The 71566-nt window shown below is 46.4% G+C and overlaps 1 protein-coding gene across 3 annotated transcripts; it reads left to right on the plus strand.

The window, feature by feature from the left end:
• Positions 1-27464: 27464 nt before the first annotated feature.
• Positions 27465-40577, plus strand: EFNB1 (ephrin B1). Of its 3 annotated transcripts, XM_036411450.1 has the most exons (6): positions 28255-28392; positions 36383-36444; positions 37165-37442; positions 38163-38255; positions 38462-38590; positions 38748-40577. In XM_036411450.1, the coding sequence occupies exons 2-6, from the start codon at positions 36437-36439 to the stop codon at positions 39158-39160; spliced, it is 921 nt and encodes a 306-aa protein (XP_036267343.1). In that variant the 5' UTR covers positions 28255-28392; positions 36383-36436; the 3' UTR covers positions 39161-40577. The 3 variants fall into 3 exon arrangements, with proteins under 3 accessions (XP_036267342.1, XP_036267341.1, XP_036267343.1); XM_036411448.1 differs by lacking the exon at positions 36383-36444 and having other exon boundaries at positions 27468-28392; XM_036411449.2 differs by lacking the exons at positions 36383-36444; positions 38163-38255 and having other exon boundaries at positions 27465-28392.
• The last annotated feature ends 30989 nt before the right edge of the window (positions 40578-71566 follow it).

The following is a 71566-nucleotide window of genomic DNA, read 5'->3' on the forward strand; positions in this document are numbered from 1 at the left end:
AAAACTTCTGCTAAGTGTGCTGTCTGAGTTTTGGCTGCCTACATTTTCTATAAGATTTTTGTGGTTTCTCAACTTACATTTAAATCTTTTATTCATTTTAAGTTTATTCTTGTGTGTGGTGTAAGTTGGTGGCATGCTTTCATTTTTCTTTTTTTTTGCAATGTACCTTCCCAATTTTCCCAACATCATTTACTGAAGAGACTGTAGCCCAAAATGAAAATAACCCATGTCCATCAACTGAAAAATAAATAAACAAAATGTGGTATATTCATACAATGAGATATTATTTGGCCATAAAAAGGAATGAACTGATACATGCTATACTGATACATGCTGCAACATGGATGAACTCTGAAATCATGCTAAGTGAAGACAGACACAAAAGGCCAAGTATTTTATGACTTCATTTTTATGAAATGTTCAGAATAGGCAAATATTTGGAAACAGAGAGTAGATTAGTGGTTACTTAGAGCTGGAGGTAAAATGGATGCAAATGGGAGTGACTTTTACTGGGTACAAAGTTTCTTTTAGGGGTGATAAAATGTTCTAAAGTTAGACAGTGGTGATGGCTACTCAACTTTAGAAATATGTTTAAAAAACATTATATTGTACACTTTAAAATGGTGAACTTTTTTTAAAGAGCAAAAGTAGTCAAGACTCCTGGTACTGGCACAAGAACAGACATATAGACCAATGGAATAGAATAGAGAATCCAGATATAACCCAATCCACTATGCTCAATTAATATTTGACAAAGAAGGCATTAACATACAGTCTCTTCAACAAATGGTGTTGGGAAAATTGGACAGATACACTCAAAAAAATGAAACTAGACCACCAACTTATACCATACACAAAAATAAACTCAAAATGGATACAGGACTTAAACATAAGACGGGAAACTATGAAAATACTAGAGGAATCCATAGGCAGCAAAATCTCAGACATATGCTGAAAGAACTTCTTCATTGATAATGCTCCTAGGGCAATGCAAACTAAAAAGAAAAATAAAATAAAAATAGAACTACATCAAAATAAAAAGCTTTTTCACAGCAACAACAACAACAAAAAAAATCAACAAAACAACAAGAAACCCCACTATATGGGAGAACATATTTGCAAATGTTATCACTGATAAAGGTTTAATCTCCACCATCTATAGGCAACTTATACAGCTTAATAAAAGGAAGATAAATGATCCAATAAAAAAAAAAGTAGGCAATGGACCTAAATAGAATCTTTTCAAAAGAGGACAGAAGGAAGGCCAAGAGAAATATGAAAACATGCGCAGAGTCACTAATTATCTGAGAGATGAAAATCAAAACGACAATGAGGTACCATCTCACACCTATCAGAATGGCTATCATCAACAAATCAACAAACGCCAAGTTTTGGTGAGGATGCAGAAAAAAAGTAACCCTCGTACACTGCTGGTGGGAATGCAGACTGGTGTAGCCACTGTGGAGAACAGTATGGAGTTTCCTCAAAAAACAAAACAAAACAAAACAAAACAAAACGAAACAAAACAAAACAACCTAAAAATTGAACTCCCATTTGACCCAGTAATCCTACTCCTAGGAATATATCCCAAGAAACTAGAAACAACAATCAGAAAGGATATATGTACCCCTATGTTCATAGCAGCACAATTTATTGAATACAATAGCTAAGATTTGGAAACAGCCTAGGTGCCCGTCAGCAGATGACTGGATCAGAAAACTGTCACATCTACACAATGGAATACTAAGCTACCATAAAAAAAGAAGGAATTCTTACCACTTAAATGTGGCAACCTGGATGGAACTGGAGAACATTATGCTAAACGAAATAATCCAGCCAATGAAAAAAAATTACCACATGATCTCACTTATTTGTGAACAATAAAGAACATTATAAACTTCTGAACAAAGAGATATATACAGAAGCAATAAAGCATCAAACAGACTGTCAAATTACAGCGGGAAGATTAAGGAGAGGTGGGGGAGGTAAGAGATCAACTGAAGGACTTGTTTGCATGCATATGGATGAAAAACACTGGGGACTTAGGGCATGTATGGGAGTGGGGTGTGTGTGGGGGGGCAACGGTAAGACATGTACACATATAATATCTTAATAAAAATGGGTAAAAAACAAGACGAAAGATAAATTTGAAAGGCGTTGAAGGACAAAGGATCTTCAGCTAAAGGAACTTAAGACTACACCTTGTCTAAGGACCCCATGCTATTTATTAACACATTCCCCCCCCCCCCCCCCCCCCCCCAGGCAAGGTGGAGACATATACTTCAAAGGGTATGGTTTTCAGGAGCATTGCCAGTTTGGGGAATAGCCTACAGCTGTTCAGGTGTTTGGCCAACAGGAGGCAATAAAATGCCCTGATCTGTCTGGCAGCAAACGATTATTCTATTCAGGTTTTGGGGAGATGCTTTTTAGCAGTTTCCAGATGATTCAGCTCTGCTGACATGCTGGAATTGGCTTCTGGCATTTCCCATTTTTTCCCCTTTCTAAGAAGCTTCTTGGGTTTCTTGATTAATTTCGGGCTTGTTGGTTTATTGAACTGGTGATGACTAAAGGAAAATAGAAAGATGCCTTGAAAGGCTGGAATGATTTACAGCAAAATGAGAAAAGAGACTAGAGAAAGCAAAGAAATATCAGAGTATAACAGAGAAAGTGAAAAGGTAGCAGGGCTGAATGAATATAGGGAAAACTAACCTTGTGAGTAGAAGGGTGGATTGGACTCCAGGTGCCTGGCTTCTTTGATCATTCTGATCTCAGCTCATACCTGGCCTCTTCAAAGGCCCCCTGATGCCCACATCTAAAAGAACCCAACCTTCCTCTATCTCCATCTCTTCTCTTCACATTACCCCACATTATCCTATCCAGAGTATTGATTATTGCCTGAAAACATCTGATTCCTCTTGCTGAGATGCACTCATCTTTTCAGAGCCAGGGCCTTCACTGCTCTATTGCATGGCTTAAAACCAGGTCTGGTAACATGGTAGTGTTGAGACCATGAGAACCGGACTGCTGTTGGCATTCATTGACTCCTCTCCTCTTACTATCTACACTTTTTCAAATGCAATTCATCCTTCAAAACATTGCTTAAGACCCGGAAACTCCTAGAAGTCTTCCTCTTGGCTGAATGTGTGCTCCTGAGCTTGACACATAAGCCCTCAATGACTCTCACACCTGTCTCATAAGCTCTTTAATGTCCATTTCTTATATGTCACAAAAATAAACGTTACTGAAATTTTCTCTGTGTGCACACATGCCAGAAAGTAAACACAAAAGGAAAAGGGTCATTTTACACTGTGATAACTGCTATGAAGAGGTGGGGGACATCTGTAATAGTGTCAACAATAAAAATAAAATTTTAAAAAAGAAAATAAAAAAAGGCAATGGTCTAGACCACATGTGTCAAACACAAGGCCCGCGGGCCAAATCCGTCCCGCCAGGCCTTGCAATGTGGCCCGCACCGCGCTGTCATCACTGCACTCCGCTGCGTTTCCATCACAATGACAGTTTATGACTGTTCAGTAAACCATTCGGCCCACGATTTAGGCTGTATTTTAGATTTTGGCCCCTTCTCTGATTGAGTTCGACACCCCTAGTCTAGACAATGGCTATATTTGGGGTAAATAGCATTAATTTAGTCTGAATAGTTGGAGAAGATTCCCTGGCAATTGAGCTGAGATGTAACTTATGAGATTTGGAAAGCTTTTGATTTCTCCCACAATGTCTTGTTTTGCTGACTGACCCTGGAGTCTCAGGAGCGGATGATTTCTAAAGTTTATCTAGTCCAGGTCCAATCCTACATAGGTTCTCTCTCTCCTGGAACTAGGCTACTGCCCCCAAGTGGGGATCCAGCTTCAAGGTCACCACAGTTTCCCCCTGAAGTTGATTCCCTTAAGGATAGTTGCAAAACCAACATTTTCTAGGCACCTGTAGTGTGCCAGAAACTTTTATACCTAGTATCTTACTTAATTCTTACCTAGCTGTGCAATTATTATTATTCCCATTTGAAAGGTAAGGCAAACTCAATTTATGTAATGTGCCAAAGGCCATGCTGTCATCAACTATGTAGTGAATGCGCCTGACTCCAAAGCTGGTGCATCTTGCTACCATCCCTTGCTCCTTTTGTTCTAAGGTTTAAGTCATCTTGTTCAGGTTTTGAGATTCTTAAACTCAGGACTGGCTTGATTTCATTGGACCTCTCTCACTGGAGATCAACTTTGATGTCTCCACATACTGATTCTGTACAGACATGAAGTTTGTCTGTCTTTATTTTTCATAATCATAACATGAAGACTAAGCTCTTGTATGACCCCATATACCCTATTTGGACATTGACCCCCATATACCCTGGTTGGACATTCTCATGCCTCACTCAGGCTCCCTTCTCCAAATTTGGGCCTCCTTCATAATTCCTGTGTAGGCATGTGAATGTATGTGCATATGTGTGTTTGTGTGTTTGTGTGTGTGTGTGTGTGTGTGTGTGTGTGTGTGTGTGTGTGTATGTGTGAGTGAGGGGAGTAGGCTGATGCTGTTTACTTGTTTGGTCAACAGGCTAAGCAATCATTTCAGTCTCCTGTATTGTGACCTCTTCCCTCCTGCCTCAACCCCTAAATTTGCTGAACCTATTCTGCTTTCCCTTTTATTTTCTTCATGGGTCAACACAGGGTATCTTCTCTTCCCTGAGGAACATATTAGTCTCTTATGCCTCCTACCTTCCTGAGCCTCCTTCTCAGTCACAGGGCCTGAACCTGTTGCCTCAGGATCCTGTGGCTTCTCTGCAAGTATCTGAACCAGCCTGTTGTGAGGGACACACGCCCTCATGTGTTGGCCTCAAGTAAATTCAGGCTGACATAGCCTATGGCCCCACTGGTAGGATCTTCTTTATCCACAGCCTGAACAAGGCTCTTAGCCTTTCTCTGTCTGCCTGTGCCATTGCCTTGCTGGCACAGTTCTTGGGAAATGCTATCGTGTCTAATTCCAAATGTAACATTCCCTGATCATCTCATCCTTTCTTTCTCCTCCCTTTCCCCTCTTTCTTCCTCAAAACTGCAACTACAGAAGAAGAATAGCCACTATATGCTAAGTATGTAGTAACTGCCAGAGGATTTATGTACTAGTACAGTAGCTCAACTAATTCTTCACAGCACCCTGAGAGGTGTTATTTTCTAGGCACATAGTAGGCACTTTGAATGAATGAATGGATGAAAGCATAGTTTCTCCCTAGTTCATCGTAGGTGAAACAGAAGCTCTAAAAGTCACACAAGCAATAAGGGGCAGAGACAGAATTGAAACCCAAACCTATTTAAAATTAGAGTCTGCAGAACCTTTAATCCCAATCCCCAGGTCTATATGATGGAAAAACTGAAGGCTGTGGTTACAAATACTGGATTTTAAGCCAGACAGCTAGTAAGCAGGTATTAATACTTCTTGGCTATGTGGGTATGGACAAGTTGCTTAATTTTTCTGTACCACAGCTTCCTAATTAGCAAATAGGGGTAATACTAATAATAACTTAGAGGTTTGGGCCACTTTAATGAGATAATGTACATAAAGGGCTTTGCATGGAATTTGGTACATGGTAATCATTCAGTAAATGCCTGCGATAATAATGATGCCTGAGGCAAACACAACATGACTACCTTTCTAGCATATTCTCTGTATTTTGATCCTCATCCCATTTGTTCTACCCCTTTAGCCACTGTACTGGGTTGCATAGTAGCCACCAAAAGTATATGCTCATGCCATAATACCTAGAAGCTATGACTATTACCTTATTTAGAAGAAGAACCTATATTTGCAGATGCGATTAAGTTAATGATCTTGAGATAAGGAGATCATTCTGAATTATCTAGGTGCATTCTAAATTCCATGACAAGTGTTCTTTTAAGAGATACACAGAAGAATAATTGAGTATCAGTGTTTAAATATGGTTAACTTTACATTATTTAAGTTAAGGAATATCAAGGGGAGAGTAAACATCACTAAAGGACTTTATCACCTCTTCCAGGGAAGGGATCATGTGTTTTGGGTTGTAGGCAGGATAGCTGTGCCATTTTGGCAAAATTAAGACCATATATATATGTGTATATGTGTATATATATATATATATATATATATATATATATATATATATAATTTCAGAGAGGAAGGGAGAGGGAGAGAGAACTAGAAATATCAATGATGAGAAAGAAAGAAAGGAAGAAAGAAAGAAAGAAAGAAAGAAAGAAAGAAAGAAAGAAAGAAAGAAAGAAAGAATAATTGATTGGTTGCCTCCTGCATGCCCTCCCACACTGGGGATTGAGCCAGCAACCTGGGCATGTGCCCTTGACTGGAATAGAACCTGAGACCCTTAAGTCCACAGGCCAATGCTCTATCCACTGAGCCAAACCAGCTAGGACGCTCTTATTTTTTATTTGCACATTAAGTATGGTTTAAAGAGATATATATGGGTACTGAGTTGGAAAAGGGTGGACTTATGATAGCTAATTTGTGACAGCACATTAGCTATCACAAATTGGGTGGGCCATGGGGTGCCTGGATACTTGGTTAAATATTATTCTGGGAGTATCTATGCGGGTGTTTTTCAATGAGATTAATATTTAAATTGGTAGACTGAGTAAAGCATATTCCCCTCCATAATGTAAGCAGGCCTCATTCAATCAATTAAGTCAAAGTAGAATAAAAGGCTTATCCTCCAATCTTACCTGATATTAACCCAAATAAGAGAGAAATTTCTTTCCTGACAGCCTTCAAACTAGAACATCAGTTATTCTTGCCTAAGTCCTATCAACTGAGACATCGGCTTTTCCTGGTTCTACAGCAACCTCCCAACCTCCAGACTTGAACAGGAATATTGTCTCTGTAGACTTTTGACTTTCCAGCCCCCAAGATTGCATAGGCCAAAAAGCTAATTCATATGTATACTATTGGTTCTGTTTTTCTAGAGAGCCCTGACTAATACAAGGAGGGACTACTTTTCAACTCTATGGAGTAAATATTACTCTGATACCAAAACTAGACAAAGACATCATAAGAAAAGAAAACTAAAAATCAAACCATATCTATTAACATATGAATAAAAAGGATTAAGCATTATGAACAAGTGAGATTTATCCCTGGAATATGAGGCTTGTTTAACATCCAATGAAGAACAAAAGATACAAGATCTTTTCAATAGATTCAAAAGAAGAATTTGATAAAATCTACCATCCTTTAATGACAAATAATCCCCCAAACTCAACAAAGGAGGATGAGAAAGAAATTTCCTCAATCAGATAAAAAGCATCTATTGAACCCCCCACAGCTAATATCTTACTTAATGACGAAAGAGTGAGGTTTTTGTTCTCTAAGTTCAGGAACAAGACAAGAATGTCTGCACTTAACCCCTCTATTCAGCATTTTACTGGAGGCTCCCAGGGGTCCTCAAACTTTTTAAAGTGGGGGCCAGATCACGGTCCCTCAGAGAGCTGGAGGGCCGGACTATATGAACTACTAATTCCTACTGTAACACCTCAGCTGCGCTCACTGCCCAAAAAACCTGGCGGGCTGGATCAGACTCCTCTGCGGGCCGCATGTGGCCCGCGGGCCGTAGTTTGAAGATGCCTGCGTGAGAGCAACAAGGCAAGAAAAAGAAATAAAAGGCATACATATAACAAAGGAAGAAGTAAATATATCTACTTGTAGATGATATAATCTTATGTATGGAGAAGCCTGATAAATATGCTAAAAACCTATTAAAAGTAACAAACAAATTAAGAAAAATTTTGAGATATAAGATCAATGTACAAAAAGCATATTTCTATACTAGCAGTGAGCAATTTAAAATGAAATTAAGGGAGAAGAGCCAAGATGGCAGTGTAGGTAAATGCCTGTACTCACCACCTCCCACGACCACATCAAAATTACAACTAAAATACAGAACAAACATCAATAAGAACCACATGAAATATGGCTGAATGAAAGTCCCACAACTACGCCGGGACCGGTTTGGCTCAGTGGATAGAGCGTCGGCCTGCAAACTGAAAGGTCCCGGGTTTGATTCCGGGCAAGGGCATGTACCTTGGTTGCGGGCACATCCCCAGTGGGGGGTGTTCAGGAGGCAGCTGATCGATGATTCTCTGTCATCGATGTTTCTAACTCTTTATTCCTCTCTCTTCCTCTCTGTGAAAAATCAATAAAATATATTTAAAAAAAAAAAGAAGTCCCACAACTAGAAAAGTAAAGAAGAAAGCACATTGAGACTGGTAGGAGGGGTAGAGGTGCAAAATGTGTTGGTTTGACACACTCACATGTGCCATTTTTTAAATTGGGAGGGAGTTTGTCTCTGCAGAGGTCACCCATGAGGAGCAGGGGGTCCCAGCCTCATACCAGCCCCCCAGCCCAGGGTTTCAGAGCTGGGAAGAGAAGACCATGAACTATGGGTTGTAAAAATAGCAAGGATTGTGGCTGAGTAGCACAGAGGCTTCTGGAGACCCAAGTGTTCCATTTAGAGGACCGGCCCATGATCTTATTCCAACTTCCAGCTTTGGGGGAAACAGACATACATGGGGAGAAACTGGATTGTCCTGAGTGGTTTTCTTCCAGATGGGGGTGTTGGCAGGGTTCATTGTTCCTGTGCTGGGACCTCTCCTGTTGCAAGGATGACACACCATATCTGAGTCTCCATCATCCTGGAGCACACTGTTTGCTCCACCCTGGGGAATTAACTGATACCTCACCCCATCCAATTTGCAGCCCTACCCAAGCTGTTTGCAACAGCTTTTCCATATGAATGGACTGTCCTGGCTCAGGTTTCAGACTTTGTTAAAATCTCTAAAATAAGTTTCAGGTGGTGACAACATGCCCCAAACCCATTAATAAAAGGCCCAAGACCTGGCACTAGCACTAGCCCTCTTTGCTTCACACTGAGGCTCAAATGAGCACCTCCAAGCCCAATACAAATAACAAACAGAAATCTGAAGACCTGTAGTGCCTGTTGTGTGGCCCTAGGCAGTGGCTGACTTAGCACCTGCTTAGAGACCTCAGAGCCAGTGCACCTGGTGGACAGTTTCAGACCTTAACAGATTATAACCCTACACATCCATAAGCAACACACTCAAGAGACAAACTCAGTGAGCACCAAAGCCCCACTGAAGCAAGTCTTGCTCCATAGGGGCATCTCTTGCAGAGCAGCTCTCCTACTGTAGTTTCACCTGGTCCTTACAGCTAATTGGCCTGGAGGTCAACTTCTCCAGTGATCCCAACAGCAATCAAGACTCAACTACAAGAGAAGAAGGAAGATGGCTGCCAATGGGAAGGCAGACTGCAAGATAGTGTGTATGTGAGAGAACAAGGAAGAGTGTGTGTTAGCACTGGGAGTGTTTGTGAGTTGAGGGACAGATATACTCCAGGGGACAACAGAGGATTGCCAGACAGGGTTCCCCTGACCAGGCAGCCTCCATTGCTACTGGGATCCCTCCCAGAGCTACCAGCTCTGACACGGAGACTGTGCCATCTTGAAGGGAAGAGTGGGTGTTATCAGAAGCCTGAAAATCCCAGGAATTTGCAACAACTACACCCAGAGAACAGCTGTGAACCCAGGAACACAGGTTCCCCAAGAGGCGCGAGCATGCAGATTCGGAGGAGCTCTGCACCCTCTCACAGAAAGATCAGATTTCGCCTGGGATAAGGTGAGGTCTGTGGTCCAGGCAAGAGGGAGAAACATGCACGTGGGAGCCGGAGGATCCGGGGAAGTGTCTGCCCAGAATAGTCCACGGCCTTTGGGGCTGGCATGATCCACAAATGTGGAAGGGGATCCACAGGACTGTTGACAGAAGGTAACTCTAAAAAGTGAGCCATAGCTTAACTGGGTGCAAAAGGGCAGCCTAAAAAATTTAAGCGTGTGCGGCTTCTTAGACCCAAGAGGAAAAAAGACTGCACAGACTTGCACCGTAGTGCCAGAATTCACACACGTATTCTGGGTCTTTTTTCTTTCACTCTTTTCTTTTTTCCTCTTTAAATCCTTGCTTTTGATCACTAAGCCCAAAACATATGACCACCAAATTGGGGCCACTCTAAGACACTGGAGGGGAAAGTTGTTTATGGAACCTGGGGATCAGAGGGGGGGAATAACGATCAGAGAACCAGCTCTGAAGTAGCCCATTCCCCCAAATGGGTATTAAGAGCCACAGGGAAAACAAAATCTAACAACTAGCTAGAGAGGACCGATAGACCAGGAGGTCAATCCAGAAACACTACCACCCAAGGGTTAAATCACAAATTGATACAGATAACAAAGGAGAAAACACAAATAAAGGAGTATAAGAAACAACTAAATACTGCCTGCTTGAAAATCAGGACTGTGGCCTACAGCACCAAGGAGCAGTGGAATGCAGGGATCTTCAATACTGTCCTGACTAGGAAATAGGTGTACCAAACAGAACAGTAGAGGAAATGAATGATGTTCACTACTGCACATTTTTATTTTATTTTTCATCTTTTACTTAAGAACCTATTTTTTTTCTTTTTTCCTCACTCGATTTTACCTTTTTAATTTTTACCTTTTTTAATTTTTATTTTTAATTTAATTTAATTTTTAAATAAATCTTTATTGTTCCTATTATTACAAATGTTCCTCTTCCCCCCCCCCCCCCCCGCCAATTGCTCCCCTCCACCAGGTTCCCACCCCAACCTCTGCCTTTTCCCCACCCCCCATTGTCCTCATCCATAGGTGCACAGTTTTTGTTCAGGCTCTTCCCTCACCCCCCACTCCCATTTCCCCAAGAATTATCAGTCCAATCCCTTTCCATACCTCTGATTCTACTATTATATATTCACCAGTTAACATTGTTCATCAGATTTTTTAATTCCCTTGGTTTTTAGATTCACTTGTTGATAGTTACATATATGTTGTTCATAATTTTTATTTTTATTTTCTTCCTCTTCCTAAAGAACCCCCTTCAGCAATTCATATAATTCTGGTTTGGCAGTGATGAACTCCTTTAGCTTTTTTTTATTTGTGAAGCTCTTTATCTGGCCTTCGATTCTGAGTGATAGCTTTGCTGGGTAGAGTATTTTTGGCTGTAGGTTCTTGCTAGTCATCACCTTGAATATTTCTTGCCATTCCCATCTGGCCTGCATGGTTTCTGTTGAGAAATCAGCTGACAATTGTATGGGTGCTTCTTTATAGGTCACTACCTGCTTTTCTCTTGCTGCTTTTAATATTCTCTCTTTGTCTTTTGCTCTTGGCATTTTAATTATGATGTGTCTTGATGTGGTCCTCTTTGGATTCCTTTTGTTTGGGGTTCTGTGTGCTCCCTGGACTTTTAAGTCTAATTCTTTCCCCAGGTGGGGGAAGTTTTCTGTCACTATTTCTTCCAGTATTCTTTCGGTATCTTGCTCTCTCTCTTCTTCTGGGACCCCCATAATTCTGATGTTGGTTCGTTTGAAATTGTCCCAGAAGTTTCTTACATTATCGTTAACTTTCTGGATTCTCTTATTTTCTTGCTTCTGCAGAGGAGTGTCCTCTGACTCTTTGTGTTCCAGATCTTTGACTTGATTCTTGTGATCTTCCATTCTGTTATTAGAACTCTGTATAATATTTTTTATTTCAGACAATTTATTCTTTATTTCTAGTTGATTTTTTTCTCTCATATCCTCATAGGTCTCATTTATTTTATCGGCCTTTTCTAGGAAATTCTTGAAAAACCTTATAAGCGTGGTTTTGAACTCTATATCCAGTCACTTCTTGTCCTCCATTTCTTTTGTTTGTAGTCTATTTCCTTGTCTAGGCATTTTCATAGCTTCTCTGAGTTGGTAGGGTGTCTTTGTGTGCTAAGGTGTCCTATATGGTTATCTGATGTGGACAGTCTTGATGTAGCCCTTTGTGGGCTGTGTGTGTAAGTCTTGTTGTTAAGCCTTGCTTGTTGTTGGTATCACTGGAAAGCGTTGCTCTCCAAGCCAATTGGCTATGAGGATCATAAGTGTCTCATCTAGGAAGGTTTCTGTATTCTGCTTGGATGGGGCGAAGTCTTGGGGTGGCACAGACAAGCTTTAGTGAATCCCAGAAGATTGGTTGCAGGCACACGCACCTCTTTGGTATAGGGGCAGACAAGCTTTGGATTCCTGTCTGTCCCTCCCTAGGAGGGTCCTATTTGTGGTGAATGAGAAAGCTAGCCACTGGAAGGGCTTCTGTGCTCCACTTGGATGGGGCAGAGTCTTGGGGTGGTGCAGACAAGCTTTGGTCAGCCCCTCCCTACTAGGGTCTGGTTTCTTTTTTTCGTTTAATATATTTTTTTATTGATTTTTTTTTTACAGAGAGGAAGAGAGAGGGATAGAGAGTTAGAAACATCAATGAGAAAGAATCTTGATCAGCTGCCTCTTGCACACCCCCTACTGGGAATGTGCCCACAACCAAGGTACATGCCCTTGACCGGAATCGAACCTGGGACCTTTCAGTCCTCAGGCCGATGCTCTATCCACTGAGCCAAACTGGTTTTGGCAATGGTCTGGTTTCTGAGTCCTGCAGTAATGGCCGCTGGCTTCACACACCTCCGAGAGATCTCAGCTCACTACCCGACAGTCTGGCCTCTCCCTGTCTGGGGCCGTCTATCAGAGCAATAGGGTGGTTCTGTTTTCCTCCTGAACAAGAAAGCCAGCTGCGCATTAGCTGTCCGCTCTCTCCTTGCACAGGGAGTAAACCAGTAGGGAATTCGGCCTGCCCTCTCCACGCCCTGGGAGTAAGCCAGCAGCGAAGTCGGGTGGCCTCCTTTTTGCATGCGCAGTTCACCGCACCTTCACAGTTCCTGAGGTTCAGTGTGCCTTCTCTCTCCTTCCCAGATGATAGAACCTCCTCTCAGCTAGCCGTCTGGTGCTTCAGGGCAATGTTTCCCCTGTTTTCCAGTTCTAAATTCAAATTTGTTGTGGTAGGCTGCATTCAGATGTCTATCCTATGCCGCCATCTTGGTTTCTTCCCCATTTTTTTTATTTTTAATCAGTATTATTACTACTTGCTATCAAGACTACATTATTTTACCTTTTTTAAATGTCATTTTGTTTTCTCTTTATTTTATTTTGCAATAAGTGTTCTACATTCTATTTTCATCTTTCCTTTAGCATCATTTTAATCTATCTCAAATTTAACTTTATGCCAGCACTCTCTTCTACACTTTTCCCCTTTTGTTGTCCTGTTTCTTTCACTCTATCCCTGCTTTAGATTTTCCCTATTCCTTCTTTTCACCCCCTGTTAAAATTTCACCCTACGTATATACTTAATTTCCAATCCCCTGCTCTGAGTCCATACAACAATCCAAAACCTATGGGACACAGCGAAAGCAGTGTTGAGAGGGAAGTTCAAAGCTCTACAAGCCTACTGCAATAAACAAGAAACAATGATAATAAATTACCTAACCCTACAACTCAAAGAGAGAGAGAGCAACAAGAAAAGCCCACTGTAAGCAGAAAGAAGTAAATTAAATTTCAGAGCAGAATTAAATGAAATAGAGACAAAAAACACACAAAAACACAAAAAACAATGCAAAGATCAACAAAACTAAGAGCTGGTTCTTTGAAAGGATAAACAAGATTGATGAACCTTTAGCCAGGCTCACCAAGAAGCAAAGAGAGAGGACCTAAATAAACAAAATCAGAAATGAAAGGAGAAAAATAACAAAAGAACTCACAAAAATACAAAGAAAAAATTCCACATATGAGTGTAATCATATGGTACTTGTCTTTCTCTAACTGGCTTATTTCACTTAGCATAATATTCTCCAGGTTCATCCATATTTTAGCAAAGGGTAACATTTTCTTCTTAAGAAGATTTTGTTTGTTTGTTTTTTGTCAACAAAGGTGTTAGAATACCTGGATATCCACATGCAAAATAATCAACTAACTAACTAACTAACTAACTAAATAAATAAATAAATAAATAAGTAAAGTTGGTTGCCTACCACATAACATACTACATAAAAATTAACTTTAAATGGATCAAAGATATAAATGTAACAGCTAAAACTATAACCTTCTTAGAAGGAATATAGGAGTATATCTTTGAGGCCTTGGGTTAGGCAGTGGTTTCTTAGATGTAACATCAAAAGTATGAGCAAGAAAAGAAAAATATATATACGTAAGACTTCATCAAAATAAAGAATAATTTGTTCTTTGAAGAACACTATCTAAAATGTAAATTAGGGGATCAGGTCTCACTTGTGCTAAAGGGTCCAAGTGGGTCTGCTGCCAAATCATCTGGCTGTAACTTCTAGGCAGACTAGGAGCTAAATGGATGGTACAGGGGGACCCCAGATGTCAGGAAATAGACTCAGTGCCTTTTGAGGATGTGACTGTAAACTTCACCCTCGTGGAGTGAACTTTATTGGGTCCTTTTCAGAAGAAATTGCAAAGATGTGATGTGAGAAAACTTTAAGAACATAGCCTCAATAGAATTCACATGGTAGAGAGACTGTGTGAAAGGGAAAAGGATAGTTAATGTGCAGTAAGTGTTAGTCTTATTCCAAATGTCAATGTGATAAGAAAAAAAAAAAACCTCTTCTTGCAGTAAAGCCATGGGAATAGAGTGTGTGAAAATTTTTTTTTATATTCATCATTCATCTCATAATAAGAACACCAGCTGTCTGAGTTTCAGAAATATGGAGAGAAGTCATCCTATACAATGAAAACTTAATAAGCTAAGTGTACAACTGTTTAACCATTTGACCAGTTGCTATGGTGTGCACTAATCACTAGGGGCAGACGCTCCAACAGATATGTTAGCTTGCTGCTGGGTTCCGGCTGATCGGGACTGGGCAAGACTAGCCGGATATACTCTGGACCCCTCCCGCGGTTGTGCCTGGCCTGCACCTCTCGCAATCTGGGACCCCTCTAGTATAAATATAATTATTGTGGGAGAGCCTTAAGTTTATTTTCAGTGATTTGACAAACATGAAAGAAATAACAATGGAGAGAAAATCTGTAAATATGAGAAATGTGGGGAAATCTGCATGTGACTCCAAAACCTTCATAGAGATGATAATGCATAGTGTAGGTCTTTATAAATGTAATGTGTGTGGGAAAGCCTTTAGTTATTCAAACTCACTTCAAATGTGTGAAATAATCCACACAGGAGAGAAGGCCTATCGATGTGAAAAATACAGCAAAGCATTCAGGTATCTCAGTAGTCTTTAAAGACATGAAAGGACTCACAATACTGAGACACACCCTATGAATATAAACAATGTAAGATAGTTACTTATAAATACAAGAAAGAACTAACACTGGAGAAAAAGCCAGTGTGAGGAACATAGAAAAGTCTTCCTTTGTAACCATTTTTTTTAAAATCACAAAATGTGAGTACATACTATAGAGAGGCTATGTAAATGTGAAGAAAGTGGGAAAACTTTCAGTCATTCATATTTCTTGCTAAGATATTAAAGGTCTCACTAGATCAAACCTCTTGAATGTAAATAGTGTGGGAAAGACTTTAATTGACCTGTGTCTTTACATGTAAAATTCCCACCAAAAGGAAATAAAAATGTAAATAACATATAACATTTCAGAAAACTTTCAACATTAAAAAGTTATTAAAACTATAAATAAGTTATGTTTAAGAAGCTTTTCTTATTTTAATTATTTTAAAAATATATTAAAAATATATTTTATTGATTTCATAGAGGTAGGGAGAGGAAAAGAGAGAAACTTCAACAATGAGAGAAAATCATTGATCAACTTCCTCCTTCACACCCCACACTGAGGATCAAGCCTGTAACCTGGGCATGTGCCCTGACCGGGAATTGAACCATGACCTCTTGGTTCATATGTTGGTGCTCAACCACTGAGCCACAATGGCTGGGCCAAGCCTCTTTCTTTAAATGCCTCATTGGACACTAGATTTCTACTATAGTAGACTTTCAATGTGGTGGACAGATTATTCCAGCTTTATCCAGGTCCAAACAGAGATTGTTCCCCATATATCTACTCAGAGATTGTCTGATTCATCTTTCTCCTGTGTACATGTGTGCCAGTTCCCAGAACAGGTCCTTGCTCTGCCATATCTTGGGTGTGTCATGCCTCAGTACCCCTATCCATCCTGCCATACTATCCTATATAATAAAAGCCCAGCAGCTGAAATGGTGGAATGATCAGAATGACCAGAGACCAGAATGACCAGAGACCAGAACGACTGTGGCCCCTTGCCAGCCTGGCCCCACCCGCCTGATAAGGAGCAGGGTTGGCCTTTGAACCACCCATGACCTCTCACCCCAGCTTGCTCTGCCCCCCAGCTGAGACCCCCCACCCTGATCATGTGCTGAACCTTTAACTGTAACACCTGGGTTGCCAGCAGCCTCTGTGTTACTCAGCCACAATCCCCACTGCAAACCGTCCATAGCCCCTCGCCCCAGCTAGCCCCACCCCCAGTGGGGACCCCCACCTAGATCCAGGGCCCCCATTAGGCAGGCCAGCCAGCTCCCACCCAGGCATCAGGCCTCTTTCCTATATAATAAAATGGTAATATGCAAATTGACCCTAATGATGGAATGGCAAGAACAACTACTCAACCAGTCAATGTGAAGTGCACTGACTAGCTCTTGGTTCCTTTCCCAGGCTGGCAGGCTCTGATCGCCTGATGGTGAATGGGGAACTGGGAGTGGGTGGTAGGGGATTCGGGTGGCACCAGGCCAAGGCTGCCACCCCATCAATCACCTCACGCACAGAGGGCAACCTGTGGTGGGGACAGGTCTGGCAAGCAGACGGGAACGGCTGACCTCTTGATTCCTCTTCCTGTCTGGCAGGCTCTGATCACATGATGCAAGTCGGGAACTGGGGATGGGGAGTGGTAAGGGGCGGGGTCAGCAATGGGGAAGATGGCCCTGATCACAGGCCAGACCTATGGGCTGTACCCATGCATGAATTTCATGCATCGGGCCTCTAGTCCTATATAATAAAAGCCTAATATGCTAAGTGTCCTGTTGTCCAGTCACTCGTTCAACCAATCAAAATGTATTATGCTAATGATATTCTAAGGCTGTTCAATGCTTGCTATGATGTGCACTGATCACCAGGAGGCAGACAGTCGACTGGCCAACCAGTTGCTATGACGTGCACTAACCACCAGGGGACAGATGCTCTGACTAATAGGTTAGCTGGCTGCTGGGGTTTGGTCAATCAGGACTGAGCAAGACAGGCCAGACATGCCCTGGAGCCCTCCTGCAGTCCCTCTCTGACTGACCAACCTCCAGCATCTCTACCCTGCCCAATCATGCACCAGTGGGGTCCTTTGGCCTGCCCTGTGCTCTCTCGCCATCTGGGACCCTTCAGGGAATCTTGGAGAGCCAGTTTCAGCCTGATCCTGCAGGACAGACTGAGGGACCCCACTGGTTCACGAATTCATGCACTGGGTTTTTAGCATTCTATATACCGTATTTTTCGGACCATAAGACGCTCTGGACCATAAGACGCACCAGTTTTTAGAGAAGGGAAATGAAGAAAAAAGGATTCTGAAACAAATAGTGTCCTAAAATATTTTATGTGCATTAAAACCCAACATCACAGTCATAAACACATGTAATCAACACTGTAAAGTAAACAGCAGCATTTAGAACCATTTTAGAGCCGGGCAAGCACACAGAGCAGGTCAAGTAAAAAAACTTTTTTTTTAAAGTATATGTGTAGGCTATATTTGGACCATAAGAAGCAGGGACTTTTCCCCCCCACTTCTGGGGGGAAAAAAGTGCGTCTTATGGTCCGAAAAATACGGTAAGTCTTTAGCACCTGCCAACTGTCACACAAAATACACTCTGTTAATTGCCAAAACAGAAAGTAAAATTATAACCCAAGGGAGAAAATATTTGCAAATCATGCACCTGGTAAGGGATGTAAATCCATAACATATAAAATATACTTAGAACTCAATGATAAAAGAAAAATGACCAATTAAATATGAATAAAGTATATGAATAGATATTTCTCCAAATAAGATGTACAAATGACCAATAGGTACAGGAAGTTCTCAACCTCACTACTTATCTGTGAAATGCACATCAAAACTATAATAAAGCCGAAACCGGTTTGGCTCAGTGGATAGAGCATCGGCCTGTGGACTGAAGGGTCAGAGGTTCAATTCCAGTCAAGGGCATGTGCCTTGGTTCAGGGCACGTCCCCAGTAGGGGTGTCCAAGAGGCAGCTGATTGATGATTCTCTCACATCGATGTTTCTAATTCTATCTCTCTCTCTTCCTCTCTGTAAAAAAAATCAATAAAATATTTAAAAAAAACTATAATAAAATATCATTTCACACCCACTAGGAAAACTATAATAAAAAGAAAGAAAATAAGTGTTGAGGAGGATGTAGAGAAAGTGAAACTCTCATACATTGCTGGTGAGAATGTAAACTGGCACAACACTTTGGAAAACAATATGGCAGTTCCTTAAAAAGTTAAACATAGACTTACCATATGACCCAGCAACTCTACTCATAGGTATGTGTAACCAAGAGAAATGTAAACATATGCCCTCACAAAAATTTCTACATGTTCATAGTAGGATTATTCACAATATCCAAAAAGTGGAAACAACCCAAAGGCCCATCACTAATGAACATAAAAATATTCTGTGCTATACCCATGAAATGGCATATTATGTGGCAATAAAAAGGAACAAACTACTGACATAGTTGCAACATGGATGCACTCCAAAACATTACACCAAGTGAAAGAAGCCAGTCATAACAGACCACATACTGAATGATACCATTTATAGGAAATGCCCAAAAGGCAAATCCACTGAGAGAGAGATTAGTAGTTTTCAGAGCTTGGGGGAGAGAGAAATAACGAATGGGGGTGGTTGCTAGAGAATATGGCATTCGGGGGGGTGATAAAATTTTCTGAAATGAAATAATTTTCATAAATATGCAAATATATTAAAATTTACTGATTTGTATACTTTAAATGGGTGAATTATACAGCATATAAATTGTATATCAATAAAGCTGTTATATGTCAAACAGTTCCTTATGTGTACATGTCAGCAATGATATTTCAGTTCTGGATGGTGAGCAAATGGTGGTAATGCAGGTCCAACCCTCTCTGGTTTGGTCCTGGGCAACCTGCAGTGATACAAGGGAGGGTGGGGATAAAAGGGAGATATCAACCAAAGGACTTATATGCACACATATGAGCCTAACCAGTGGTCAAGGACAATAGGGGGTGGGGGCATGAATGAGGTGGGGTGGGGGATTGGAATGGGGGGTTGAGGACAAATATGTGATACCTTAATCAATAAAGAAATTAATTATAAAAAATAAAGCTGTTATAAGGAGTTATCTGAAAAGCAATAGCATAATACAAATAATTTGGGCTCCAAATCCAAGACAGAACTAATATTGTTAATAGATCATTTGTTCTTACATGTTAATGAGAAAAAAACACACAAAGGTAAAGGAGACGAATATGCAAAGCCAAGAAGGCATACAGATTGGCTAATGAATATTTAAAGAAGGAAAAAACATACTCCAGCTTATAAGGGCTAACACATCCATGGCACATGCTATATAAATGCTTCAGGTGTATTAACTCATTGAATCCTGGAAACCACCCTATGAAGTAGGCTCCCAGTCCCGCACAGTGAATGCCATGGACTATGCAGGACTGTGTAACACCTCCATCCCATTCATGGTTGTCTTCTGACTTGTATGGGGTATGAGCACCACTGACCCTAGTGGCCTGACTTCAACTCAGGGACCACTGAAAGTGTCAGGAGTGCTTTCTACTGGAGTCATTATTTCTGGAAGTACAAGTTTTCTATGTGCTATGTAGGAGTAGGTGAGCCCAGCTATCCTAGTGAGCCCCTGGAGTGCCAATATTCTGTGTGGTGGGCACATGCACATCCATCAGCCTTAGCAATCAGCTAGGCTTTGAGTGAGGCTGTCAGCTGCTGATGAAAGGTGGGTTTCCAACAAAGACACACATGCCCAATAGAGGAAGACTACTGTGCTTTGGCCCAGCAGTGTGTCTTGGGGGGTTCTGCTGTCAGGGCCAAGATTTCCTGCAGGAAACAGTTATGTTATGCACCAATATGAGGAAAAATGAATAATCAGAGTCACAGAAGCCTGTGACTTATTGCCTGGCCCTGGTTATTTCAGTCTGGACATTTTTTAAAAGCAGGTGTTACCAATCATCCACTTCAGCCATAAAAATCCTTTAAAAATGCCCATGGAAAATCTGGTCTGAAACCTGAAAGCTCTGCTCCTGGAAGAATGTGCCTGGGAAACTGAATAGGCTGTCTGCTTTCCATGATAGTCAACTCCAAGCCAGGGCCTTGTTAGACCCCTAGTGGTGGGAGCAGGTAAGGGAACTTTGAACCCCCCTGGACTTTCACAAGGAGCTTTTCCTTTCCAGCCCCACCAGGTACTCTTCGCACAAAGGGCTGCGAAGAACAGAGTGACTGAATCTCAGGTGAGTGGCTTACTTGGGGGGAGGAAAGAGGGCAAAAGTGAGATGCCTATTTTCTCAAAGGTGAATAGTCTGGAGAAAGGCAAAATGGCTCAGGGAAACCACAGACAAGAGTAGGGCTCAGGTCGATGGGCCCTCTACTCATTAGTGCTTGCTGGCCAGGGACTGTTTACTAATGGAGCATGACATGGAGTGAAGGGAACTAACTCAGGCATCTCTCATCTCTCTGAATTTCATATTCCTGCACCTGCCAGGATCCCAGTGGAGGTCCAGTAGTGTTTATGAATTGAATTGACCCACGTAGTTTTCTGGGAGACTCTGGGAATTCTAGTGGTATCAGTCTCTAATGGACTCTCCCTCTGTGGTCCTGGACTCTTGAATTTTCAGGTGCCCATTGTCCATAAGAGTTAACTAGTGGACCATAGCCTCCTTGTGTGATGGGACCTGGGGGCCTGAACATCTGGACTAGGCAATCTGTCCTTCTGTCAAATGAGCAAACCAGGGGGAAATTATTCTGAGATGAGGAGGAAAGATGCAGAGCTAGTCCCTCTACACTCCATGGAGCACATGCTCTTTTGTGTCACCCACACAATGCCATGTTGTCAGGGACTGAGTCATAATTATCCTTGTATCCCTTCCAGGGGTAAAGGCTGTATCTTACACACAATACATGAGGGTGCTTGTAGCTTGTAGCCGCAGAGACCTGTCTCAAACCTTGGACTTAGGACATTTGACTTCTGAGAATGCCAGTCATCTGTATGTAAAATAACTTTTGAGTGAGAGAATGGATACAAAGTGCCTGGAATGTAGAACATGCTCAATAGATGGTAGCTGTCACCCCATCACCATCATCATTATATTCATTATCGCCATCACCATTAGCATTTATTTTGCACACCCTTGTATGTCCATCTCTATGCTTGGCCTTGATTTGAAAGATAAAGGAGAATCAGTCAGTGGTGTCTGCCCCAGATGAGTATGTAATAGGAAATCTAAGATGTATACAAATAATGAAAATCCAAATGATAATCCTGAGTAGTACTGTCAGTATATGAAGCTCAGAGGAGGGAACAGGCCAATGGCCAGGGCCTTCTAGAAAGGCTGCTCAGAGGAGGCAGGTATTAAGGTAGGCCTGGATAGTTTGGATTTCTAATACTTGGAGGGAAAGTGGGGAGGATAAGGGAGGATGTTCCTGATTTAGCTCAGCTCAGGCCAGCACTTGAAGCTGGCATTATCCCCCATGTCCCATTGGATTGTTGGGGGCCAGGCTCAATGCTGGGTTGGCTTTTGGAATGCAAATACCAAGCTGGCCACTGGGGGTCGACAGAGATTAAGGAATAGGGAGGCTAAGAGGGCTAGAAAATTCATTGAGGACTCTATACCCCTTTGATTCATCAACCTACAGAATGCCTCATTTATTCACCTCTAAAATCCTACCTCCATCCTGCTCTGTCTTTAGAGCCCTAATCCCCTAATTCAAAAGCCCCTGGAGCTTTCTGCCTTTCCCACGAACCAATCTAAGGAGGAAAATTCCCTCCCTCTCCACACCTCTTCCTCCACCCCTCATGGCTGAAGCTGGGGCTGCCAGAGGCTCTGCTTTGTGTCCTGGAGAGGGGATGTGAGGGAAAAACAAGCCAGACCAGGAAGAGTTCTGTTCTTCTAAGGGGGTTGGCTTCCTCTTGAGGAAGATGTGGGGGTGGAGGATTGTCATTTGAGGGACCCCAACCCTGACTTGGGCAGCCATGGAGAGATTGAGATATGGTGGGGGTAGGGTGTGGAAGTTTGGTGGGGAGATTAAAAGAAAGCCTTAGAAAGAAACTGGACCCTCATTAGGAGGTACACCAAGTTCAGGCACTGGGGGTTTCCTTACCACAGGTAAGAAGGAGTCTCTAAACCAAGCTGGACTAAGTTGTAATTGGTGAGGGGAGGTTTCTATGTCAGAGATCCTGGCTGGGATAGTTCAGGGGCAGCTTGAGGTGGGCCTGAGTGCCATATATGTGCCATAGTTATCTGGCCAGCTGGATCCAGTCCCCAGTAGGCCTGGGTTTATCAGTGGAGAAAGCCAAGAGCCTGGTTCTTTAGCTTTCCTGGTAGGGTAGCAGGTAGGAAGCTCATATGCTAGTGAGGGTCAGAGCTAGCAGGGATGGAAAGAAGAGGAAGCAACTGCCCTTTCCCTCTACTCATTAGATTGTCCAAAGGTTTGCCATGCTTGGGGTGTTTCTCCAGGGGAACTTTATTCCTTGTGTTTATGGGGCCTGACATATTCAGAATGTTCACTAAGAAGCCAGGAGCAGGACTAGGCAAAGAAGCAATTTCTCTAGCCTGTATCATCCTTCCCTAGGCCTACTGACCCTGTGAGATGGGGCACTAGGATGGGGTCAGTGACAGGTGGGCACAGTTGCTGCTCTCCTCCCCTGAATTCCTGAGCCCCTGACAGTGATGGATGGCCCAGCCCCTATTTGCACAGTCCCCAGGTAACTGGAGTGTGGAGACAACAGGTGGGCTGTGCTGGAGTGCTGCAAGATTTCCCCCAGCAGGCTGCCCTATGCTGGGCTAGAGAGCAGAGGACAGGAGAAACTGTTAGAGGAAACTAAGCCCAGACAAGTGACATTCAGGATGGTATGGATCTTAAAGATAAGGCTTCTAAGGAGCCCAAGGTCCCAGCTATGGTTCAGAGCCTGTGCCAACTACTATGCCTCACTGAGCCATGCTCTGGATCTCAGATGCCCTGTCCCAGACTTGTTTTAGGGGCATAGGGCAGGCCATTTGCCTGTATGGGACCCAGAGGATTGGGACAGATATTGTTGAGTCCAGAGTAGGGTAAAGTAATATAAGGAGGGGATAAAAAGAGAGGAAGGGAGGGGCAAGCCCATCTCAGAAAGAGAGGCGCTCCTCCTATTCCTGGTCTCTTTCTGCCAACAGCCTGAGCAGAGACAGGCTGACACCTGGAAGAGCAAAGTGATTTCAGTGCAAATACCCACAAACCAGGCATGAAGCTGGGGCAGGGACCAGAGAGGGCCTGGGGGTTGAGTGTCCAGGTGAGTCTTAAGCCTTTGGGATGACTCCTTGCTCCTCCAGCCATTAGGACTTGTCCTGGATGCAATAAAACTAGACTTGCAGGGAAAACCCACCTGGAGATGGATCTGACCTAGCCCTGGGGTGTGGCACAGCTACTATCTGGCAGAAGGAAGAGTGGGAGGGCCTGGCCCCACCCTGAGCCTGCCCTGGGCCTGACCCAGAGAGATAGTGACTTGGGAAAAGCAAGATACTTGTAGGGGAGAGAGTGACAACCTAAGTCAACAAAGACTCCAGCTGGTCTCAGCTACAGGGAGGTGAGTGCATGGGTAAGAACAGGAGAGAATGAGGTGTTAGAAATAAGCAGCTGGGCAAAGGTGGGCTTTACAGGCTGAGGCTGGCAGTGTAGAGGATGCAGCTAGATTGAATCTGGAACCTGTTTCTCATCTCTAAAATAGGCCTATTAATACCGACCTCAGGGATAGTGTGAGAATTAAATAAAGAGTGCGCCAAAGATATAGCATCCAACTACAATGCCTAGCACACAGTAAGTGTTCAAGTAATGAAACCTTCGCTTTATCCATGGATTGGTGTGTGTACCAGTGAGGAGGGTGCAGGCAGAGGTGATGGTTCTTTGAGGGGACAGACAGGAGGCCTAGGGTAGGCCAGAGATGACTGTAGCTAGGAGAGAGGACTGCTAGCTTTTCAGTTTGGGCTTTCTGTTCTCTGACCCTTTGGTGTGCCAGGCCCACCCCTTGGTGCACACATCTTTCCAAGGCTTTGGGAATATCAGCATAGAATCGTGAGTAGAAGCTCGTGTTCTGTAGCCAAATGGCCCAGGTTTGAATCCTGAATTTCCCACTTCCTGGCCGTGTAGTCTTAGGTGAGTTAGTTCACTTTTCTTGTCAGAGTGCAAGGTAGGCAAGGAGAGGTCAAGGACAAGGACCCCAGAAATCCAGGGTGTGTGTACGTTCATGCATGTGTGTGTGTGACCATGAGATGATAAAATGTGGGGGCTAGACTCTACATTCCATGATGGCAGGAACCAGGTCATGAGTGGGTAGGAGAGAAATAATAATTCATGTATGAATACGTATGTATGTGAGAACACCAAAGAGCTGAAAAATGTGTGTATGGCACATAAAGCAGGTGTGAGTGGGTGAGAACATGTGTGACCGGGAATGAGGATGTCTCTGTGGGAGGCTCTATGGAGGAATAATAGTTTCCATTTAGTAAGTGCCTTGGTGGGCCAGGCATGATGCTACGCCTTTTATATGCATTATCTCATTCACCCCTCACCTCTGTGAAGGAGGCATGATCTCCAGATTACAAGCGAGTTAACTGAAGCACACAGAGGTGAAGTGACTTGCTCAAGGAGACAGAGCTGATAAGCAATGAAATCTGTGGCTCAGAAGTTTATACCCCCTGCCATTCATGGGGCTGGGAATCTGAGTTCATAATGTTATACCTGAGGCCTTCTGAATCCCTGGGCTCAAGAGGTCCCCACATACTGATTTTAGTCTGCTTGGAGCTTCTCCAAGGCAAGGCTCAGCAGGGCTCTTCTGTTGGTCGCCGGGGTAGACCTAGCTCAAAGTCTAGCATAGAATCGGTGCTCAGGAAACTTGAAACTTGAGGGGGTGTGGATTTGGATAAGAGAGGGCCCACCTCATCCACATCCTGACTTCCTCTCAGGCTCTCTTGGGGAGTAATTTTTCCTTACTCAGGGGCCTGAATCACTACTTCTGAGGCCCTGCTGGGGTGGGACAGAAGGTGGGGGCCCAGAGTCACCAGCCTCGGCTGAGATAGGGAGTAATCCCAGCCCTGCTCCTGAGAAGGAAATTGTGTGCTATGACTAGGAGTGAGGAGCGTGTGGAGTGCTCCTAGATATAAAGATGTCTCTCCTCTTTCCTCTACTGTCTTCCCCACCCAGGATTAGGTGTTGGCACACTCAGGAATTGCTTCTTAATTCCCAGGTTTTCACAGCATAACAGAGGAGCCTCATCTCCGTCATCCCACACCTGATCTTGGGTTTGCCTCCCTCCCAAGGGGCACTCAGAACGTGGAAAGTGGAATCCAAGACTTGTTCTGGGTTTAGTTGGGCCTTTGGAGATGGGACACTTCCTAAGCCTAGTAACCTCTTGGAAGACTGTGAGTGAAGAGTAGGGTTCTGGCCATCCTGAAGGCTGCTGCTTTCCAGGCATGAACCAGCTTTTAACTGTGAACGAATTAAGCAAAAATGTAAGCCAGAGGGGGCTGAAAATGTGTCAAATCACATTAAAGGGAAATGAACATGGGCTTTGGAGATAGATAACTCTCTGGTCAAATCCTGCTTATACTACTGAGTAGCTAGGTGACCTCAGATGAGTCACTTCTCCTCCCTGAGCCTTAGTTTCCCATTTATGTAAAATGGGGATAATGAAACTCATTTAAAATTATTACAAAAGGAAATGCATCTACCACAGTTATTGGCACAGAATAGGTACCCAGTACATCCTCAGGTTTTTATATTCTGCCATGCACTTGGGGAGATCTTTGCTTCCAAGCTTGAATTTGGGGTACCTTTGCATCTTGTTCTCATCTCTCCTTGCTCACACCCCAATAAGGGGCCAAGCTGGGCTCTGAGAGACTTTAGATAGTTCCTCCTCCTCTCTGTCTACCCAGATCCCCCTCACTCCCTGAGAGCAGGAGGGGTCCCGCTTCTTTTTATTCCCCCCTCAAATAGAGGCCCGCTTTTCAGCCAAAGAGATAATAAGAGAATCCAGTGAGAAACTCAATAGTTCAGCCTCCTACTTACATGAGATAAAGGCATGAAACTATAAATGGTAGAGAACTTTTGGTGCCTCAATGGTTCCTCCATAAAGAAACAGCAAGGGGACTTCATATCCTTGGCAATCCCAAATCCACATATTTTTACTGTGCTTTCTCTTATACCTTACACTGGGTCATGGTTTTTGACAAGGTAACGACATCTGTTCCAGGTCTGTGTTTAAGCGCTTGTGCCAAGCTTGTGTGTGCCACGCTCCAGTTCAGTGAGAGCATGTTTCAGGTGCCCGCAGTACTATGAAAGACCAGTAGGGGGAGATATTAGCACGTGGGTGTGTCTGTTGGGATCGGACCAGGGCCAGCGGGTTGGACTGGAGGGCCAAGCTGTGGGATGGAGCCAAAGTTATAAGCTAGGAAGCGAGGAGGGGCGGGGAGAATGGGGTAGGGCTGGAGACAAAGACTCAGATGGTCAGGCCAGGAGAAGTCGTTGTCTGCGAGTTCTGAACGACGCTTTTGCTTTTTGAAAAGGGGCCTGCCCCATGCCTTTCCTCTTTGCCTTCGAGGTATCTTTCTTTAGGAAGGTGCCCTCCTGTCCCTGCTGGCCTATTCTGCACCTTCTGACAGAACCGAACTCTAAATCTGTGCTCTTGTCGCTCTCCTCCAAAACCTGAAATTTCAAAGGCCTAGTGCCTAGTGGTGAAAAACTCACCCCCACCCCGGGAATCCCGTACTTAACCGGTTTGAATCTCCACTACCCACCGCTATCCGTTTCTATGTTCAGGTCTCCGGGTCAATGTGCAATCAGACACTTCATTGGAAGGGTGGAAAGGGAATGGCCACCAGAGTTATACGGGATGCTGGCCCTGGAGCAAACAGGCTATCCTTGCCACAGAGCAGGACTTCGGGGCTCCTGTGTGTATGTAAAAGAGAATGAAAGTACTTTCTTGGGGTGCTTGTGACAGAGCCTGTGTGGTTCAGGACAGTGGGTCGGAGTGTTGACCAGGTACGCAGGGAGGAGAGGAAGCCGACAGCTATAGAGGAGCGCCAACTTCCCACGGGTAAGCGCTCTGGGAACTGGACTAGGCGGGACCCACCCTTAACCGCAGGAGCCACACACTCAGATTGGTGCCATGGAAAGCGCGGCGTCCTTAAGAGCTCCCTGAAGCCCCGCCCCTTCCTGTTCGGGGGCGTGGTGAGGGGGGCAAGGACCCTGAAATGGAGCTTACTATTGGCTAAGAGCAGTAGGGTTGGCCTTGCTTTCGTGGGAGCCAGGGAGTAGACAGTTTAGCAGCAGAGGAGGGAGTCTATGTGCGCTGGATCGCAGTGCGAGGTGTGTGAGGCTCACATTGGCCGAAGACCCTGGGGCGCAATCGCAGGGGAGTTAGGACTCGCGACTTGGCTGCCGGGCCTTCCTGCGAGGCTTCAGAGGCACAAACTGAAGGGACTAGCTCGTTCAGCCGCATCTCACCTCTCTTTTAAGTGCACCGAGCGGGGCCCGCGTTGAAGCAGAAGCTGTCGGGGGGCGCGGAGCCCGGAGTCCCAGTGTGGCCTGGCGGAACGGAACTTGTGTCAGGGCGAGCCAGGTGGGAACCCCCGGACCGCGCTTGGGTTTTAAGGAGAAGCCTACATCTTCTGAGGGGTGCCGATACCGAGATAGTCAAGGAGTCGGGGCGGCCACTGAATCCCCAGAGGGGAGACCCTGTTGGGGAAAGGGTACGCAGTCCCAAACAATCTCGGAAAGCAGAGCGGAATCAGGCGTGTACACCCGGGGGCGCAGAGCCCCCGTCGCTTCTGGTGCGGCAGAGAGGTGAGGGGAAGGAGCCCTTGGAGGCCCCAGCCTGTGCTCAGGTTGGGGGCGGCTGCCCAGTGAGTTCTCCTGGCTCGCCAGGAGAAGAACGGCACCAAAGCCTGCGGGAGGGGAGCATTTCAAGGCCCGTGGACGATGAGGATGGGAGCCTGAGCGCTTCAGAGCACAGAGCAGCACGGCGGCAAGACGAGGCGAGCTTTGCTGAGGAGGCGCCAGGGGATCCGGAACTGCAGCCTGCCCCGGGAAGATGGCCCGGCCAGGGCAGCGTTGGCTTGGCAAGTGGCTTGTGGCGATGGTCTTGTTGGCGCTGTGCCGGCTTGCCACGCCACTGGCCAAGAACCTGGAGCCCGTGTCCTGGAGTTCCCTCAACCCCAAGTGAGTAACTTAATCTGCTCTAGTCCTTGGGGGTGGGAGGCACTCCCTCGGGGTGAGGCCGAGCGCCCCTAAGTGCAAGTGGGGAAGTGTTTGGGAGAAGATCGGCGCCCCATTTTGTATCTGGCTTTTTCGAGTGTGTTTTCCTGCGGACGGGCGGGGCAGGGTGCAGCGGATTGAGGTGGGGGCACTTGTCTGGGTTGTGACCCTGAAGCTTATGGGCCCTCTCCTCCATACCCCCCAGATCAAGTCGAGATGGTCACTCCAGGGGGATCTGGGAGTGCAGGCGCTCAGCGGCGCACTACAGAACTGGGTGGTGGGGGGAGAAGTCAGCCCTTTCTGGGGCCCCTGAGAACGTGGCGGTTTTCGTCCAGAGCCTGGGGGTGGGGGCGACTTTGACCTGGGCCAGGGATGAGGCCGAAACATTGGTTCCTCATTTGTTTAGCTGAGAAGGAACCTAGGCGCGGGACTCCCGCTTGGGGTGGTTGGCAGCGCCCATATACCAATTACGGCTTCTCCCATTTTCATTTCTCTTTCTTCCCTGGTTTGCCTCCCTAGCTTTATGCTTTGCTGTTTCTTCTAGCCCCCCTTTTCTCCCTGCCTGGGCCTTGGAAGGGCGGGCGCTGCTTCCAGGCGCACAAAGGCGGCGGGTGGAGAGGGGCGGAGTGGAAGAGCCCTTTAGGGGAGGGGGGGTTTCAACCGAGCGCCCGTGTGTGGGGGGTTCCCACTGGATCCTGTGGCAGAGATTCGAGGACACCCAGGAGAAGGGGGGGTCAGCCTGGGAGGGAAATGGGTGGGGAGTTAAGGATTTGAAAGATTCCTGCCCAGGCAGTCCCTTGGCCTCCACCCTATGTCCCTCAGACTGGGAAGCTGTGCTCAGCTTTCCCCCAAGGGGTTGGGGAGGCAGCTATGTAGAGGAGATCCTTTCTTTTTTTTCTCCTCCTCCTTTCCCTTTATAACCACCCCCCACCCTGCCCAGCAACACACACCTTTCAGGGTGGTGGCTCACTGGTTTCTGGGCTGTTAATAGGGAGTGAATGGGGCTGTGTGGTGACCTCTGGACCTTTTTCTCCTTTGGCATCTAGGACTCAGGTTGGAACCTAGGGTCAAAATTGCTCTTCCTTCATGTTTTCTTGAGTTCTCACATTGTGCAGACCTCCCCCCACCACACACACTTAGTGGTAAAGTGTGTGTGGGGGGGGCTTAGACTTGGTGGTAAAGAGGGGGGCCTTGGCCTACCCTGTCAGTGCTTTCCCATTTCTATATCTGAAATCTTTTCCTACCCACTCTCCTGGGCTCCCAGCTAACTTCCTGGGCTCCTGCCTCCCTCAGACTCTTAGGTCCCAGGGCCATCTGAGTCCTGGAGTGGGAGAAGACAGCTTCTTTAGTTTTCTTCTCCTTGGGTTAAGGTAGGATCCTATTTACTGTTCAGTGGAGTAGCTAAACCAGGGTCAGGATAGAGGGCTCTGTCTTGGTCCTGGAAAGAGAGTAGCAAGAATTTCTCCCATACCCAAAGCCAAATCAGGCACAGTGCTCTACTAACAGTAGGAACTCAAAATGGTCTGGGGGCCCTGGGCTGCAGAGCCTAGAAGGAAAGGTTGTAAAGCGCCCAGTTCTCTCTCTCTTAAGGGTAGAGGCTGGAAATGCTCCCTTCTTGAGACAGGAGAGCTGAAAGCCGCCTGGGGTAGCCCATCATAGGGGCTCATGGGAGTGACCTAATTGCTCTCTCAGGTCTCTAACCAGAGATAGCATGCAGCTCCACAGCTGGAAGGGAGCCCTCCTGCAGAGTTGAGGCAGTGAGCTGGGAGAAATAGGATTTCTCTGAGTTTCTCCCTTTTATGTGTTTTGAGTTTTTAGTGATCTGGACTGGTTTGTAGGTTTTTGAGGTCTGACACCCCTATATCCACTTCAGGCTGAGTGCAGGCACTCTGGGAGGTGGGGGTGATGATTGAGGATTCAGTAGGACCTACATGAATTATATCTTATAATTGAGCAGGTTTTGGTAATGGTTGGGGTCTGGCTCTGGTACCCCTGTGTGCCCCTGCCCCCCTTCCTTCTCTTCTCAGGACCATGGGGGTGGGTAAGAATACAGGAGGGAGGCACTACCCTCAGCTCCACTGGAGCTCTCGAGGCTGCCTTTGCCTCCGCACCCAACTTCAGGCTGCCAAAGCCTTTCAAATGAACAGTCTCCCTCTGTCCTTCTCCCCCTTTGCTTCTGGTTCTCCCTCTCAGGTCCCTGTTGGTTGGCCTTCTCTGATCTGCACTCACCTCCTCTCTCTAGCCAGGCTTCTCAGCTCTCCCTCTTTTTCACACTCCCTCTCACTCTTAGTCACTCTCTGCCTCTTTTTCTCAAGTCCTTTTGTTTCTCGCACATGCCCGTGCTCCCTCACAGGCTCATTTTCTCTCTTCCCTCCCCTCTTCCTCCAGGCTTTTGGTCTGTCTCCTCAGCCCTGTCAGGAGCTGGCAACACCCCCCCCTCCCCGCCATCTCCCAGCACTTATAAACCCTGCTTAATTGCTTCCTCCTTGGGAAAAATATCAAAATAAAGAAGTGGTAGGGCCAGGGGTATGTTTGCAGGTTCCAGGGCGTACCCCAGCCCTGACCGTGAGAAGGGAGCTGGAAGGGCCAGTTCAAGACTCCCAGCCTCTTTCCCAAATTGGCTTCTCAGTGTGGTAGACCCTGGGTGGCAAGAGCTTCTGTCTCCTTGGCCCCTCTTGTCTGCTTTGTCTGAGGCGTGCAGGGTGGGGAGGGGGGTTTGATCCCACTAGAGGCTGGGAGGAACCAGAGTGTGCGCATGCATTTGGCTGGGGGCTGTGATGGAAGGTCCTAGGGTGGCCCCCTCCCCCAGCCTCCTCTCCAGAGAGCTTGGGGCAGCCGGCAAACCTCACATTTGAGTCTTCAGCCAAGTCCAGCTGCTGCAGTTCAGTCTCTCAGTCCCGTTCTGACCCCTTCTTGCCCCCCACTCAGGTTCCCCCACCTCCAGAGAGTGGGAATGTGTCTAAGATCACATTACACCTTCCCTACAAAGGGGTGGGGGTTCAGCTTGGCATCCGGGACCCTTTGACTCCATTTAGTATGGGTGGGGGCAGCTGCAGACCCCAACCCAGGCTTGCCTGCTACAAGCCAAAGTATTGTCCCCAGGCCCCTCACAGCTGTTCCAGCTCACAGACCTGGGGAGGCCAGCTTATGGGGCCCCTCTCCAGGGCGGCTAGGGACCTGACCTCCTCTACTCTGTGTCTGATTGGCTACAGGTGGGGGCCTGAGAGTGATGGGAACCCAGCAGCTCATTGAGTTCCCAGTTCCTCTCCCTCTCCACCCCCACCCCATGCAGCCAGGCCGGGGCTAGAAGGGCCTGTGAGGCTAGGGTGGGGGCTGAATCAAGGGTTCCCTTTCTCCCTTCAGGCTCTCCATTGCTTCACCAGCTCAGTGGCTGATGATGGGCAGGCCTAGGATACTAATGTGCATCATGGTTTTCTGGGGTTGGGACTACAGAAAAGGTGGCCCACCAGGAGGCTGCTGGTTGCCATGGGAACACCAGGTTTGGGGGAGGTTCACCCTGTAATAGGGAACTGAGGTGGAGAAATGCTCACCAGCCACATTTGGGGTTTCTTGCCCTGTGCCCACAGAAGCCCCTCCTGGGTGTGTTGGTCTGGTACTCAATTTGGGTGGCGGTGCTAGCAGCTTCTTACTTCTAAATAGCACTGTTTTTGATATGCTAACTAATAGGCAGCACCTTGCTACTCACAAGTGTCATATGTGAACTCATTGGATGTTCCCAACAGCCCTAGGAAGTTGGAACAATAACCATTTCCAAGATGAGGAGTCATACGCCTAGAAAAGGGAAGTGACTTGTCTACAGTCAGTCAGCCCGTAAAGATAGAGCTGTGCTGTGTGCCATTCTGTCCACACCATTCTCCTGCTGTGTACTCTATGAGATATGGGAATTCAAGGTGGAGTTTGGGAAGAGGCACTGGCTCCCTGCCTCTCTAGGTTCCTCTCTCACCTCACAGGTATGAACGCATTTGTCCTTGTGATTCAGGCCCTGCCTGTGTGGGATGAGCAGTGCTCTGACTTTCTCATTTGACTTTGCTGGGCCTACCTCTGAGGGCAGCCTGGTCAGTTGATCTGAACTAGAGACAGTAACTCACTACCTGAGACTCTCCCTCCTAAGCTCTGAACAGCACCGTTGCTTCCTGTCTAGTCCAGAAATCTTCCTTTCAGAAAGTAGACAATGAGGAAGGGAAAGTTAAGCCTCCAGTGGACCCTAGCATTGGCCAGGTGGGGCAGATAGGAGGTCATAGTCCAGTGTGGGTGTGGAGAGTGACCTCCTCTGGGACTCTCCTGGCTTCCCTGTCTCCGACAGTGCTGTGCGTGTGCCAGGACCCAGCTTCTGTTCCTGCCCACCCACGCCTGGGCGGGCACTGCTGGGACATGCCAGGCCTGCTCCTGCCGCCTCAGGGGCTGGGTGGAGCAGGGGGAGTGAAAGAGGAGTCTTTAATTTGGGGGCTCCCCACCCTTGCTGGGATGAGAGCAGACTTGAGCTCTGGCTTGGGTTCTGTCCTCCACTGGTCCTACCACCCTGGGGGGTGCAGGCGTGGTGGTGCTGGGGTCACACAATCAAGGCTGTGGCTAATCTTTTCTACTAAACTTGGACTAGCATGGCCTGGGACCAGGCTCTCCCTCTGGCCACTCTCTGACCACAAGTTCCTAGAGCCTGAGGTAATGATGAGGAGAAAGGAAGTATAGATCTGGGCAAACATGGGCAAGCTTTCTGGGCATAATCCCACACTGCAAACTCTCCCCCCTGGACATTGTATGTGTATGGGTGGAGAGGGGCTCAGCTGGACAAAAGAAACAGGGGCCAGTTAGCTTCTGGCCAGTCCAGGACCTTGGAGGCTACTACCTGGATCCTTCGGGCCTCTCCTATTCCAGAGTTCTTTCTTGCTATCATAGGTGGGAAGGCTGTGGGAGAGACATGGACTAGGGTGCAAGGGAAAAGGCAGATCCCAAGGCAGGAGCTGGACCGCTCAGGCTGTGTTCCCCAAGTCTTTTTACTCCCTGGGGTGGCTCCATGGGATCCAGGGGCTATCAGATGCTAAGGAGGGAAGATCTCAGGGGTTACCATGACGACCTGTTTCAGGCTTCCTGCTGGGCCATGTCAATCCCCTTAGTTTCCAGAAAAGGGCTTTGTCTGGGGGTAGCCCCAGGCAGGAAAGCTTGACTTGATACTGGGGGCAGTAGTACTTTTTGAAAAGCAGAGGATAAAGACTTTAACTTGGGGACAATCTCTTCTACCTCCTCTCTTGCCCCCATTCCTAACCTGGTGATTATGAGACAAGACTTTCAGGGTTGCTCTGTACAATGTGACTAGTGTTGTACATGTCTTCATGACCTCACTCTCTCACTGGCTACATACCCAATCCTCGTGGCCCCTTGCCACTTTCTTGGGCCTCTCATAGACCAAGAAGCAGTTTTTCCAGTGGTGGTGGGGGGGGGCGCTCAGAGTCAGGGAAGACAGGTCTCCTCAGGCTCCTCTTCCTTCTGCACTTTAGGGGAAGGTACCTATCCCTTTGCCAGCTGCTATGCAAATGAACTTATGAATATTTATGAACCTGTTCACTGAGGTTGAATTGAGTCTGAGGGATATTGGGGGCAATAGTCATCTCTTCTTCTCCCACACCTACCCACTATGTAGACATCTGTTTCCTCCATGTTTTTGGGTTCCAGTTAGCTGGAAGCCTTGTGTTCTAATTCCATGGCTTCAGGTCCTGAGTGGCAATGGAAGACTGTGCTCAGGGCAGATAGGACACCCTGGTGAGTAAGCCAGGGCCAGGTGATTAGAAAGCTGAACTGGTCTGTACCCCCTTGCATGCCCTCAGTGTACCTGCTGTCACCTACATGTAGGTTCTTGTTGAGGTGCAGATGTACAGGGTTTTCTTAGATGCTCTAGGGTAGGGGTGTCGAACTCAATCAGAGAAGGGGCCAAAATCTAAAATCCAGCCTAAATCGCGGGCCGAATGGTTTACTGAATAGTCATAAACTGTCATTGTGATGGAAACGCAGCGGAGTGCAGTGATGACAGCGCGTTGCGGGCCACATTGCAAGGCCTGGCGGGACGGATTTGGCCCGCGGGCCTTGTGTTTGACACATGTGCTCTAGGGGCTAATGTCCTGGGTGAGTTTAGGCTCCTCCGGTTGGCTCTGAGTACCTCCCTTCAATGGAAATGTTCATCTGATCATAGGTTTACATTGCAAGCCTGGGCTCAGTGGGTCTAAGCTTCCTTGTGGCTCTAAGCCTTAGAGTCTAAGGTGTTAGAAGTTGTCTAACCCTGCTGTCTGGATGGAACCAGTGTGAGGATTGGAAAGTGAAAAATATCTTGGGAAATATAGAAGCTTTGGTGAAACTTCTTTGCTTTTTATGGAACATGGAGTGGGGGCATTCACTTTTAAATGTTTATGTGTGCTCCCATCCTATGCCTGCTTCCTTTTTGGCCCTCTGGAGTACAGTAAAGTTAGGTACCAAGGGGGAGACCTCGTGGATTTTACAATCCTGCACAGCAAGATCACAGGCCCCAGCTTGGTGGAGCGTCACTGGACATGAAGAGAGGGCTGCCTTTCTTCATGTCCTTCATCTATTTGAACTAGTTCTCATACTCGCCTCCTTGGCTCTCATTTTCCTTTCTGGGGTTAGGTCACAGAGCTCCCAGATAGCCCTCATACCTCATACCCTGTAGTCCCCACTGTGAAATGTATCCTCACAAAGTAGAACCATGTTCTTCCACTGTCAGCTTCATTCTTTTGAAGTAATGCCTTCAGCCCTTCATTGTCTTTCTGCTAGAAGGTCTGTCCCCAATGAAGTGAAATCCACAGTGCAGGTTGTGATCCTCAAAGCTTTTCAGTCTGACCCCAGCTAAGCTTTTCCACCTCTTCCTCTACCAATGTCATTCACTGACCTGACTTTTGTGTCCCAGTCACTGCTGTTTACTCTTTTTAAATTAAATTAAATTAAATTTTTTATTATTTTTAATTTTATTGACTTTATAGGGATGACATTGATTAATAAAATTATATAGGTTTCAGGTGTACAATTCTATAATATATCATCTGTCCACTGTATTGTGTGTTCACTACCCCAAGTCTATGCTGTTCACTCTTGCTGTGTGTTATCTTCTTATTTGTCACCCAAGACCCACTTTCTTCCCATCCTTTCTGTTGAATCATCTCTGATCATCCTATCACATGAGTTGTGCTTCCACTCACTGCCTCCAGCCCTAACTGTTTGAACTACCCCCTCACACATAACTATAGATAGCCTGGTGCTGTCTATTGCTAAAACGTGGACCATTTACTTTTCTGATCCCTACCAGACAGTAAAGTCTTTGATGATGGGGCCACATCTTTTCTTCCTATCCACCCATTCAGGAAACAAGGCTGGGCTCATAGGTACTTGGTGTCAGTATTTGTCTGCCTGCTCTGCATATGCCATTGCATCCAAGGCAGCACAGGCCTGACACCTAAGGAGGAGGGCTCATTCCACCCCCCCCCCCCCAATTTATGAGGGAGGAAACAGAAGCTCAGGAAGAACAGGTAGCATGTCCAAGGCTACAGAACTAATAAAGGCCCTATCTGTCTAATTTCACAGTCTGTCTTCTTTCTCCTACATAGTACTGTCTAGCTCCCAGCTCCAGCCTGCCCAGGCTCAGATGTGGCCAAGAGAACACCATTTTTTTTTTCTTGATGCTTAGGCAAGGATAGAGTGATGAGAATAGATGGCCCTGGGCGGCTGCCCTCCCCCTGCTATTCCCAAGTGTCCAGCCTTCTAAAGTAGAAGACCTACCCAGCTCAGATGGCAATTGTCCATCTCCTCTCAGAATCTGGAGCAGAGGCAGTGTGGATGTGGGGGAATTAGAACACAGATGAAGGAAGTTCCAAGGGCCCTATATTATATGATCTATTTTCTCTGCTTCGGTCCCCTCTCCTCATTCTGTTCTTAGGAGTGAGACTGGTCAAGTTTGGGGATTCAGACTCTTGCATGATGGGGATGATATATGTCCAGGTAGGACACTGAGCAGTGGGAGTGGGGAGTGGGGAGATCTGTGTGGAGCTGCACCTGGCCAGAGACTGTGCCCAGTATCCCTGGGCTCCAGGAGATGCCTGTTCCTATCTCCCCATCATATCATGCCCAAGATTAGCAAGGATGGGAGAGATGGTATGGATCCCAGGCAGGTTGAGTTCCCCCAGCCATTGGCTGGGAGTTTCGAGGGGTAGTGGATAAGACATGTGTAGGTGTGTGTGTGTGTGTGTGTGTGTGTGTGTGTGTGTGTGTATGCATGCACATGCACATATGCGCATGTATGCAGAGGAGGTGAAAGCAGTAGCTATGAAGGAATGTGAGTGTGATGGTGGTGGGAGGAGGACTGGACTGCCACTTCCAAGGCAACACAGACCTGACACCTTGGTACCCAGCCCATCAGCCACGTCAACTCACTGCGGAAATGCCACATTAAGACAAAGGGTTCCCCCAGCTAAGGAGTGCCCCACCCTGCCGAGCAGTCAAAACCTTGCAGCCTTGCCCATGGGCCACCCCTTCCACACTCTGCTGGCAATGTGGTTCTCTATCCTCACCTCCTGCCCTACGATGGAGGAAAGACAGAATTCCTGTTCTTGCCATCCCCACTCAGGAGGCCCAGCCAACCCTCATTGTTTGCTCTCCTGGCTTGGGAGATAGCCTGAAAACCCCAACCCTGAGGCTGACCCTCTATTTTCTTCTGAGCAGGTTCCTGAGTGGGAAGGGCCTGGTGATCTACCCAAAGATTGGAGACAAGCTGGACATCATCTGTCCACGAGCAGAAGCAGGGCGGCCCTACGAGTACTACAAGCTGTATCTGGTTCGGCCTGAACAGGCAGCTGCCTGCAGCACCGTGCTCGACCCCAATGTGCTGGTCACCTGCAATCGGCCAGAGCAGGAAATCCGCTTCACCATCAAATTCCAGGAGTTCAGCCCCAACTACATGGGCCTGGAGTTCAAGAAGCACCATGATTATTACATTACCTGTGAGTCCTGCCCATCATGTGGGTCTCTCCTACTCTATAGCAATGGCAGCCTCTAAGTAGTAGTGAAACCACTCACAGTTAAGGCTCTGCCTGATATGGTCCTCTTTGAAGACTGGCATGCCCTCCTCCCAGCCTGTTCTTTGAAATCTGCCCCTAATATTCACCAATGGCCCACTGCTGGCTCTCCTTGGCTTGAGTGGGAGAGCTCCAATTTGTGGTGTTCTCACTCTTATTTTCTTTGCCCACCTAAGATCCAATCTTGGAAATGGCAGAGTTGGCAAAGCCCTTTGGGATCAACTACCTGTTTGGCTTTTCTCTTTATGGGAGATGCCACCCCAAGAGGGGGTATGACTTCTTGCCTGAGGTCACACAGGGAGTTAGGGATGTGATTGGGACTCAGTTTGTGTAGAAGCCTCCCTCAAAATGCCAGTCCGATTGCTTTGTTGCTGAGCAACATTGCCCAATGAGAAGACATATCTTAGAGTCCCCTGAGAAAGAAGACATATCTTAGAGTCCCCTGGTCATGAGCAGTACCCTTGGGGAGGGGTAGGAATTGCTATTTTGTCCCTGTGGAAGGGAAAGAAGTTGAAAGAATCACAGGTAGGTGGAGGCTCCTTACTACTCTCCACCTCACAGTTCTGTCCTAAAGCAGCACTAGGGTTTCTGGGTAAGGTGGACAGGCCTGACTCTCCCCCTGATGTCACTGGCATCTTGCTGCAGCTACATCCAATGGGAGCCTGGAGGGACTGGAAAACCGGGAAGGAGGTGTGTGCCGCACACGCACCATGAAGATCATCATGAAGGTCGGGCAAGGTGAGTACCCAGTTGGAGGGCCCCCAGTTAGGCCTTTGCAACAGATGTCTCTGACTGAATGTGAGTTTGTCGGGAGTAGGGGAGGGGGCAGTATAGTTAATGTAGCTGAGGTCTGGTATATAGCCCATACTTGGCCCACCCTAGATGAATGAGTCCCTCATATTGGTGGGGTCCCTTCCCCTCACCTGTCCTCTCTTCACCCACAGACCCCAATGCTGTGACACCTGAGCAGTTGACTACTAGCCGACCCAGCAAGGAGGCTGACAACACTATCAAGATGGCCACGCAGGCCCCCGGTAGTCGGGGCTCCCTGGGTGACTCTGATGGCAAGCATGGTAATATATGGGTGTCTCCCAGACTCTGGGACCCAGAGGGCAGAAGCCATTGCCACTGCCCTTTCAGGCCTTTTCTCTGAAGAAAGGCAGGATGGGACCCAGCCTTAAATCTGCCATGTGTCCCTAACTGTTCCTCCCTTCCCTTCCCCTTCCTCAGAGACTGTGAACCAGGAAGAAAAGAGTGGCCCAGGTGGGAGCGGAGGCAGCAGCGGGGACTCTGACAGCTTCTTCAACTCCAAGGTGGCATTGTTTGCGGCTGTCGGCGCTGGCTGCCTCATCTTCCTGCTCATCATCATCTTCCTGACGGTTCTGCTACTAAAGCTGCGTAAGCGACACCGCAAGCACACGCAGCAGCGGGCACCTGCCCTCTCACTCAGTACCCTGGCCAGTCCCAAGGGGGGCAGTGGCACGGCGGGCACCGAGCCCAGCGACATCATCATCCCCTTACGGACTACAGAAAACAACTATTGCCCCCACTATGAGAAGGTGAGTGGGGACTACGGGCACCCCGTCTACATCGTCCAGGAGATGCCACCCCAGAGCCCAGCGAACATCTACTACAAGGTCTGAGAGCCCGGAGCGGCCTCAGGCCCTGAGGGACCGTCGGAGGGGACTGCACCTCTCCTTTCTCTCCACGCCCTTCCCCTTGCCAGCTGTGCCCACCTTTGTAATTAGTTTTGTAGTTTCTTGGCTTTTATAATCCCCCTTTGCCCTCCCCCTAGGCTTTGGAGGGGGTACTCATGCCCCCAGCCCCCATGCTCTTGTGCCTTCCCCCTCTGGCCAGGCCTCTGGGCTCTGTGGGGGTGCTCCTTTGAGGAGGGCAGGGTTGGACACTAATGGACAGTAAGCAGGGAGATGACCCCGCCCCCCTGGCCCTGCCCTCCTCACTCCCTTTTCCCCTTCCCAAGACTGTTTGTCTGCTATGATCACTGTTTTTAATGTTTTTGTGTTCATTTTTTAGCTGAAACTCCTTTTCATATGCTTTTTTTTTTTGGAAGAAAAATCAGCCCCTCTGAGCCCAGCTCAGCCTAATATAAGGGGTCAGGGCCAGGGCCAGGATGTGGCCAGCTTGAAAGCATAGGATGGCCTATCTGTTATTTGGGGGTAAGGGAGATCAGGACTGTTCTTGCCCATGAGGAAAGATGACAGTGCCTTTGGGCAAAGTGTCTCACCCTCCCCTCCTGACCCTTTTGCTACAAAGCTGATTTTGGCAATGGGGTAGTGGCTGTCACCCTTTCATACACACACACACACACACACACACACACACACACACACACACCTTCCTTGTGGGATTCTTGGGCATCTCCTGCCTCCCTCACTCTCACGGTAATTAACGTCTTAATTGGCTGTTGCCTGGGGAACAGGAGAGCTGTTGCAGGCAGATGACCTCATGGGGGGTGGAGGGAGGTGAGGTGCCCAGGTGGCTATTTGCCCTGTAGAGCTGGGAGTTCTCCCTTCTCCCCCCTCCCCTTCCTGTTCTCTCCTTACCTTTGGCCCCCTAGGCCTGGTGGGAGATAGAGGCCCAGGGCAGAGACCTAAGCAGGTATAAGGCCAGTTGGCCTGCTCCTTTTCTGGGCTCTAGCACAGGTGGATGTCCCTAAAGCCAGCTCTCATTGGCCTCCTACTTTTGGGCTGGGGCTGGAAAGAGGAAGAAGCTGCCCAGGGTTGGGCCAGCACGCCGTGCACTTTGACCCCGGCTCCTTGCCAGCACGGCTGCTAACAGACTGCCACTTGAGTGTGCCTTGCAGGCGCTCCTAGAGTGGCCATGGAAGGAACTGGGCCTTACACCATCCACCTTCATACTGCCTCCTGGCCAGTTGCCTACCTTAGTGCCAGGTGGGAGAGAGAGAGTGGAAAACCCAGCCTCTTCCAGGTGGCAGTCGGAAGGCATTTTGTTTTTGTTTCTGTTGTCATTTGTGTAAATACTAGTCTTTTTTTGGAAAAAAAATAATGTAAAGATGTTTTGTATAAACTCTGAATTATTTTCTTGTTGCTTTTTTTCTTAGAAAAAATAAGAACTAAAAAAAAAAAAAAAAATTAACCACATGGAGATGGGTGTAAAATGGTGTCATGATGTTGGAGAATGAAGTGTGAATGTATGAGTGAGTATGACAGAGAGAGAGAGAGAGAGAGAGAGAGAGAGAGAGAGAGAGAGAGAGAGAGAGAGAGAGAGAGAGGTATTTCTTGTGCTCAAAACATGGTGGGTGATCTGGGCAAGTATGGGAAGAGGGTGGCTGTCCTAATGAAGCAAGGTGTCTCAAGCCTTCTGCCCCTTCTGCTCTCCTGCCCAGTTTCTTTATCCTTTTTTTTTTTTTTTTCTATTGGAGCCTTCAACCATTTCCTCATCTGTGTCCTGTCACCTCTGTGGCATTAGCCATGGGCAACTGCCTACTATGGCACTATGCTCAACTAGAGAGGGTAGATGGAGGAGGGTTTGTTCCCATGGAGATCTGGGTGTGTCCAGAAGTACTGCCACCACCTGGCTGTGGCTAGATCTGGGACCTGCTGGCAGGCCCAGCCCTGCCCTGCCGCAGGATGCCTGGGGGTGGATAGAAATAACTTCCCAAGAGCTGGCTCTTGCTGTAGCTCACTGGGTCCTAGGGTTGCTTCAGGCTTCCCAGTTCACTTCTTAGCCAGAAAATCTTCTACCCGTCTTCAGAGCTGGGCCACTCCAGTGTATGCCCTCACCTTGGCATACTTGGGAGCTTCTGGCCAGCAGCTGAAGTCCCCTAGCTAGAGCAGCCCTGAGCATGCAGTCTACCTCCCACAGGCTGGGGGTTGGAGAGTGTGGTGAGGTCCATAAAGAGGGTTTGGCCTCAGTCCTAAGGCGGAAACCCCATCTGGCAGTGCCAGGGCCTTTCCACTCCAGCCTGGAGCAGCCTGCAGGTCTTGTGGGGGGGGGAGGAGTCATTCCCTGTGGAGATGGCTAAGACAGATGTCAGGAGAGGCGCACAAGTGAGATCCCAGCAGCTAAATATGGGTAAGAAGGCACTAGAGGAAAGTAGGAGGAGGAAGGAAGGGGAGGGTTAGTTCGTGATCCAGAGCAGGAAGCCCCAGTGAACCAGCCAAGGAACAGGCTGGGCTGTGAGGGAAGTGGGAAGCACATGGAGAAGAAAGGCAGAGAAGAGCCCACAGATCCACAGGACCTGCAGGGGGGAAGGAAGGGAGACTGGGCTGGAGCAGGGCTGGGCCTGGCTGGGGTGCTCCGGGAGCCAGCTGGGGCAGAGGCTGTTTATTTGGTTTCTCATTAACCAAAGGAAGTGCCTGGATCAGATGGGGCCTCTGTTGCTTGACTGCCTGCCCAGAGTGGGGCCCGGCCTGGGCCCAGGGTCTCCAACCAAAGCTGGTTCAGGCCAGATTGATGACTGTAACTGAGGCAGAGCCTGACTTGGGCTGGGTGAGCCCTTCCTACACTTCTCTAACTGGGTATCCTTGGGTGGTCCCAGCCCAGCTCAGGATACTGGCTGCGCTCATCTTACTGATGGGTGGAGAATGGAAATCCTGGGCTCCCTGGAGAGTAGCTATGGGAGTGTGAAGTAAAATCTGTGGGAGAGGGCAAAGGAAGCATGGAGAAGTCTTTCCAATGGCTCAGAGGTTTGTAACTGGTTGTTCCCACTTGCCCTGGCCAAGGTGCCATGGCTGGCACTGGTTTGAGCTCAGTGCCTGTGTAGTGCTGACCATACAGTGGTGCTCAGTCACCTTTTGTGTCAGACTTTCCTTCACCTAGATAGTGCCTGCCACTTAATAAAAAATACATTTACACACATTATCTCATTGAGTTTCTTAAACTGCCCGATAAGGGTGGAAGGGGTAGAATTATTTGCCTCATATTTGAGACAAGGAAGCTGAGACCCTACAAGGGACAGTAACTTGCCCCAAAATACCCATAAAGTGAATGGGAACACTAGGGTTCAAGGCCAGGCCTTTTACTACACCCTTAATGAACAGAAGTTCCTTGAGGGTGGGTCTTCACCCCACTCCTCTGTTCTTTGCCTCTTGTTGGGTAAGACTGAGCAAGAGTACTTCCTTGGGGATCTTGGAGAATAAAAGCTCTCCTCCCATCCCCTTTCCATCTGTGTGGGGCAGGGAGGGACTAAGCTTAGCTAGCTGGAGGCAGGAGCTAAGCCTCCTATGGTAGGGCCCCAGACCAGCCCCACCCTCTGCTCTCTTTCCTGTCCCAGCTGAGCCCAAGCACCAGGTGAGTCAGGGATAGAGGATGTTTCCCAGGTGAGGGTGGAGCTGCCTGGCTTCCTTCACAGGCTGAGCCCAGGTCACCAATAAAACCAAGCTGGGCAGGTGCTAATCAGACCTCAGTTTTCTGTAGGAATAGGCCTTGTGAAGCTGGAAGGCTAGGACTCGTACGACTTATTGCACTGGCCCATTTGTGCTTCTAGAAGGCCTCCCTGAATCATGAGGGATGTGGACGGCCTGGAAGCCTCTAGGCAGGGGCATGAAGGTGGGTTGAAGAACCAAAGGAGAGACCCAGTCCCAACTGGGCCATCGTAGTTTGGGCCCTTTGACCACCTGGCATCAATCACTCGGAAATCCGGCCCGCCTGCCTGCCTGCCTTGCAGGCTACTTGTCCTGCCCGGGCATGTCACAGTCCCACTGACACCCCAGCTAAGTCAGCCTCAGCGTATCTAGGGACCCTCCTCGCCCATCTGCTGCTGGCCTCCTGTACAGCTGGCCATTGGATCTGGGGGGCTGGGGTCCCAGCTGGTGCTTTTAGGTTGGCTCCCCCTTTGGGAGGCTGCTGAGGTGGGGTGACTAGCCCCCACCCAAGACGGGGGTCACAGAGCCCAAACTGAAAGCAATTTAAGGGCATGGGGGAGACAGTAATTATAGGTTCTGTTTCCAATGGTTAATTATCCAGCTGGCAAAGAGAAAGTAAAGAGGAAAGCTGGAGGTGGGGGTGGGAGGCGAGGAATGTGTGAAGGGATATAGGAGGGTGGGAGAGTTTGCCAGGGGCCCTTTGATACAAAGGAAAGAGCCCCAGGCTGCTGTGCTGGGAGGCTAGGGGCTCAGGACCTGTCCCAGTTCTAACATGATTCTTTTTGACTAGGGGCAGACAGGTCTCTGCCTCTTTGGGCCTCAGTTTCCCTGTCTGGGTAATGAGGAGTGAGACCAAATGTCATTTATTCAGAAAACATTTATTGAGTACCTGCTATATGCCAGTCAATGCTCTGGCCACTGGGGTATAGTGATGAACAAGATAGACAAGTTTTCTGCTCCCAGGGACCTCATGTTCTATAAAAAGCCTTTAAGTGTCCAATTGGTTCTTAAGGGTGTGTGTTGATGTTAATTGGAATGTGAGAGGCAGAATGGAGGATACACAGATGAAAAACTTGGGTTCTAAAGTTAGTCTTTCATTCATTCATTCATTCATTCATTCATCAACTTTTTAAAAACAAATTTTGAATGCCTGGCATTTAATAAGCACCAATAAATGGTAGCTTTCCCTCTTGAGGTGTGGTGTGGGCAATTTGGCTCCATGACTGGGCTTCTTGGGCACCATTCTTGCTTTGAGAGTAGATATAAGGCCTAGCTGTTCCCTCATCACAAACCAAAGCTAGCCTTTTGCAAAATTCCTTAAACATCATCAGAAGTTATGCTGAGGCTTCAATCCCAGCCTGCCTCCCCAGGCACCAGCCCAGGTACCTAAACTGAGTTGGGTGATGTGCCCATAATAACTACTTCCCAAAGCCAAAGCCAAAGAGGTGTATGCCCTCAGTACTTGCCTACAGCTGGGGCCCCATGGTCTAGTCTCTTCCAGCCTCTCTAGAGACCATGGGTGAGGAGCTGGTTCCTGAGAGAGGAATTTCCATCCTTTTCTGGCCAAGGCTCATTGGAGAGGCTCCAGGGGGCTCTCCTGGTTCCAGGGTCCCAGGAGAAACCAGGGATATTCTGGAATTCACCCTGCAGCAGGGACCCCATGCTGGCTGGATTCTGTGGGGCAGAACCATTGTTGTCACGGGACTGGCTAGTGACAGTCCTAGCTACTTTCAAGCCTGCTCAGTAGAACAAGAGAGGTTACAGGCCAGGAAAGAGTAGAGCTACAACTTTCTTGAGAGCTTTTTTGCCAGACCAAATCCCCATGGGGAAACTGAGGCCCAAACATAGAAGGGACTTACTTAAGGACACACGGAGTGCAGGTAGAGCCAGACCTCAGAGCCAGCTCCTTTGCCTCACAGGCCACAGCTGTGTGCCCTTCTTGTATACTGTTGCTTTTTTTCTCCCAGAATCCCCAGGAGTTTGTGTCTGTGACCTATTTATACACAGTATTTATATTGATAAACTCTGTAAGTTTACATAAGGCAATTATAAAAAACGATACATTATAACCCTGACAAAAACATGGTCCTGTGAGGTTTAGGCCTGGTGGGAGCATGCATGGAAAATGCACTAACAGTTCACTCCCCTCCCTGGGGACCCCTCTCCTGTGGCATTTCATACAGCTCTGAAGTCACTTACTGGCACAATAGCTTCAAGATTTCTGTTAGAGCCAGATGCGCTGATTAGAGTACCAGACCCACAATTGGGCATCTCAAGGCTGAGCAGGGCATTAATTGTAGTGTGTGGTTCCACCTTCCCTTAGAGCCAGTGATGAAGCTTCCTGTGCACACCTTCAGGGCTGCCTCCCTCCCCCATCCAGGCAGCCAGGCCTTTCTGGCCAGCCTGACAGTTAGATGCCCTTGCTCTGTCTTCAGCTCCCCTGCACACACTAATAGCCATGGCACTAACATGCTTTCACATGCAAATTGCTATGGAATTCTCAGCCCTTGCTGGTGCCCCAGCCCCCAAGGCTTCCCCCTGGGCAGATTCAGAGAAGAGAATGGAATCTTTCAAGCTGTTAGGATGTTTAGAGACCTTCTAGTCCAGCCCCCTTATTGGATGGATGGGAAAACTGAGGCCCAGAGAAGGGAAGAAGAAACTGCCTACAGTCACATAGAGAGTTCACTGGGACTGGCCCTCACCCAGGTTTTCTGACTTCCAGCCCATTGCCTCTTCAAGCCACCACAGCCTCCCAATTTTCCTGCCCTTCCCCCTACTGCAGATTGTTTACTATGGACTCTGGGATCCCTCCCTCTGGCACAGACACTCATTCCAGGCACCCCTCAGTGGGGCCTGGGAGTGTGGAATCCAGAGAAGAAAAGGCCAGAGGTGCCTATGCCTTAGGGGCATTGCTGAGGATATTTTCCTTTGAAACAGGCAGGATTTGTTCACTTTTCTCTGTGTACCCGCTCCCAAATCCTCCCCCTTCTTGGCCAAACCACTCTGAGCCCCCTGCAGCAGGCCTGCCAAGCCATGCCAAGCCTTCTCCTGGGTCCCACCAGATATTTCCAGCTTTATGGATTGCCACTCCACTGGAGTTGCCACCAGCAAAGCTTGGGCCCTGGGAGGCCCCAGGAACCAAGAACCCAGCTGGAGCATGAAAAAAAAAAAAGAAAGAAAAAAAAGACTTGCTTCTCTTCAGCTGAAACAAGATTGGAATTTTCTGAAATGAACTTTACAAGGAAACAAAAATAAACACTGAAGCACAGGTGTCTGCTCCCAGCTCAGCGAAGGTCCTGCTACAGATGGGCCCAAGGTAGACACTTGTGGGTTACCTTTGAGTTCTGCTTCTGAAACAGTTCTTCACTCTGCCCATTTATGACAACCCCCAACACCACACACTGGATCAAGCTGCTTTCATCTCCTGCCTGCACTTTGGCAATAGCCTCCTAACCTGCCTGCCCGCCCCCCTTCCATCCTGTTCCCCTCTTTTACAAAACAGCAGCTAAAGCAATATCTCCTAAACTCAATTCTGATCTTATCAATCTCTGTGTTCCTTTAAAGTTTGTCAATCATCCCTCAACTTTTCAGCATGGCCTTGTGTGATCTGACTCCTTCCCATCTCTTAAGCTTTGCACCTCTACCCCTCCACACCACATTTATACCCCTACAACACAGTCCTACCCACTGGTCCCTGACCAGTACAGACACCCTTAAATCTCTGAATCTTTCCTTATGCACTTCCATCAGCCAGAAATGTCTATTCCCTTCAAAACTACTCTTGATCCTTCATGGACCCTTCTGACCCCCAAATCCAGGGAAAGTTGGTTTTCTCAGCTTTCACAGTGCTTCTCACAGTATATGGCATGTGCCTATTTTCCACACTAGACTGTGAGCTTCTGGGAGATAAGAACTATGTCTAATTTATCTCTGTGCCTCACCTAACAGAGCTTAGCACAGAAGCAATATCAACAAACCTTTGAAACATTTGTTGAAATGAATGGGCTTAGCTGGGATGGGGCAGTCATTCCAAGGGTTCCATCCCTGCTCTTCACCTGCTCACATTACTACCCAGCCAATCTGGAGAGTTAACATCTTATCACATTGCCCTACAATAACAGCAAACTTTTATTGAGTATTTATTATGGGTCCGACACTATGCTTAGTGCTTCACATGCTTACTCTATTGACATCTCATGATTCAGTGTGGTCTCAGAGAGGTCCTTATCTGAGGTACGACCATGGTCAGCCCTGTTTTATAGATGAGGGGATGGAAGAGCAGGGAGGGAAAGTGCCTTGTTCACGGGCACATGGCTGGGAAGTTGTGAGCAGGGATTTGAACATCAGAATCCTGAATTCAGAGTCCAAATGCTTAGATATTTTGCTACACTTGTGAAGCCACGTGGTGGTGTCAGTATGGAGATACAGTGAGGGTGGGCCTGGCCCCTGCTCCCTTGATGTCAGCCATGTGGCTTCAGAAGCCTTCTAGTGTGGTAGTTAAGAACCCAGACTCTGGAGTCAGGCTGCCAGGATTTACATCCCAGCTTTACCACATTCTAGCTATGGATTCTTGAGCAGGTTACTTAACCCCTTCTATGCTTCTATTTTTGCCCTCCATAAGATAGGCCTGAGAGTAACAGCTATCTCTGGAGACTTCAGCAAGGATTAAGTGAATGCACACCTGACAAGCCCTGTAAACAGTATTTATTAGACTTTGAGCTCTGAGGCAGCCTTTGATTCCTATCACCCAGCTGTAGGAAGCCACGTCCACCCCAGATTGGTCTGTTAATGGCCATTTGGATCAGAGGCTCAGCAGCCAGAGATTAGGTGGCCTCAGCTTTAGTCTGGGTTGCTATGACCCCAAGAGAAGCCAGCAGTGGTGTGCTGCAAGCTCCTCCAAAGCTCCAGCCTGAAGGCCCAATGGGAGGAACATCCAGCATACTGTGCCCCCACAGAAGCTTGGAGTCAGGGTTGGGAGACCTGTATTTGAGGCCTGGCTCTGCCACTAATACTTGAATAAGTCATCTCTTCTCTCAAGGCTGGGGTTTCATCTTCATCTTTTAGGAATGAATGATGTAAGCAAAACTGCTTTGTAAAAAGCAGCAAGTCTAAGGTAATACATTTCAATACACCTTATCAGAATGTGTGTTCCTTCAGGGCAGTGGACCTGGCGCTTAGTAAAGAGTGAATGTGTAAGTAAGTGAGTGTCTCTTCCACTCAGAATCTCTATCTGTCCCCAGCCAAGCTCCAGCAATCAGATGTCCAGTTCCAAAGGAGGGGCCCTCACCTTGGTAGTGAGTGGTCTTGAGAGCTTCTGGGAGTCAAGAAACTGGCGATGCTTTGTTCAGGAGAAGCCTTTAGCCAAAACCCAAGATCCAGAGACTATTTTGTTCACATTCTCAGTAGGGTCACCAAAGCTTCCAGGTACTGTTGGAAAGAAAGATGCTATACTAAATGGCTCCTTTCTATTTGTTAGATTGGTGAAGTTTAAGCTAGCCTAGCTTTTCCATGGGCCACTTAAATAATGATAAAAATCAAAAGCACAAAAAGGTACAGATCTTCTGACTTAGCAAGGTCCTATACTGAGAAGTTAAGGAGTATGGCGTGGGTTAAGTAGCAAAGCTGGCCTGGAGATCAGAGTTGGACCTGGGGGTGGGGGTGGGGTGCAGGGATAGGAAATAGAGATTGGGCATTCTGTGTAAGGGATTTTTTAATCACAATTGTTATTAAAAATTGCAGAAATCTCAAAAGACACTTTCTTTGGGAAGTTTTCACAATGTACACACACACACACACACACACACACACACACACACACCGCTCTAGTGCTAATAAAAATGTGTTGAGATAGAGTATATTAACTCTCCTCTTCTTTGAGAAATTTTCCCAGTTCTCCATCTGAGCTCTGCATGTGTCTCTAGACTCTAGTATGATGGATGGCAATGACCAGTTCTTCACCTCTCAGTAACTCAGTTTCTTCATCTGTAAAATGGGACTGCTGATACTCCCAATGGTGTTGAGTTGTTGAGAAGAGGCCATGAGGTAATACTATTGAGCTCTTTGCATAAGACCTGGCACATCATAACCACTCAATCAATGTTAGTCCCAGTGGGAGACAGTTGCATGACTGCCTCTGCCATTAGAGCATGATCTCTTCAAGGGTAAGAACTATGCTATATATTTTTTCTCACTGAGTATCTAGGGCCCAGCACAGATCTTGGAACATAATAGGTGCTGAGTGTATTTGCTGAAAGACAAAGTTAGCCCAATGCTCTTAACAAGGAGAAGAAACAGCTGAGGCCCAGGAGAGGTTAAGTCAAGAGCTGGGCTTAGAACGCCAGTCTTCTGTCCTCAAATTGTGGCCCTTGGGGACTTGGGGGTAAGGATAGGGGTTGTGGGCAGCCTTCTAGATTCCTTGAGCTGACCCGCCTGGGCTCTTTCCTTGCTTTGGGTCTGGGATCCCAGGGCTCAGGCAGTGGTGCTGACCCTCCCCTCCCCCCATTCTTTCCCTTGTTCTCTCCATCTTGGGCTCTAGCCTGGCCCAGTAAAACAGGAAGATTCATTAACTGTCTAAATATACAGAGCCTAGGGGCCATGTGCAGCCTGCAACAGAGCTGGGGTCCCAGCAGGGCCAGAGCCTGAGGCAGTGGTGCTGGAGAGAGTTGGCTGGGAGGGAGGCCTGGTGACGGGAAAGCCCCAGGAACAGCTCATGTGATGATTGATGGGGAGGTGAGTGAAGCCAGGCCAGTGCCAGGTCCTCAGAACCCCGAGTCTCTACCCCCATTCATAGCCATCTATTCCTGCACCCCACCCCCACCCCTAGGTCTAATACTGGTCCCCAGGCCAGCTTTGCTACCCCCACCCACCATCCACGCTCCTCAACCTCTCAGTATAGGGCCCTGAGCCTCAGAAGTATGGAGCCTAAGAGGTGGGTGACCAGTAGTGGGAATGGGTTTCCCCAGGCTCCTACCTGCTTATTATTGTAAGGGCTATTTCTCTAATCAAAACTCCCCAATTACCCTAGGGCCCCTCTGATTAATATTCCATGATAACAGGAACAGGTCACATCTGGCTGCAGGAGCTGGAATTCGACACTCCAGGAGCCCCATGATTGGTCTGCAGGAAGAATAATAAACTTCCTTTCTCTTGCCCCTCTTTCCTTTCCTTCCCATTCAGAGGCTCCCCTTTTCTTCCACCTCCCTTTTTCCAGCCCCTGATTGTCCCTCCACACCCCCACCCAAGTTCCCTGCTTTGCCCTCTGCCCTCCATGGAGATGGAAGCCACTTCTTCAGTTTTGGTTAGCCCTCTGACCATCACTGACTCCTGCTTTGCTAGGCTGGCTCTTCTGCTAGGAAGCATTTTACAATACATGGAGTGCAGCAGGCTGATCAGGGTAGGCAATCTCAGAGAGATTGTGGGTGCTCTGAAAGAAACATCTCATCAAATCCTCATTACTATCCTCAGATGAGGGCCTGGTCTTATCCTTGTTTATTGATAGGGACACACATGTGCGTGGATGCCAACACACGCACACACACACACACACACACACACGGTGCTTCTGAGAAGCCTTGGGACTTACAGAAGCCATAGGCTTACAGAGCTGGAATTTCAATATCAGAGATTTTTGTTTCCAAGGCTCCTTCCTCCCGCCTCCTTGTACTCTACCCTGTTCTAATGAGAATGGTTTCCCTGCCTGAATGCTCAGATCAAGAGGAAACCCACTGATATGGCAGAGTTCTGACACCAGACTTCTGAGCTTCCATTGAATTAGAGATGGGTTTTTAGGCAAGAGTGAACAAAGACCTTTTGTTGAATCCCACATGCCAGGAAAGAGAAAAGATTTGTCCACACTCACGCAGGAAGGTTGTGGTAAATATGGGACTCAGATGGAAACCCCTTTCACTTGTCAGCCTGTTGATGGCTCTGAGAGAGCTTTCCCATCACTCCTGCATGCCCAAAACTGCTAGATGCCACCCTCCTGTGACCTGACCCACGACACCCCAGATAGGATACAGCTGCTTGTGTTATGTCAGTCTTCACCAGAGAGCCTCGACAGAAAGGGGTCTCTGCTTGGAGTGTGTGTGTGAGCAGCAAGGGAAGGGATTGTAGTCAATGCTGGTGGCCAAAAAGGATTTGCCTTCAGCCAGTCCTCCCATAGGGTGCATGACCTTCTGGCAGATGTTCCCTCCTTTCCCACCATGCTTCTCAGTATCCAGAAAGAGGGGCAGGCACTTGGGTGTCAGGAGCACAATCCTCGCCTCTACTCCCTTCCCACTGCTCCTATTGCCCTGGACCCACAGCCTCTCCTCAAACCCTGCTTCTGCCTTCCCCTGTCACAATCTACCTTCAGGTTGCCCCTTAATTAATTTCCTATATGCTGAAACTAGTCTGGCCTTCTTAACTCCAGATCCAGGTGAGATCCAGGTGGGTACTATGCCTCAGCTTCTTCCTCTGTAAAGTGGGGATAAAATCAGACCCATTCATGAGGCTGTGAAGATGAGCTGAAAGCATGAGGTAAAGTACTTGGAACCATGCCTGGAGTAGAAGGAGCTCATCTGCTAATAATGAAAGAGACTGACACCAGGTGGGTGGTTACTCTGTACCAGGAACTGTTCTAACACTTCCTATGTGACAGTTGATTTAATCACCGCAACAGTTTTATGGTAAGTTTTACTACTATCATTCCAATTTCCCAGGTGAACATACTGAGGCACAGAGATATTATGCAACTTTTCAAAGTTCACAATGCTAGTAATCTGCTGAGCAAACATTTGAACCCACATAGTTTGACTCCTGAATTTAACTTTTTAACCACTCAGCCATTTTGTCTCCCTAGAAACAGTCAAAGACACCCTCATATCTATAGGATAAGTTTCAATTCCTTGAGCTGCCACTCAAGTCTCTCCCAACCCCCTCCTCCTCACACTACAAATCACCTGGACAACTGAATGACTGCTTCCAGAACACCAAGGGTACTTACCTGCTTCTAAGCCTGTCTTGTGCAGTTTTCTCCACTTAGAATGGCAGTTTCTCCTCACCCCCCAAAAATATTCCTGCACATATATACACAAACTCTACCTCTCCAGGTATTTATTTTCATTTTTTAAAATATGTTTTTAGAGATTTTGAGAGAGAGAAAGGAAGGGAAAGGGATAAAGAGCTAGAAACATCTCTGAGAAACATCATCAATTCACTGGCTCCTGCATGCTCCCCTACTGGGGATTGAGCCCGCAACCCAGGCATACGCCCTGACCGGGAATCAAATGGTGAACTCTTGGTTCCTGGGTCGAAGCTCAAACACTGAGCAACATCAGCTGGGCTCCAGATGTTTATTTTTAAACAATTTCAAAAGCCAATGGGTTCAAAGTAAGCACCTGAAGAAGTGGTGTGTGTTTGTGTGTGTGTGTGTGTGTGTGTGTGTGTGTGTGTGTGCGAGAGAGAGAGAGAGAGAGAGAGAGAGAGAGAGAGAGAGAGAGACAGAGAGACAGAGAGAGAGACAGAGAGAGAGAGAGAGAGAGAGAGAGAGAGAGAGAGAGAGAGAGAGAGAGAGAGAGAGAATGGGTCAATAGGTCTTAGGGAAGAGGTTTAAAGAGACACTTCAGGTGTGACCACCATAATGAAGCTTAATGGGGCCTGAGAGGTGCCCTGGCCAGTGATCCTTAACCATTTCAGCACCTATGGTTATCTATTTCAACTCTTCCCCGCCCTCAACACCAAGACATTGGAAAAACCTTGTCTATCAAACACTCTGCATTTAAGATATATAAAGACAGGGTTAACAGGGAAGGATGGTATAATGGGAAATCAGATATCACATTTGACAGGTATGTGGATTTTTTCCTTCTCTTCTGTCTCATTTCTTCAGAATTGGAGTTCAATGACTTCATATGACTTCTAGGTAAACTTGATGACCAGACTGGAACCCCGGCAAATAAGTATTTTTTTTTTTTTTTTTTTTTAGAAAGATCAGTATTTTTCTCTCTACTGTTGATAGGATTTTATTGCCATGCTCTAGGACTGACTGCAACAGACAATTGATCCTCCTCAATTATTGTCAGAAAGCAGGCCTTAAGATCAACTACCCGAAAACCCAGATCATCAGTGTTGGCAGACAGCCTCCAGCATTCAATTGGTTTCTCTCCAACAATTTAATACAGCAGATCAAATCATTCAGTTACCTGGGGGTGCAATTTGCAACTAATTCATCTTGGAGGATTCACGAGGAAGCTATATTGCCTAAATTAGATGTTCTGGGGTTGTTTTATTGAGAGTTTTTAAATGGCCACAGTGGCAATTGGTAAAGCCTGCTTTGAAAGCATTCCAGACAAATGGTTGCAGGCCTGGCTCCATGGTGGAGAACCTTGCATATTGGAGGGGATTCTGGATTATTTTCAGGGGAACATTGCCCTATCCCTCTGGGCCTCCCTGTGAGAATTGCCCCTAGTCCCTCTTGACCTATCTAAGCCATTTCTCTCTGCCTGGCTTTTGGGCCAAGTGTGGGTCTCTGTCATGCATTAGCGACCCACAACTGGGACACTCTGGCATCTTCTTCCAGATAATGTGGCCTCGAAGCCACTGATATCACAGACTTATCAGTAGCTCAGTTGCAAAAACTAATATTTATGGCAGACCATATGCAGAACAGACTGTTCAGCCTATCTCCTGGAGTCTTATATTATTCTTAGCTTAAGGCAGCTCATCAGAGACCTTGGTAATTGGAGTGTAGCACTGTAGCCTTTCCAGAGGCAGGAAAGCACAATGGTTATGAATCTGGTTTTGATAACAGACAGACCTGGATTTGCAGCCCTACCACTTTCTGACTGTGTGTCCTTGGGCTAGTGATTTCAACTGACTCAGTTTCCTCATCTATAAAGTGGGGATAATAACAGTCCACACCTCTTGGGTTTATTTTGGGGGATTCAATGCCTGGTACATAGTAAATGGTGATTATTACAATTTATTGTTATTCTTGGAAAATTCCCTTGAGTTTTGGTAGCAGGAAATCATGAGAAAGTCAGCCTGCTACTCGCTGGCTGCAGGTATATTGTGGAGGACACCTAATGGTGGTTTGTCTCAGGGTTCTCTTTGTGAAGGGACAAAGGAAGAATGTGATTTCTATTCTGACTAGGGAAAGTCATGCTTCTCTGCATACTTGGTTTATTTTTATGTTACAGATGCCAGGAAGCTTATAATTGATTATAAGCTTTTCCTCTTTTATGTGGCTACCAGGGCAGCTGACAAATGCAGGCTCCTGGAACTAACTGTATAGAACTTTGGAGATGGCTTTTATTTGTGTGTCAGTCTTACTTCTGGCTTTATTATTTTCCTAATCTTATTTTTCTTTATCTTGATTTTTTCTCAAGTACATATTTTATCATTTGATGTTTTAAAGCTTTTGTTCAGTTATCTCAAATCCTTAGATGAATAACCTGTGACATAAATGACTGGTTTAAAAGAGCCACCATCATTTAGTGAATGCTTGTTGTTTTCAGTGCTTACCAAGAATTAGCTTATTTATTCTCACAACAACTCTATGAGAAAGGGAGCATTTTTATCATCTCTCTTTTACACAGATAAAAATGAGGTTCAGAAAGGTAAGTTACTCATGCCAGATCACACAGCTTGGTAGATCTGGGAGGGAACCTGTGTTGCCTGAGTCCAGAGCTGTCTCCTCACTTTGCCGTGTGCCTCTTACAGATAAATAAAAGTAGATATGCAGGCAGGTATGTAGAGGATATGTATTATACATAGATGTGTATATAGAAGATAGTTTAGATAAATTAATATAAGCAGATATGATAAACATAGATGGCAGACTGACAGTGAGATGAAAGATGGTTTTTCCGTAAGATAACCAGGGTTCCCTTATCGAGGTGATATAATTCTAGCCCAAGGCAAAGAGAACTTGATACCTTAGCCTGAACAATCCTACCATAAGGAAATGTTCATTCTCCATTTGGGCTTCTGAAAATCGAGATACTCAGGCTTTTTATTAATGCCTTTGTTGATCCTTATTCATTTGTGCATCGATCCATTGTGTAAATACTATTTGGCTGGGCACTAGGACACAGAGATAACTAGGAATGATGGGTCTTCACCTCCAAGGGATCCTGACTCAGTGAGAGGGACATACATGATGACTAGGGATCCTGACATGGATGCTGGAACCCAGGCATCTCCATGGTGTTTGGGAAGCACAGAGGAAGTCAAGATTGGGAGCAGGAGGTCAGTGAGAGTCAGAAATGCTTCAAGTCATCACCTCATTGAGAAATGCTTCCAAGATGAGGAGTTGAGCAAAGAGTAGAGGATAATTAAGAGTTTGCTAGGTCGCCCTAACTGGTTTGGCTCAGTGGATAGAGAGTTGGCAGACTGAAAGGTCTCATGTTTGATTCTGGTGAAGGGCATGTACCTTGGTTGCCGGCACATCCCCAGTAGGAGGTGTGCAGGAGGCAGCTGATCTATGTTTCTCTCCCATCGATATTTCTAACTCTCTATCTCTCTCCCTTCCTCTCTGTAAAAAAAAAAAAATACATAAAATACACAAAAAATAGTTTGCTAGAGGGCGGGTATTCTGGAGGGCAGACAGAATTATGTGGGCAAAGGCACAAAGGCAGAGAAGACCGGGGCACTTTGTAGAAGCTGCAAATAATCTGTTCTGGTCAGAGGGCAGGGGGGGTGTTGGATGGTCTAAGAGTCTAAGACAGTGGCTCTTAACCTTTCTAATGCCTCGACCCTTTAATACAGTTCCTAATGTTGTGGTGACCCCAAACCATAAAATTATTTTTGTTGCTACTTCATAACTGTGATTTTGTTACTGTTATGAATTGTAATGTAAATATCTGTGTTTTCCGATGGTCTTAGGCTCTACAGCAGCGGTTCTCAACCTATGGGTCACAAACAGATAGCAGGGTCGCCTAACACAGGTTCAAGGCATTAGAAAGGTTGAGAACCACTGACTAAGAGATGGAGTTGGAGGGGTAAGGGAGCCACATCACAAAGAGCCAAGGTGTTTGGAGTTTATTACATGGCTGATGGGGAATCCTGGAGGAATTAGAGACAGGGGAGGAACGTGGTCAGGTCGGCATTTTGGAAAATCATCCATTTAGAGCAGTGTGGTGGGCAGAGGCAAGGAGACCAACTAAGATGTATTTTCCACTGCCGTTCTGAGCTCCTTGCAAACAATTTACTCCTTCACAGCATACCTGTTGAGCACTAGACACTATTGTAGGCACTGGAGATATCATAATACACAGCTTGGACAAAGATTCCAGTCCTCAGAGACACGCTATAAACAATAAGGCAAATATATTTTATGTTGAAGAGCTTGTACACACACAAATTGGTGAAAATCCATAAAGGATTATTTATGATAAGATGTTCAGAAAAAGAGAAAATAGAGCACAACATGGAAAATTGGGATTTTGAGGTAGGACTGGCTTGAGAATTTATGGAGAAAATGATCGTTTAGCTGAGCCATTTGGCTCAATGGATAGAGCCTCGGCATGGGGACTGAAGGGTCCCGGGTTCGATTCCAGTCAAGGGCATGTACCTTGGTTGCGGGCATATCCCCAGTAGGGGGTGTGCAAGATGCAGCTGATCGATGACTCTCTCTCATCGATGTTTCTAACTATCTCTCTCCCTTCCTCTCTGTACAAAATCAATAAAATATATTAAAAAATAAAATAAAAATGATCGTTTAAGCAAAAACTCGAAGACAGAAAACAGAAGTAATACGGGGACTTTTCTCGTGTCTTATTCCTTCAAGCTTTCATAGCTCAGGCCACTGGATTTGGAATCTGATAGTCTGGGGTTCACATCCTTGTATGCTGGGCAGGAAGCCACCTCTGGGAGCCTCCATTTTCTTTTGTGTTCCCTGCCTCTCACCCCCAGCTGTTGTGAGTAGATGGACACAACTGACGATTTCTAGTCTGATGGGCAGGGCCCAGAGGTAAAGGGGTTATCATGAATCTTCTCTCTGGTATTCCTTACTGGGCCTCTGGTGGCCCCAGGGCTCTTTGCACCTAAGCAGTGAGTAGAGGAGTTAGCCATGGGAGCGTTGCTAACAGTCAGGGAGGGTAGCAGTTTCTCTGAGCTTTAGTAAGAACAAAACTGGGCCATGGGCTGGGCCTGTGGCAATGTGGCTGTTGCCTCTGTCATGCACCACTGGGCACAAACCCACCATGTGGCAGAGCTGGAAGAAAGATGTGACCAACAATCAGCTCTGCCCTTATGGGACAAATGGGGATGCTGATGCCCAGGGAGGGAAAAGGACTCACCCCAAGACACACAGAAAGTGAGTCTGAAACACCTGGCACTGGAGTCCAGGTCTCCTGCCTCCCAAGGGAGTCATGGTCAAGCCCGGAGGCTATTTTGACCCAAAGGAATTTATTAATAGTTATGGTCTGTCCTGAGTTTCCAACCCCTACCACCCATTGAGCTTCCTTTAGGGGCCTGAAGCCCACTACTAAAAATTGTATCGATACTAATAGTTAGCATTTAACATTCTTCCAAGAGATCTCCATTCATTATCTCATTGAGTCTCTCAACAGCCCTATGGAGTATTATTACCCTTTTTTTGTTGGTGAGGAAACTGAAGCACTAAGATATGAAGTGACTTATCCAAGGTCATACTTTAAGAAGTGGGGGAGCTGGCCCATTTGGGCAGTTTTGTTCATGAGTCTGTATTTAGCCACTAGGTTATACAGGTGTGAGATGAGTGTGTGTGCATGATGATTGTGTGTGAATGTGATGGTTGTATCTGTGAATATGGCTGAATGTGTTTTAGGAGAACCTGACTTGTTCTCTTATGCTCTGCATACAGGCTACATGGCAGACAGGGCAAGGCCTCTAAGAGATACCTCTGGCAGGACCCTATGGGAACTGGGAGTGCCTGTGGCTCAGAGCATCACACATAGCAAGAACATGCACAGATACCATGGTAGATGTGAAACCCTTTGCACGTGCTTCTCCAATTGTGATCTTAGAACTAGCAGCATCAACATCACTTGGGAACTCTTTAGCAATGCAAATTCCTGGGCCCTACCTTAGTCTGACTGAATCAGAGATTGAGATGGGGTCCAGCAATCTGCGTTTTAACAAGCCCTCCAGGTAATTCTGATGCCTACTCAAGTGCAAGTATTAGTTACAAATGGGAAGGGTCCAAAGTGTGCTGTGGTTCATGCTTCTATGTACATATACACACGTGCTCAGGGCATAGTGCTTTACAGTTTCCAAAGGGCCTTGTCACCCACAATCTCCCTCCTCCAATCCTATCAACAATGGGGACCCCCCCCCCCCCAATTTCTAGATAAGTAAACTGATATTCAGGGAGGTGTGGTCATAAGGCAGCTAGTCCCTGACAGATGCCAGGCATTTTGGTCTCTCCAGTATCCAGTGCCTATCTTAGATGCTCCCACCCCTGCCCCCTGGGCTGGCCAGGGCTCTCCATGCATACTGCAGCCTCTCAGAGAAAAGAGAGAAATAGATAGGATGGCAATACTGAGTTTCAGATCCACCCCTCTATCCCATCCCCCTGTCTCAATTCATCAGCACCTGTAGAACAAGTTTCCTCTTCCTCAGGTGAGTTCACCTGACAAGGAAGAAGGGTGATGTCCATGGAAGCAGAAGTGGCTCTAGGGAGCCAAAGGCTGTATTCTAGGATATACATAGAGGTGGATCTAGGTGCAGCAGAAGGTTCAGGTTAGAGACCCCTATCCATTTCCTCCACTGGATATGGTGGCTCCACTGGAGTTGGCCCAGGAGATAGGATCCTACCCTAATGGAGGGTAAAAGGTGGGGCCTCAAGCTGACATCTGACAATATGCCTGCTCTGGGGGCCTTGGAGTGGAAGTGAGGGGCCTATCAAGTCTGCCAGAGGTGCTGAAAGCTACAGGAAGGGACAGGGACAGGGACAGGGGGATGGGATGTCTGAGTCCCTAGAAGTAAGTATGTACTAGTACACAATCAAGAGACCAAAAAAGTAGGCCTAGGCACAGAGTATGTTGGCAAACATCTGCTCCAGTCATTATCAGCCTGGGATTTGTGCAATTGAGGGAGGGGATCTGCTGATATATTCTCAAAGATCTGGAGTTCTTTGAGAATTGAACTTTTATGTTCTTATTTTGATAATAATCTGAACACAGCTTTCCTTACAGTTATAAAAGCAGCTATAATTCACAATTGGAAGATGTTTTAATAGCCTATCTTCAATTCTGAAAATGGAGGACATGCAGATCTGGGGGTGGGAGTTGCAGTTTGTCCAAAGATATCTTCTTAGGGACTGATTATACTGGAATTTTTGTTCTAGAAAGGGAATATCTGTGTATTTCATCCCAAGGTTGAGAAGCACTGATCTAGTCCAGCTCCATGTTTCAGTTGAGGACACTGAGGCCCAGAGAGGACCAGGCCCTTGCTCAAAATCTGCTAGAAAGTCAAAAGCAAACCTGAGACTGCTGGCCTGGAGGCTAACACAGACTGGCCCTGAGTTGTCCTATCACACTCTGCAGGGATTGTAGCTCAGGCTGGGGCTGGGGTATTTGAGGTCACAGAAGTATGTGACTTATGGTCTTGTCTGTTCCTTTTCTTGTTTGGGACTGCCTGGACTCCTTTAGATCTTTCTAAGATATCCAGCCACGCAGAGGGTGAATTGGGCCAGGAAATGGGGGCATTCAAAACTTCCTGCAATGGTGATTATTATCTGTTTCTATTGTGTGAAAGATACACAGATGGGCGAGGTCCAGCCCTAGCCTCTCCCCTGCTCCTGCACTCACTGGGAGGCAGGTGTTAAATAATGGCAATGCCTTACAAGTCTTCAAAGCAAAATTGTATATCCATAGTGACAGTGGACATTTACTGAACATTTACTATATGCCATGCACTTTAAATGTAGGATGTCAAGATGCCATTGAGGAAGGTGTGGTCTCATTTTGTAGATAGGGAAAATGATATATGGAAATGTTAAGTAAACTGCTTCTAGGTGGCAGAGTCAGGCAGACTGATTCCTAAGCACATTTTCTTGACAACCCTGTCTCACAGATCTTTGCAATAGTCATGGAAATAAGCCTGGATGGGTCATTTCTCCCATTTCATAGGAGAGGAAAATAGCTTAGAGCCTGGGTGGGCAGCAGCTGGATCACAGAGTATAAAGCTAGAAAGTATTCTGTCTGCTTACCGATGTAGTGTTTGCTCATTAGCCTTCCACTGCCCCATTGAAGACCTGGGACTGTGAGATCTGAAAGGATTTGGAAGTATATCAGAAACAAACTTGTCAAAAATTGGTGAAAACTGCAAATTAGTTGAAATTATAAATTGGTTGAAAATAAATATTTCCAGTCAATGGTTTTCCATGTAATAGTAATTTCAAGATACTATGGGGAAGTTGTTGTTTTTTGCAACTTTGAGCATGCTTGCTTGTTTTCTGGATTTTTTCCCCCATTTTTATTTTGGGGGAGAATAATTTGGGAATTCATTTTCAACTCCTTCTTCCTGCTCTGATTGTTCAGCAATGTTTTCATAGACTTTAAAATCTTACCTCTGGTTCTAAGTAAATTACCCTCAAAAGCAAATAAGTTGAAACTGGGATGTTTTCATCTGCTGTTCCAGCTTCCACAACTTCATGCTACCTAGGATGAATATATAACCTTTAAATACAATACAATGTGCTTTAAAGTTCTTTGCCTTTACATTTTTCAAATCAATGTTTTTGCCAATGCAGCCAATTTGTTTTAGCCCATATTATCACCAATTTCAGTGTGTACCCCTTTTGATGTAAGCAGCTTTTGCTTGGCACCTTTTCAATTGTGCCATGCTAGTCACTTGCTCCCATTGGGAATGCTATTTGCTGTTAGAATTTAAGTGTGGTGTGGTTTCCAGGACAGAGACAGGTTTAGATGGAGCTCTGTTGGTATAATGGTGCTTGAAAGAATTGGCAAGGAAAATGCCAGTAGGCATGATGTCTACACATACAGCACAGCAGGTAGGGTGTGAGGTGAGGACGACATCTGGAGTCATTGGGAAGAATCAAGTCAAATGGTTCATCGCAGCCTCAGTGTTGGCTACATTGCCTTGGTGCTTACAACACTGGCTCTCCCTCAAAAATTGGTTTAGGCCCAAGCTGGTTTGGCACAGTGGATAGAGCATTGGCCAGTGAACTGAAGGGTCCTATGTTTGATTCTGATCAAGGGTACATGCCCAGGCTGTGGTCTTGATCCCTAGTCGGGTCATGCAAGAGGCAGCCGTTCAATGATTCTCTCTTTGTTGATGTTTGTGTTTCTCTCTGAAATCAATAAAAATATATTTTTTAAAAAATGGTTTGGGCCCCTCACTTGGGTGGCTGTGGTGTGGATTCCAGGCCCAGAGTAATTACTCTACTGGCCCTGCATACATCACCCTTCCACCAAAAGAAAAGGATTTCCTTGATGCAACTTATCAGGAAGAAGAGGAGTTTAAATGAGTTAGAGATAACAATCCACAAGTAAAAAACAAACTCCTCCCCTCAACATAAAAAATGTTTAAAGCTGTTGAAAATTTTGCTAAAATATCTCACGGTACATCAAAATAACCAATACCTGGAAAACCAATGACTAGGATATGAATTTTTCTCTAGTTTGTCATTTAAAAGCAACTTTAAAAAATTATTTATCTATTCATTTATTCATTCAGTAAATATTTATTTACTTTAAATATATTTTATTGATTTTTTACAGAGAGGAAGGGAGAGGGAGAGAGAGTCAGAAACATCGATGAGAGAGAAACATCAATCAGCTGCCTCCTACACACCCCCTACTGGGGATGTGCTCAAAACCAAGGTACGTGCCCTTGACCAGAATAGAACCCAGGACCCTTGAGTCTGCAGGCCGACGCTCTATCCACTGAGCCAAACCAGTTAGGACAAGAAGCAACTTTTTTTTATTTTTTTATTTTTATTTATTATTTATTTTTTTATATATCATTTCACTTGGGCCCAGACCAGATGGGTTGGAACAAAGACCTTCATCACTTTCTACATAAAGATGCCTAGAGCACCACTGGGTCCATGGTTGGCTTGAATACAGCTGAGCTTCCTACCTCCTTTTCCACACACCTACACCACAATATGCTCCTTGAACTAGACACTTTGGCTTTAGAATTCTGAAAAGAGATGCATATGGGCCAATCGAGGTCAAATTAACCCTATAGCTATTGTGGAGTCAAAGTAGATTTCTCCTTCTTTTGTTGGCTTTTTCTGTATTTTCCAAATTTACTACAGTTACTATATATAACTATTGTAATTAGCAAACACAAATCCCACAATGAAAGCACATATTCTAAATGGAAAACCAAACCATATATCCATCACTGTGGTGGGCACTTTAAGGCTGGGACTGTGGGTCCCTATCCTGGGCATTCTGGTCCTATGAGAGCTTACTCTCTCAGCTAATGACTGGACCCTTCCTGCCCCTTCTCATTTTCACACTGCTTGCATCATGCCACGAGAGTCAGGGAAGGAGGTGGAGGGCTCTGTCTTTATCACCTGAGGAATGAAGTGATTAGTCTAAAGGGATGGATAGTAAATTGAGACTAGTTTAGGATAAGACAGCAGCAACATTTAAGACAGCATGTTTTCTGAATTCCAGTCCTGTGCCAGTGATGGGGGATGCTTAAGAAGCCAGAATTCTACCATTTGAGGGCAGAATTTGATGTCATGAGTCAGTGGGACATCTGTATATCAAATGGCTAGCCTGGCACACAGTAGATATTCAACACAAGCTGGTTCACTTCCCTTGAAGATCTCCCAATCTAAGATGGACAGAAGAGGGAAAATGGAGGGACTGTGTCCTGCCCAGAAAAGGAATTTCCACCTTCAAGATGAAGGACTTTTTTGGCAAGTATCTGTTCTCTTCCTTCCTTGACACTCAGGCAGACCTACAGTGCCCCTCCCCTTGCCCAACCTGGGAAACTTCTTAGTTGTAGAGGAGGATCCCCCAGGCCAGAAGCCATCTATTGCTCACTTTCCTTTCAGAGAGTATAACCCAGGTTCTCTGAGGTCTTCCCTAAAGAGAAGACTGGAGGTTCCCTCAAGAGGAAACCATACTTCCCAGTGTCAACAGGCCAAGTGTGGATCTTGCAAAGAGGAAGTGAGAAAAGAAGAGGGCATTTGGGGCCATCAGAGCTGTGGAAAAGGGATAGGCAGACCTTTTCCCTGCCCCCTCCCCCCAGCCCAGGACAGACCTCTTCCGCCCCCTTCCTACCGTCTATCTTGTCTAGTCTGTCTCCACCATCCTGGCAAAACATTAAAAATTGAAAGCTCCTTTGAAGAGAAAACAGTTTAATAAAAGCTCCATCCATTTTTCATGAGAGTAGAATGATGAAGAGAAAAGAAGCAGGATGCGGGGGTGGGGGAGGGGGAGACAAGCAGGGGTGGATGTGCAGTAAGGGGCTTGAGAGATCACTAGTGGGGTCTCAGCAGAGCAGGGGCCAGGAAGCACTACCTAACCCAGATCTGGGTTGCACACCCTGAGAGAAGGAGATCACTATATTACTTCTGACCTGGGGGGGAGTCTTCCTCCACAACTAAGCAGCTTCCCAGGTTGAGCAAGAGGACGCATGTCATTTGAGCCCTGGCCACATGCTTGGCACCCAGAGAACGAGGCTGGTCACTGGGCAGGGGCTGAGTTTTGGGAAGAAGTCCAACAAAGAATTTGGGGCATGGGGGGCTTAGGGGAATTAGGTACAGACCCTTGCTTGTGTTCTTTGTTTTTGGTTTGTTTGTTTGTTTGTTTTAAATATATTTTTATTGTTGATAGTATTAGAGCTATCTCCCATTTACCTTTACCTTTACCTCCCTCCTCCCAGCCCCTAACTCCCCAGGTCTTCACTACCCTATTGCCCATGCCAATGGGCTATGCATATAAGCATATAATTTCTTTGGTTTATCTCTTCTCATCCCCCAACCACACATCCAGGTATGTCAGAGTGTTCCATGCCTCACTGCTTCAAGTCTTATTTTGTTGTTCATTTTTTTCCCCATTAGATTCCACAAATAAGTGAAACCATGTGATATTTGTCTTTCTCAGTTTGGCTTTGGCTTATTTCACTTAGCATATTTTTCAGGTCCATCCAGGCTGTCCCAAAGGGTAAGAGGTCTCTCTCTCTCTCTCTCTCTCTCTCTCTCTCTCTCTCTCTCTCTCTCTCTCTCTCTCTCTCTCTCTCTTTCCAGCTGCATAGTATTCTATAGTGTAAATGTCCCATCTGGCTTGTGTTCTTTTGAACCAAAACTTTTTTCCAACCACAAAAGACACAATTATAGCCACTGTTGAGCCCAGCATCTAACTTTGCTTATTAATCCCACCCTAAAAAAAAACAACAAGTCTGATTAGGAAAAAGACCTTACACACTGGCTGGGCAAGAGAGATGTATACCTGGTTATTTCTACCTCTAGCACTAATCTGTGCATGTGCATGGGTGTCTATATATGCCAATGTATGTGTGGTGTCATATGCATGAGTGTGAATGACCAGGGCTATATGAGTGCATCTGTGCACATGTGTGTGGGTAAGGATGTGGACTGGTGCCATGTATGAGAGTACAGCTGGCCCATGAATAATGTTTCATTCAATGTAGTTTCATTATGTTGAGGAGATGTTGTAGGAACTTAACTCTTGTTTCTATCAGTTAACCCATGGTACAATTGGTTTCATTATACGTCATTTTGCTTAAAGGTGTAGAACCTATCAATGATGTCAACTGATAGCTTACTGTACTTGTTTGTACTGCCCCCACTTCTGAACAGAAATGAGCTCCCCTCAGCACATGCTAAGGAGCAGATAGGATGGCTATGGTGGGTGAGAAGATAATTGGAAGGGTGGAAAGGAGGGAAGGCCCTGGGGACTGAAGACAGGCAGGCCCCATGTGCCATCATAGCCCCAAAGCTGGTCCCTTTGGGACCTGGGAAAGTGAGAAGGGTTTGCTTCATTTTGTCGCAAACTGAGGAGGGCAGGAAGGTGTGTGTGTGTATGTGTGTGTGTGTGTGTGTGTGTGTGTGTGTGTGTGTGTGTGAGAGAGAGAGAGAGAGAGAGAGAGAGAGAGAGAGAGAGAGAGAATTTAACTTCATTGGCAAGATCAAGAGGGGCTTTGTGGGACATTCCTGGAGTGACAGTTGGGGAGGAGACTGAGAAACTCATTGATGGTGCTTCTGGTTTGGGAACTCAACTTTCTATTAAAGCCCCAGGCCAATATTGGCAGAGCATCCTCCCCACCCTTCTCTGGACCAAGGAGAGTCTGGTCCCCAGGGTCCAGCCTACAGGTAGTTGGGGTATGAGTGAAGTCCTGGTTCCAGGCAAGGATTTGGGACCACTGTGGAGTATCCTGGCTGAGCCTTCTTCTGGGTTTGCTTTAAACATGTATCCATCTAGCTGTTCTGCCATCCATCCATCTACCCAGCATATATTTACTGAGCCTGACTCTTGCATCGTGCATTTTATCAGAATATTGAACAGGCAGATATGTCCCTGCCCTCTATGACCACTGAATCTGGTGCACTCTTGGCCATGATTTCACATATCCTGCTTCCTCCATGGTCCTGTTGGGCAGGTGGTGACCCTGGTGCTGGCAATTTACCCTGGCAGCTAGACAGGCCAGTAAATCAGGAGACACAGATACAGACTTCCATTCACTGCGTGATCTGGGCCAAGTCGCTCCCTGCCAGGTTTTCAATTTGTTCATTTGTACCAGGACTGGTTGCCCTAAGATGAAATCCTGCTTCAATGACTGTTGTGGCCTCAGAATACATACTAAAATCTAGGACTGACAATTTTTTGTGGACTTTTTTCCTTTGGTCCGTGACTGGGGGGCCAGGGGGGGGGGGAGCTCAAGAAATTGATGGCATCTCTTTAACCTGTTTCTTCAACTTGTAAGGAGGGCATAATAAAATTGCCTTGCTCATAAGATCTTTGGGAGCATGAACTATGGGTGCTCATCTAGACAAAAGTACTGGCACATAGACTGTGGGCCTAGAGTAGCATGAGGCTAATGAGTTAGGGCTGGTGGTAGCATCCTTGACAATGGCCTAGTCCCAGGTCTAGGCTTAGCTCCCCTGCACACTGAGGTATGAGTGTGAATTAAGGTAGTAGGCATTGAGATTGGTGGTTGAGGGTGGTAGTCTAGGCTTTGAAGAAATCTGGCAAAGGAGACAGGAAGAAAAGCTATACCAGACATGGGTTCCACTTGTCTTGGTCATCTGAGCCCAGCATGGGGAGGTTCCATAGGCCCTAAGACAGAACAGAGGGGTGGTTAAAGCTTCCCACTACATTGCCTCCTTCCCAGTCATCCTTCATGTGAATACCAGAGCTGGTGAACAGCTGCCGGCACTGAAATTGGTGGATAAAACATGGAAGGACAGGGAAATAAAGAGATACAGCAGGAGGCCCATGGACACAGAATCAAACGCCTTTCCCTGCTTTCCCCTTCTTTATGGTCCTCCTCCCACACAACACACACACACACCCTCCTCAGAGGAAGGAATGGCCCTCTTCCTCTGAAGTCCAACCAGCCCAGCCTTCATGGACCACACCCCAATAATTTTTCCCCTTCTGCTGGCTCCCTGCCATCAGCCTGCAAATACATTCTAGCTTTTCCATCTGAAAAATCCTCTCCTCCATGCTGTCACCACTTTGAGCTCCTGCTCTCTTGCTTACTTCCCCTTTCACAGTGCAGTGTCTATGTTCACCATCTTCTGGCCTGGCTTCCCTCCCACTCTTCTCTCACTGCACAAACCAGTGATGTCTGTATTAAAGGTTGTATCTTCCCTGCTTGGGCCTTGACCACACCCACTTGGCATTTTTTACATGGTTCCCCAGCATCTCCTTGTAGTGTGCCTTCCTGAGTTTCTTCATTATGGTGCTCTCCTGGTCCTTCCTTCTCTCTTCAGGTCTTTCTTGGTCTTCACAACACCTTCCCTTGGATCTCCTCTCCTTTTAATATCTCACCTTGGCAAACTCATCTATTCCTGTGGCCTCAGCTCTCTCTCCAAGTGGAGAAGAGGGCATGTGGGGCTGGACCGTAAGGGGCTGAAGCCAAAGGCTGTGGCTTTGATCAGTTGCATATCTCAGTTTCCAGTGTTCTGCCTCTCTCTCCACTCCCTGCCCATGCCACTTTCCTTCTTTTTTTATCCACCAACTAACATCTGAGTACTTATCAATTCTAAGACCTTGGTTGTGTGGAGGGCTCAGCAAAGAGCAGATCAGTGGGATTGGAGGTGAGCTAGAAAGGGGGAGCATGGCAAGGGCTGGGTGGGAGAGGAAAGGAATGCCAGAGCAGGCAGGGCACTGTGTGCCATGGAGGTTGGGTATTCTAAACCAGATGTGGGGTTGTAAGCAAAAGAGTGACTTGATCTGATTTGCATTTTTCAAAGACTCACTCTGGTGTCTGTGTTGAACATAGGCTGGGGGTGAGGGGAGGTCAGTTAGAGTAAGAGAGGGGAGTGGGCCCTTGCTGGTTTGGCTCAGTGGATAGTCAGCCTGCAGACTGAAGGATCCCAGGTTCGATTCCAGTCAAGGGCACATGCCCAGGTTGCGTTTCAGGCTCGATCCACAGTAGGGGGCATGCAAGAAGCAGCCAATCAATGATTCTTTCTCATCATTGATGTTTCTATTTCCCTCTCACTCTCCCTTCCTCTCTGAAATCAATAAAAATATATTTAAAAGGGAAGGGGGTGAGCCAAGCTGGTGAACGGATGGGTGCTGAGAAGAGGATGGATTTGGATATATTTTTTTTTGGTAGAGTAGCTGGATTTGCTGACCGATTGAATGTAGAAAGTGAGAAAAAGAAAAGATTCCAAGGTAACTCTCAGGTTTAGGGCTGGAGCAACTGAGTAGGTAATGACAGAATTTACTGAGCTGGGGACCACTGAGGGAAGGAAGGATTGGGGAATTTAAGAACTTGGTTTCGGTCATATTAACTTTAAGACCCTACTAGACATCCAAGTGGAGGTGTCAAGTAGGCAGTTGTCTAAAGTTCAGTGAAACAATCAGGGCATAGTAAGTGTGGGAGAGATTACTTTTTACTTCAGGCCCTGAACTTGCTCTCACCTCTGCCCAATACTCTGCCATCATTTAGGTCTCAGTTCAAACATCCCCTCACTCTAAAGTCATCTCCCACCTCCGACTATAGGCATGCTCTATCCAATGCTCCTAAGGCATTTACTTCCAAGCATTCATTACTAGCTGAAGTGGTCTTGTTCACCTACTTATTTTTGCATGCTTCTCCACTATGCTAGCCTGTAAGTTCCATGGAGGCACAGGTTGTTTGATTTTGTTCATTGCTGTATCCCTAGGGTCTATATCAGTATCTGGCACATAGTAGATGCTCACTAAATACTTGTGGACAGAATTAATAAACACCTTACAAGGCATCCACTCCCCTCATCCTAATGACAACTTCATGACAATGGGAGTTGTGGCCCCAGTTTTCCGAGTAGGAAACTGAGGTTTAGGAAGCTTGCTTAGTGCTTACTACACAGTTCAAGGCCACACATGAGGAGGTCTATTTGGCTCCAAAGCTCATGTTCAACCATTCCTTCATGCCAGAAAGTGCCTTTGAGAGAAGACTCAGGTTGAAGTCCATCCCTGCCACATCTTTGTTCTGAGATCTTGGGCAAGTTTTTAAGCAGTCTTGCCCCTCAATTTCATCCTCTCTAAGTTGGGCCTAATAATCATCTTTCACTTACAGGATTCTTCTGAGGATTATGTGTGGGAACACTTGTTAAAGCACTTTGCCCACTCTATCAGTGCATACATATATAAGGGATTAATAAACTCTTAGGATTGCAGTCTCCTTATCTGAATAATGGGTAGGGGATATAGATGGGACTAGATGACCTTTGAATGTCTTTCCAGGACTGACATTCCAAGAATCCTTGGTCTCCTAACATTTGTAGAATTGCATTGAGTTTATATGGTCCAACTATGAGCATTGTGAATACAGAGACCTCAACTTTGACCATTGACGCATCAGCTCTGTGGATGTGGGCGGCTGCTTTGAAGCTTGAGGGAGGTAAATAGAAGACAAATCAAAGGAAGTCCTTCCTCACCCCAACTTAATGAGCTTATGGCTTTCATTACACACAGGAGTGGGCCAGTCAGGAAAAAGGAATGGCTTTGGATGGAATGATAAATGCCAGAGACATGGATGGTTCTGAGCAGGAGCTGGCAAGGCTGACCTCTAAGGTCAACAGGAGGGAAGTGGCCCTTTAGGGCCCAATCAGAGGCCAGCCTTAAGCTTCTAGAGGAGCAGTTCTGGGTGGTGGGAATAGGGGGTGGGGAGTCACCTGTACTGCCTCCACTGAACTCCCTTAGCTCAGCCCCTGATTTGTAGTAGGTAGAGAAGGGGCAAGGATTGAAAGAGAGGCTGTAGGATGCAGAGATTCCAGCTCCCAACTTCTACCCACCTTTACAGGAAGGCTTAGACTGGCTGTGCCAATACTCACCAGCTGCTATGGGGAACGCCTGGCATATGATGTCCTTTTCATTCTGCCTCACCCCACCTTCACCTGATGACATCAGCTGGAAAAAAGGACTTCGTCCCTTTCATATACCACAGGGCAGGAGAAGATTGGTAGCTTAGGGAAGCTGGTGAGGTTTGGCTTTTGTGCTCTCCTCTCAACCCAATCAAAACCCTTCTATTTCTACAATTCCTACCTTCTTTCTTCCAAAAGCCAGTCCTGTAGGGTCTTGCTCTCTGCTGGCTGTCAACTAAGGTGTTAGCTGTCAACTAAGGTGTTAACTGATATCTAAGGTGTTAGCTGATAACTAAGGTGTTAGTTGACAACTAAGGTGTTAGTTGATAAGGCTTAACACCTCCCAAGGGGTATGTGCATTTTAATAGGGAAATGTTAAAAAGGACTGGCTTTCAAGATTCAAATGATATATGCTATATTGGTGGAATGTCAGGTGTTGATTATGAGTAAAGGTGTGGGTAGTCCCCTCTAAATGATACCACTTAGGTAATCACTTCATAAGGTCACACACACACACACACACACACACACACACACACACACGCATGTTTGCGCGAGCACACATTCGCACAGACACCTTTATCACTCTTGCAAAAAAGTTCTGAATTGTGTATATGTAGGTATACATTTTTATGATGTGTAATAATAACAACAAATACATATAACACTATGACAAGCACTGTTTTAAGTACTTTACATATATTTAAGTACATTACAAAACAATCAGTCTGCACAACAGCTTTATGAGATAGGTACTATTAATATCCCGATTTTATAATCAGAGGTTCAGAGAAGTGACAGAACTTGCCACCAGGTGACACAGATAGTTGAAGCCAGGCTGTGCAGATAGACAGGGTGGTTCGGTATCCATGCTCTTCATGCCCACACACCTACCACTTCTTACCGGAGCATGATGGGTGTGTTGATGATAGTTGAGCATATCCTAGACTGTCAGAGGGTGTGCTTGTGTGCACCCAAAGTATTTATATCCTGAAACAGAGTTTGGAGAGGCCTCATTGAATGGAGAGAATGTGCACCTACTGTGCCCGAGAGGTTTGTATCAGTTTGGATCGGCTACTATAGGGACACCGTGCAAGACTATGTGAATGTATGTATTCTGAGTTCACCAGTCATGTAAGACAGACCTATAGTCTTTTCCACTCCATACCCAGCCCATATTTTGTGAGTCACCCAGTTGCCTTTTAGAATTGCTTCCATTAGGAGGCTGGGCTTTATCTGAGTCTATTCTTGAAGCACAAGAGTGAGTCTCTGGATGGCCAGGCCAGAGATAAACCCAACACCCAAATGAGGGTCGAACTAGAGAAATTGATTGAGGGTGAATGAAGGGCATGTATGTAGGGAAGGTGGCATGGATGAATCTTGGTAAGACTCCTGCCAGGTAGGGATGGCACAATAAGAGCAAAGCTGGGAAGTGGTGTGTGTTCAAACATGTGTGGGTGAGCACGTGGATGCGAACATTCCTCCTCTCAGGGGAGAAAAATCTGGAAAATAAGGTTTTCAAAGGGGATGAAGGTCCATAGGTCTGTTCCTGTGGGCACTTTGGAACCACTGACTTATTTTTCATGTGGGAGACATGATTGGATGAAACTTTAAATAAAAGTTGCAGTGTGAGCAGGTTGAGATAGAAGAGGCCAGGCCAGAGGCTGCAGTAGCCAAGGCTGGGCGTGCTTGAGGAGAATCTGCGAAAAGCATGGGGTCCATACTCTGGAGGTAACATTGCTATGCCATAGGTGTGGGGGTGAGGGTGGAGCCAGGAGGAGCCTGTATCTAATGTTTAGGCTCTGGTCTTGGCTGGGGTACCACTAAGAGTGGATTTTGGAATCTGAGCTGGGGATGAAGATTTTAAAAAATAGTTTACACTTCTTTGCTGCTTTTTTCTTATTACAAAAGCAATACATGCTTATTAAGGAAAGTATGTCTAATATAGACAAGGGAAAAATACAGCAATAATTTGCAATGTCCCTGCCAAATATAACAAGTGTTAATTTTTTTTATGTATTTCTTCCTTCTGTTCTTTTTCTCCTGTACATATTTACTGGTTTGGTTTTATAAACTGGCCTTTAAAGTATATTGTAAACATTTTTGACACTAAATTAAATCTCCAAGTTTTTTTGTTACAAAGCATTAAATACCATGGGTAAACTAGAATTTGTATACTCAATCCCCTATTGTTAGATATTTGAGCT

The sequence above is a fragment of the Pipistrellus kuhlii genome, unplaced genomic scaffold (assembly GCF_014108245.1).
Source record: "Pipistrellus kuhlii isolate mPipKuh1 unplaced genomic scaffold, mPipKuh1.p scaffold_m20_p_40, whole genome shotgun sequence".
Taxonomy (NCBI): Eukaryota; Metazoa; Chordata; class Mammalia; order Chiroptera; family Vespertilionidae; genus Pipistrellus; species Pipistrellus kuhlii.

Excerpts from the sequence above, each read along its gene's own strand:
- EFNB1 (XM_036411448.1), top strand. The coding sequence starts at position 28,265 with ATGGCCCGGCCAGGGCAGCGTTGGCTTGGCAAGTGGCTTGTGGCGATG. Across the intron at positions 38,256-38,461 it reads CATCATGAAGGTCGGGCAAG|ACCCCAATGCTGTGACACCT; the intron begins GTGAGTACCCAG and ends CTTCACCCACAG. Across the intron at positions 38,591-38,747 it reads TGACTCTGATGGCAAGCATG|AGACTGTGAACCAGGAAGAA; the intron begins GTAATATATGGG and ends CCCCTTCCTCAG.